The sequence below is a fragment of the Microtus oregoni genome, unplaced genomic scaffold (assembly GCF_018167655.1).
Source record: "Microtus oregoni isolate MIOR12 unplaced genomic scaffold, Mior012 000074F_003, whole genome shotgun sequence".
Taxonomy (NCBI): Eukaryota; Metazoa; Chordata; class Mammalia; order Rodentia; family Cricetidae; genus Microtus; species Microtus oregoni.
In genome coordinates this window covers 699,084-771,172 of record NW_024543990.1, presented here as the reverse complement: position 1 = coordinate 771,172, position 72,089 = coordinate 699,084, and positions in this window count along the sequence as shown.

The following is a 72,089-nucleotide window of genomic DNA, read 5'->3' as shown; positions in this document are numbered from 1 at the left end:
ACTGGGAGTCTTCAAAAGAGTCACCATGGTGGATTTCTGGGAGTTTCCCTTGCAATGGGTTTCTACCTCACCTCCAAAATGCCCCCTAATTCCAGTCATCTATCCTAGTACTCTCACTCTCCACTACCCTACCTGATCCCCCCGGTTTCCATCCTCACCCACTCCCAGGCCACCTGAGAAATCTCTCCTATTTCCCCTTCCTAGGGAGACTCCAGTGTTTCCCCTTTGAGCTCTCCTTGCTACCTAGCCTCTGGATCTGTGGGTGACAGCATGATTATCCTTTACGTTAAAGGTAATGTCTACTTGTAAGTGAGTACACACCATGCTTGTATTTATGGGGCTAGGTTACCTCACTCGGGATGATTTTTCTACTTCCACTCATTTGCCTACAAATTTTGATTTTTGGGTTTTTGTTTTTTGAGACAGAGTTTCTCTGAAGCCTTGAATGTCCTGGAGCTCACTCTGTAGACCAGGCTGGCCTCAGACTCAGAGATCCCCCTCCCTCTGCCTCCTGAGTGCTGGGATAAAGGTATGTGTCACCAATGTCCAGCAGGATGTTACCTTTTAACAACTGAGTAATACTCCATTGTGTAAATGTACCACATATTTCTCTGTTCGTTCTTTATTTTAGGGCCATGTAGGTTGTTTTCAGTTTTTGATTACAACAAATGAAGCTACTATGAACATATTTGAGCAAGTGTCCTTGTAGTGTGGAGCGCCCTTTGAGTTTGTGCCCGGTGATGGTATAACTGGGTCTTGAGGTAGGTGGATTCCAAGTTTTCTGAGAAACCACCATATTGTTTCCAAAGTGACTGTGCAATTTTGCACTCCCACCAGCAATGGAGGAGTGTTCCTCTTGCTCCACATCCTCGCCAGCATGAGCTGTCACATGTGTTTTTGATCTTAGCCATTCTGAAAGGCATAAGATGGAATCTCAGAGTTGTTTTGATTTGCATTTCTCTGATGGCTAAGGATGTTGAACATTTAAGTGTTTCTTGGCCATTTGAGATTCTTCTGTTGAAAATTCTGTTTAGTTAAGTAACCCATTTTTTTAATTGGATTTTTTGGGTTTTTTTTAGTGTGTAGTTTCTTGATTTGTTTATATATTTTCGAAATTAGCCCTCTGTCAGATACGGGGTTAGTGAAAATCTTTTCCTCTTCTGTAGGCTTCCATTTTGTCCTATTGACTGTGTCCTTTGCCTTTACAGAAGCTTTTCAGTCTCACAAGGTCCCATTTATTAATTGTTAATTTTAGCACCTGCACTACTGGTGTTCTGTTCAGGAAGTTGTCTCCTGTGCCAATAATGCATTCAAATCTATTCCTCTCTTCTGTCAGATTCAGTGTATGTGATTTTATTTTGAGATTTTTGGTCTACTTGGACTTGATATTTGTGCAGGGCGGTAAATAAGGATCTATTTGTGTTCTTCTATATGCTGATATCCAGTTGACCAGAACCATTTGTTGAAGATGCTTTCTTTTTTCATTGTATACTTCTAGCTTCTTTGTCCAAAATCAGGTGTCCATGTGTGCTTGGATTTATGTCAGGGTCTTTGATTTGATTCCATTGATCAATTTGTCTATTTTTATGCCAATACCAAACTGTTTTTATCACAATATCTCTGTAGCAGCGCTTGAAGTCAGGGATGGTAATACATCTTGGAGTTCTTTCATTGTACAGGACTCTTTGCTATCCTGGATTTTTTGTTTTTCCATATGAAGTTGAGTATTGTTCTTTCAAGGTCTGTAAAGAATTGTGTTGGAATTTTGATGGGGATTTCATTGAATCTGTGGACTGCTTTTGGTAAGATGGCCATTTTTACTATGCTAATCTTACTAATCCTTGAGCATGGGACATCTTTCCATCTTCTGATATCTTCTCCAATTTCTTTCTTCATAGACTTGAAGTTCTTGTCATACAGGTTTTTTACTTTCTTGGTTCGAGTTACCCCAAAATATTTTATATTATTTGTGTTTATTATGAAGGGTGATATTTCTCTGATTTTTTTTCTCAGTCTATTGGTCATTTGTATAAAGGAAGGCTACTGATTTTTTTTAGTTAACCTTGTATCTAGCCACTTCTCTGAATGTGTTTATCAGCTGTAGGAGTTTCCTGGTAGAATTTTTATGGTTACTTATATATACCATCATATTATCTGTGAATAATGATGTTTCAACTTCTTCCTTTCTAATTTCTATCCTCTTTATCTCCTTCAGTTGTCTTATTGCTCTAGATAGAACTTCAAGTACTATATTAAATAGATATGGAGAGTGTGGACAGTCTTGTCTTGTTCCTGATTTCAATAAAATTGATTTGAGTTTCTCTCCATATAATTTGATGGAGGATATAAGCTTGTTGTAAATTGCCTTGATTGTGTTGAGGTATGTCCCTTGTATCCCTGATCTCTCCAAGACCTTTATCATAAAGGGGTGTTGGATTTTGTCAAAGGCTTTTCAGCATCTAATGAGATAAACATATTGGTTTTTTTCTTTTAGTTGGTTTATATGGTAGATTACATTCACAGATTTTCATATGTTGAAACATACCTGCATCTCTGGGATGAAGTCTACTTGATCATGGTGGATGATCTATTTGATGTGTTCTTGGATTCAATTTGTGAGCATTTTGTTGAGTATTGTTGCATCAACCTTAATGAGGGAAATTTGTCTGTATTTTCTTTCTTTGTTGAATCTTTATGTGCTTTTGGTATCAGGGTGATTGTGGCCTCATGAGATGAATTTGGCAACATTCCCTCTGTTTCTATTTTGCGGAATAATTTGAGGAGCATTGGTAATTAGATCTTCTTTAAATGAACTTAACAGATATATATACAAACACCAAAAAATGAACATTCCATTTAGCAGCACACAGAAGCTTACCTAAAATATACTATATCCTGGCACACAAAATAAATAATAGAAATACGAAAACACTGAAATAACTCCTCATATCCTTTTGACCACAAAGCAATAAAATTCAAAATTGACAGCAAAGAAACCTCTACTAAATACAAAACTTATGAGTATTAGAAAACTCATTAGCGAATGAAGAATAAATGAATCAAAGAAGAAATCAAGAAAGAAATCTTAAAAAGTCCTGGAACTAAATGAAAATGAAAACACAATACAACAAACCCTCTGGAAAACTTTGAAAGCAATCCTATGAGAAAAATTTATAGTCCTAAATGCCTACATTTAAAAAATCGTAGAGTACTAATAAATGACTTAATGATGCAACTCCAAAAGTTGGAAAAACAAAATCTAATAGATGGCAAGAAATAATAAAAATCAGAGTGAAAGTTAGTGAAATTGGAAGAAAGAAACAATACAATATATCAACAAATGTAAGAGCTGATTCTTTGAGATGATAAGCAAGGTTGGTAGACTCCTTGCCAAACTAATTAAAAGAAAGAAAGGAAGAAAGGTAGGAAGGAAGAAAGGAAGAAAGGATGAAAGGAAGGAAAAAAGGACCCAAATTTATTGAATCAGAAATGAATAGGGAAATATTACAACAGACCCCAAAGAAATTGAGAATATTACAAGAGAATACTTTAAAAACTTGTACTCCATTACACTGGAAAACCTTTCAAACAAGATGAATTTCTAGATTTAGCCGAACCATGAAAATTAAACCAAGAAGAAATCAACAACTTAAACAGACCCATAACAAATGAGGAGATTGAAATAGTAATAAAAAGCATTCCAATTAAAAAAAAAAAAACTCCAGTGCCAGATGGGCCAGATGGATTCACAGCAAAATTCTACCAGACATTCAAAGAAGATCTACAGCCAATCCTTTTAAAACTAAAAAAAAAAAAAAAGAAAGAAAGAAAGAAAGAAAGAAAGAAAAAAAAAGAAACAGAACATTCCCAAACTCCTCCTATGAAACCAGTATCATTCTAATACCAAAACCAGAAAATACACACTATACACAATAACAACCAGAAAAGAAAATTACAGGCCAATATTTCTGATGGGCATAGACTCAAAAATACCTAATAATGTGCTTGCAAACATAATACAGAGACATCAAAAAGATTATCTACTATGACCAACTTGACTTTATCCCTGAAATGCAGGGATGGTTCAACATATGCAAGTCAATAAATGCAATAAACCACATAAATGGACTTAAAGATATGAAACACATTATCATCTCAATGATGCAGAAAAAGATATTGACAAAATTCAACTTGCATTCATAATAAGAGTCCTAGATATGGACTAGAAGAGACATACTTAACATCAGCATCACAGCTAACAAAATTCTAAATACGGAAAAGCTTGAAGCAATCCTACTGAAGTGATGAATGAAACAGGGATGACTACTATCCCCACTCCTTTACAATATTGTGCCTGAGCAGTAAAGCAAGAAAAGGAAATTAAAAGGATACAAATAGGTAAAGACGAAGTTAAACTGTCCTTGTTTGAAGATAACATGATATTATACAATAGATTCCAGAAATTTCTAGAAATAATCAACAATTTCAGCAACATGGTGAGATACAGTTTCAATTTGCATGAATCAATAGCTTTTCTATAAACCAATAACAAACATTCAGAGAAAGAGATTATGGACAAACTCCCATTCATAAAAGCCTCAAAGTAAAGTAAATATCTAGGTCCTAGATTCCTAGATTCTAGGAAAAAGCCTAACCAAAGAAGTGTAGGTCCTCTCCAATGCAAACTTTAAAACTCTAAAAAAAAAGAGAGAGAGATAAAGAAATACACTAGAAAGATATCCCATGCTCATGGAATGGTAGAATTAATCTGGAGAAAATTAACATCTAGGAGCAGCTTTTTACAGATTCAGTGCAATCTCGATCAAAATCTCCCTCTTATTATTTATAGAAATAGAAAAAATATACTAAAATTTATATGGGACCAAAAAATACCCCAAATAGCCAAAGCAATCCTTAGCAAAAAGTATAATGCTGGAGGAATGACCATGAAGGAATTACCATTTTAGATCTTAAGATATATTGCAACGCTACCACAATAAAACAATATGGTATGGGCACAAAGACAAACATGTAGACCAATGAAACAAAATCAGAGACCAAAACATTTGTACATACAACGTCAGCCACATAATATTTGACAAAAATTCAGAAAAATATGCTGGAGAATAGAAGCATCTTCAACAAACAGTGCTGAAAACAAAAACCTGGAAATCCATCTGCAGAAGAATGAAACAGACACATATTTATACCTTGGGCAAAACCTAATTTCTAATAACCCCAGTACCTAAATGTGAAAACCTTAGACATTGAACCTACTAGAAAAAATACAAACAGTGCCCTATATGACATAGGTTTAGGAAAGGACTTTCTGAATAGGCGTCCATTTGCCTAAGAATTAAAGCCAACAACCGACAAGTGGGACTTTATGAAACTAAGAAACTTCTGCACAGCTGAAGAAACAATCAACAGGGTGGAGAGGAAGTTCACAGAATGGGAGAGGATCTGTGCCAACTATACATCTGACAGAGAATTAATATCCATATTATATAAGGAACTAAAAAAAAAAACCCAAACAACTCATTTAAAAAGAAAAATAGCCCTGCGACCTGAACAGAATGTTCTCAAAAGAAAAAAATGGCCACAAACTAAATGAAAATCAAAACATCTTTGAGATTTCTTTTTACACCAGTCAGAATGGGGAAGATCAACAAGGCAACTGAATGAAAATGCTGAAGGTGGACAGGGAAAAGGTAGGATCGGAAAATAGTGCAGTCACTGCAGTGTGCAGAATTGTCAAAAAGCTAAACTTAAAGCTGCCATATGACCCTGCTATACCAGACCTAGGCATGTCCTTAAAGGACTCAGCATCCTATTCCAAAGACACTTGTCCAGTCGTGTTTATTGCTGCCATATTGGCAACAACTAGGTTTTGGGGAATATTATTTTCAGGCGTGACTTTTGTTTCTGTTGCATTTGTGTAACTCTGTGAAGCTGTGTTACTGTGCCTATCTAAAACACCTGATGGTCCTAAAAAAGAGATGAACAGTCAATAGTGAGGCAGGAGCCAAGGATAGGCAGGGCTGGCAGGAGAGAGTATAAATAGAAGGAGAAATCTTGCAGGAGGAAGAATGAGGAACAACAAAAGAACAAGGAGGGGACGACATCAGAAGTGAGCCACCCAGCTACACACAGCAAGTCACAGAGTAAGAAGGAAAGAAAGGAATACAGAAATAAAGATAAAGGCCCAGAGGCAAAAGGTAGTTGGAATAATTAAGAAAAGCTGGCAAGATTATATGACAGTATACATAAGTGACCAGGGAATTCCTACAACTGATAAATACCTTCAGTAACATGGCAGGATACAAGATCAACTCAAAAAATCAGTAGCTCTCCTATATACAAATGATAAGGAAGCTAAGAAAGAAATCAGAGAGACATCACAATTCACAACAGCCACAAATAGCATAAAATATCTTGGGGTAACACTAACTAAAGAATTGAAAGACCTGTTCAACAAAAACTTTAAGTCTTCGAAGAAAGAATTTGAAGAAGATACCAGAAAATGGAAAGATCTCCCATGCTCTTGGATAGGTAGGATCAACATAATAAAAATGGCAATCCTACCAAAAGCAATCTAGATTCAATGTAATCCCCATCAAAATCCAAACTCAATTCTTCACATATCTGAAAGAACAATACTCAACTTCATATGAAAAAACAAAAACCCAGGATAGCCAAAACAATGCTGTACAATAAAGGAACTTCCGGAGGCATCACCATCCCTGACATCAAGCTCTATTACAGAGCTACAGTAGTGAAAATGGCTTGGTATTGGCATAAAAACAGAGAGGTTGACCAATGGAATCAAATCAAAGACATGGATATTAATCCACACACCTATGAACACCCGATTTTTGACAAAGAAGCTAAAATTATACAGTTAAAAAAAAGCATCTTCAACAAATGGTGCTGGCATAACTGGATGTCAACATGTAGAAGAATGAAAATAGATCCATATCTATCACCATGCACAAAACTCAAGTCCAAATGTATTAAAGACTTCAATATAAATCCGACCACCCTGAACCTGATAGAAGAGAAAATGGGAAGTATTCTTCAATGCAAGGGCACAGGAGACCACTTCCTAAATATAACCCCAGGAGAACAGACTCTGAGAGCAACCATAAATAAATGGAACCTCCTGAAACTGAGAAACTTCTGTAAAGCAAAGGAAACAGCCAATAAGACAAAAAGGCAGCCTACTGAATGAAAAGATCTTCACCAACCCCGCATCAGACAGAGGATTTATCTCCAAAATATATAAACAACTCAAGAAATTACACATCAAAATTCCAAATAATCCATTTAAAAATGGGGTACAGGTTAAACAGAGAACTCTCAACAGAGGAATCAGAAATGACTGAAAGACACTTAAGAAAATGTTCAACATCCTTATCCATCAGGGAAATGCAAATCAAAATGACTCTGATACCATCTTACACAAGTCAGAATGGCTAAAATCAAAAAACACCAATAATAGCTTATGCTGGAGAGAATATGGAGTAAGGGGAACAGTCCTCCATTGCTGGTGGGAGTGCAAACCTGTACAGCCACTTTTGAAATCAGTATGGCAGTTTCTCAGGAAATTGGGAATTAACCTACCTCAGGATTCAGCAATATCACTCTTGGGCATATACCCAAAGGATGCTCAGTCATACTACAAGGACATTGGTTCAACTATGTTCATTGCAGTAATAGTATTAATAGCCAGAACCTGGAAACAACCTAGATGCCCCTCAACAAAAAAAAAAATGGATAAATAAAATGTGGTAATTTACACAAGGGAGTACTACTCAGCAGTAAAAAACAATGGTGTCTTGAAATTTGCATGCAGATGGATGGAACTAGAAAACACCATCCTGAGTGAGGTAACCCAGACCCAGAAAGATGAACATGGTATGTACTCACTCATAAGTGGAAACTAGCTGTAAAAAAGGGGGGGATAACAAGCCTATAGTCTACAACCCTTGAGAAGCTAAGTAACAAGGTAAACCCTAAGAATAATATTTATAGATCCCTCTGGGATGGGGAAATGGACAAGATCTCCTGACAAAATTGGAAGCATAGGGATTGGGGGGAAGGGAGAGCAGAAAGAGAGGAGGAGAGGGCAAGGGGACGGAGAAGAACTAGAGGGAACAGGATAGTCAAGGTGGAGGAAGTACAGAGATGAGAGCAAGGAAAGAGATATCTTGATTGAGGGAGCCATTATGGGGCTAGCAAGAAACCTGGCACTCGAGAAATTCCCATGAATCAATAAGGATGACCCCAGCTAAGACCCTAAGCAATAGTGGAGAGTGTGTCCGAACTGGCCTTGCCCTGTAGTCAGACTGATGACTATCTTAAATGTCACCATAGAACCTTCATTAAGCAACTGATGGAAACAGAGGCAGAGACCAGCAGTGGAGCACTGGTCCAGTTGCAGAATGGGAGGAGTGAGAATATGAGCAAAAAGGTCAAGACCATGATGGGGATACTCACTAAAACAGCTTACTTGAGCTATTGGGAGCTCACCAACTCCAGCTGGACAGGGAAAGAACCAGCATAGGACCAGACTAGACTGTCTGAATATAGGTGCCAGTTGTATGGCTGGGGCAAACTGTGGGGCCATTGGCAGTGGCACCAGGATTTATCCCTACTGCTTGTACTGGATTTTTGAAACCCATTCTCTTTGGATGGATACCATGCTAAGCCTAGATAAAGTAGGGAGGATGTTGGACCTTCCACAAAGCAATATGCCTTATCCTCTCTGAGGAGTGGATGGGGGGTGGAGTGGGCAGAAGGTGGAAGGAATGGGAGGAGGAAAGGGAGTGGGAACTGGGATTGGCATGTAAAATGAAAAAAGTTAATTTGTTTTATTTTTAAAAAAATAAAATAGAAAAAAGTTTTTAAAAAGGAAAATTTATAAAGTCATTGAAGTATGTCATAAGACTAAAGGACAGAATTTGGGGGCATTCTCATGAGATACCTTCAAATTCTCATAGGCTTTGCATTTCAAAAGCACACCTGTTTTTAATGGACACTGTCTGAAAAAATGAAATAACAATGAAAGCAGCTTAAACAATAAAACCTTTAGAACACTATAAATAAAAAAAATGGCAAGAAACAAGCCAAGCTAAGACCAGGCATTCATAACTAAGAATAAGCCTCCGTGTGTGATTTATTTGGGAGCTGGGTGGCAGTTCCCCCAAAAGCCAAAAGAGCAAAAGCATCAGACAACAGCTGGGAAATGGAAACAACTTTAAAATCCTTCAACTGATGAATGGATGATGAAAATCTGGCAATATATACTGAGGAATACTATTCAGTTGTAAAGAAATATGAAATCATGAACTTTACAGATAAATGGATGAAACTAGAAGAGATCGTATTATGTGAGGTGACTCAGACCTAGAGAGACAAATCTTGCATGTTCTCTGTTATCTGAGACTCCTAACTCCAAATCTTCAGGTCTGAGTATATACCCTGGAGTAACTATAGAGACCAGTATTTTTTAATTGATTTTTATTACATTTTATCTACATTTTTCTCTGCTCGCCTCCCTGACTCTCCCCTCCCCTTTCAACCCTCCCCCAAGGTCCCCATGCTCACAATTTACTCAGGAGATCTTGTCTTTTTCTACTTCCCATGTAGATTAGATCTATGAATGTCTCTCTTAAGGTCCTCATTGTTGCCTAGATTCTCTGGGATTGTGATTTGTAGGTTGATTTTCTTTGCTTTATGTTTAAAACCACTTATGAGTGAGTACACATGATAATTGTCTTTCTGGGAGAGACCAGTATTTTTAAAATGGACCATTGCTAGGGTGGGGGACCGAGGTGGCAATAGAAAGGGAGTAGTAGGGTACTAGTGATCTGATTGAGGAAAAGAGGCTCTTTAGGGAGGAGAAAAGAGAAAAAACCATAATAAGGAGGGAGGAAGCTAAAAGAGCAATACGAATATCTGAAAAGTCATAAATAATCATACTGCTAGCTATTAATCTTTTAAACAACTCTATAATTAATGTGGTTCTATGTATAAACATGCATAAAATGTTTAAATGGAATTTTCTCATGTGTGCTGATAATGTTCCCTCCAAGAGTCAAAGACCGTCTGACAAAACCCCCAATACCAGACATGAAAAGCTCTTTGAAGTTGTTAGTACAGGCTGTCCAAGAAGATGCCATGCAAGCTTCCAACAAAGGAGGCAACCAACAATCCTATCCAGCTATAATGCTTCTGAACCACACCAACAACCAACATGGCATAATAACTCCAAGGGTGTAGTGGTGGCACCCTTGGCAGTAACTAACAGCTCCCTAATTGTATTTAAGACCTGTTCAACAATAGGAAAATTATGCATGGCACTGGAAACATGGCCAATCTAGCCCAGACCTAGTACAGTCATGGATTTTGGAGGAGAGCCTACAATCTCCAACTTACTAAACCAGCAGATTCCAGTCCATTCTAAATATTTGTCCTTACACCCACAGATAAGTGTAGTCCTCAACCCTGATTAAGGAAACATCACTTGGCAACAGAGACCACTACAGAAACCCAAACCACAACAAATCAATGCAGAGCTGTAGAACCCAGTCCTAACAAGTTTATCTACAATACAATTTCTATACTTAAGGCTCAGGGATCACTGCGGAAGGGTTTCTCCAGAAATTAATCCATTACATTCTCAAACATTTCAATTTAAGTGTAATAAGAAAATATTGAGTCCACCCAAAACCTGATTTTATCAGTTGTTAAATACCCATTTTTGAGATAGCCAATCTACATTGCAAAACTGAACTAAAAATATACTCTTATCAATTACTGCCAGTTACTTTGAAACACACACACATGCACACATTGATTGACAGAGTTTGATGAATGAGTAGATACATGATGCAGCAAATCAAATGACAATTGTGGGATCTGTAGGATCTAGGTGGATGGTACATGGATGCTCAAAGCATAACTCTTTTAACATTCATAATTTATGAGGATAATCCTGAAATAGAGATCACTTACTATTCCCCACATGCCTGTAAGATTTGTGCTAAAGCTGTCTATGTATCCTATCTGATTTCACCTTTGCGTTCATCATTACTTATAGTATAGAATATATACTTCTCCACAACAAACTTCAAGATACCTCTACATATGTATACACTTACAGACTTTTTCCCATGTATTCTATTTATATCTATGCTTATCTATATGCTATTTTCTTCTCCACTGCACAGGAAAGCTAGAATTATATGGATTGAAAACCTTGGTTGGTGCAGAGCATGGTGGTGCATATCTTCAATCCCAGCACTCAGGAGGTAGAGGTGAAACAAGGAGTTCAGGTTTATCAACCTCTGCCACATGGCTGTATAACAAGTTTGAGGCCAGCCTGCACTGTATGTGATCCTGTCTCTCATTAAAAAATATAATTAAACAAACCTAGCAAGACATACTCCTTTTTTTTTCTCCCCAAGAAACCTGCTCAGCTGGAACTTTTAGTGCATTGTAAGAACAATCTTGCCAAATATAAATTATTTCGAAGAACATTAGCTTCAGGGCTGGAGATGTAGCTCAGTAATTGAATGGTTGACTACAATGCACAGGGCTTTAGATTCAATATCTAGATCTGTAATAAATAAATAAGCCAGTAAATAAATACCGTTCACATATTATAACTAGTAAGTTTAGAGACAACTTAGGAAAAAATATCAGCAAGACAATTACATGTATGAAAATGTCACAGCTAAATGAATTTCCTTGTATACTAAGAAAAAGTATTAACTGACAATACAATAACAAAACATCTTTATGAGGCTGGGGAATGTGGCTAAGTTAGCAGCATGCTTGTCTGGCATAAATGAGGCCCTGAGTTTGATCCCCAGCACTGCATAATCCCAACCTGGTGGCACACACTGGCAATCCCAGCACATGAGAGGTGGAGGCAGGAGGATGAGAAGTTCAAAGTAATCCTCAGCTATGAAAGTTGTTTGAGGTCAGCCAAGAAAACATGAAATTTTGTTGGAAAAAAAACTTTATAACTAGCAAATAGGAACGTGGGGGTAATTATTATAAAAAAGCCCTATGACACACTGTATTTTCACCAAAATAGCCAGAACAATACATTTCATCACACAAATCCTTTGTACAATGAACAATTAATGTCCAAACCACTCCCATCTGGTGATGAGTATCTGAGTTCCTTCCTCTTGCATCTGGATATGTTGTGCCTGAAGTAAAAATGACATTGACTTCCAAGTCTAAGATATAAAAGACAGCTTAACTTTCGCTTGATTCTCTTGGGATGCTCATTATTTTATGACGGTATTTGGCCATGTAGAAGCTTAAGCTGACAACTACTCCCAACTTACTAGCCAGGTGAAAGAGCCACTTCTGGAAGTGTATCTGCCAGCCCTTGTCCAGCCACCCTAGCTGGTGCTTCCTGGAATAGAATTAACTCTGTATACAAGACCTGCTCACATTTCAGGCTCCTGATTAAACAATTGGAAGCCACTCTGTTTTAGAGGGAGTTTGTTACGTGGTGGTAGACAGCTGCTCCAAGGGCTGGTGAGTTGGTTTTGCAAGTCAAACCCATGTCATACAAGCAGGAGGACCTGCGTTTAGATCCCTGGAACCCATGTAAAATGGAACACAGAAGCACACATCTTTAATAGTCTCACTTGTGCAGTGAGATGAGGGGGAAAATCTCTGGAAGCTCATGGGCCACTTAGTCTGGCAATAAGCAGCAGTGAACAACAAAGATACCCTGTCTCAAACAGGGTGGAAGGCAAAGGCAGAAACCCAGGATTGTTCTCTGACCTCCACAGGCATGCACCTGCGCTCGCCCACTTGAACTTCATACACCCATACATGAATTGTTCTTTTAAGGTAATTGCTAACAATATTTAGAACAAAACCTCTCATTTGCACATTCCAGTTTCCAAAATCAAAGGAAAAGCCATGCCTATTGTCCAAGTAGGAAACAAAGAATTTCAAACCAATTGACATCAACAATACAACCATTTCACTAAGACCAATTTTGTTAGTCTCTAGCATATTAAATTTTTCTTCCCCAACAAGACTCTCTAACAAATGGCCAGGTTGGCTTGAGTTCATCCATCCAACAAAGACTAATGAGTACTTTTTACATAGAGAACACTATATTTATCACAGTGGAGATACAGGAAAAGAGCAGCCAATCATCTTAAGCTATATTTTCCTGATTAGTTCTCTTCAAAGTGCTCACACACATAGACATAATCAAAAAGTAATCATGAAACAGCAAGGGGCAAGGGAACCTTGTTACTTTATCATTTGTAAATAGGGCAATAAACTCCTGAAACATTATAAAGACTAACCAAATAAAAAAATAAGAAGTTTGTTTCCTTAGGGATTAACTGCACTAGCATAAAGTAAATAACGTCTAAATTTGTGTATACAAATCAGTCATAGTGGTTCATGCCTATAATCCTATCACTTAGGAAGCAGACATAGCAGAATAACCAACAATTTGGAGGCCAGTCTAGTCCTTATAGGAAATCTCAAGTCAGTCAGGGCTACATAGTACAACCCTGTCTCAAAAAACCCAAATACTATAAAACAAAGCAAAGAACTTTGTGGATAAGAGATTTCAAAGCTTCATGTGTTTTCACTAGTGTCCAAGTAAAAGAATGCTAACTAGACACAAAGATTAAATGACCGCAATGCCTTAGATGCCTTTAGAAGTCTGACCAATGGATTCATTGACACCAGGCAAAGTCTAGGCAATGGTATTTATTTTAGGAGTCCTAGACTCTCTTTCTACCCACTTCCCAAGACTCCGTTTCATTGTTGATTTGATATTTTCTCTTTCAAAAATGATTCAGAGAAAAATAGTTAAAAGATTCATTGAAGCCAAGCATTAGTGTTTATGTCATGTGTGTAATGTTTCCTGACAGTTGACTCTTTAACAGCAAAGTGACCAATTAATCAATAAAACAAGCAAAATTCCATTATAATAATCCAACATTTAGCATTATACATACCAGTAAAAAAGCAGAAACAATTCAAATGTCTAAAGGTTTTGTTTGTTTGTTTTGTTTTGGTTTTGGTTTTTAGTTCTTTGAGACAGGGTTTCTCTGTAGTTTTGGAGCCTATCCTGGAAGTAGACCAGGCTGGCCTTGAACTCAGAGATCTATCTGCTTCTATTTAGAATCCTGGGATTAAAGGTGTGCACCACCATTGCCTGGCCTAAATGCCTATAAATTAATTAATGTATGGCTAAACAAAATGTGGTATATCCCTTCAATGAAATACCACTAGGCAATACAACCAAGTATTTGGTTTTTGTCTTGTTTTATTTTGTTATTTCAATGCTGGGGATTGAATCCAGGGTGTCACTGCTCTGCCATAAACATCACCCCCATGTAATACATTCTACAATATGAATCAACCTTGACATTATTCTAAATAAAGGAAGTTAGACATAAAAGGCCACATACTATATGGTTTCAGTTGTACAAAATAGCCAGGATAAGCAAATCCATAGTGACAGAGAGAGTAAACTGATCATGGCCTAGGGTTGGGAAGAATCCAAGAGAGATCAGTGGTGGATTTGGGGTTCTTTTAAAAATCTTGCTGAGTAAGAATCAGGGAAAGCAGGAATAATAATTTAAGAAAGTCCACCTTTTTTTTTTTTACACAGTCAATTTGTATTTGTCATTCATTTTTAAGTGTTGAACTAGATATTTTGATGCATGATCTTGAGCCAGGTTTGGTGAAAGGCTTGTTTCCCCCACAGCAAGGAGTCTTTTCAAGAGTTGGCTCAACTGCAAAGAGGAGCTGGGCCCAGAGGACCAATTAAGATAAGAGGCGATAAAGGTTGGAATGGCCAACTCTGGCGAAAAGCCAACTTCCTGGAGGCTGTAGTTGGACCTGCCTGGCAGCTTCCCACTCAGTCCACAGGGGTTGACCCTAAGGGCACTTCTAATAATAAACATCCTGTGCTTGTGTTAGGGTCTCCATTCTGGGAAAGTCAACCTGAGACAAGCTCAAATCACCTCTCTCTCCCTCTCCTTCTCCCTCTTTCTCTCCCTCCTTTCTCCCTTTCTCTCTCCATTCCTGCTTCTTCCTCTTTCTGTCTATCTGTCTTCCTTATTTGTTTTTAATTTTTATGATATGGGTGTTTTGCCTGCATGTTTGTATGCCACTTATGTATGTAATGCCAGTGGAGGTCAGAAGAGGGCTCCTGGGACCTGGAGCTACAGGTACTTGTGAGCCTCCATATGGATGCTGAAATTCAAACATGGGTTCTCTGAAAGAGCAACTATTGCTCTTAATCACTGAGCAATCTCTCCACAAACACATCCCTTTTAAGACAGGGTTTCATATATATCCCAGACTGGTTTTGAAGTTGTAGCCTACTCCAACCCAAAATTCTTATTTTAATTTTTACTATAATTTCATTTTACATTCAACAGAAAAAGGGATTATCAGAGAAAATAAGGATTAGAATTTAATTTAATTTAATTTTTAATTTAATTTAATTTTTTAATTTAATTTTTAGATTATAATATAATCACAGCATCTCTCCATTCCTTCATTCCCTCCAAACCCTCCTATATACCTTTCCTCATTCTCCTGCAGATTCATGGCCTCCTTTTTTTAAAAAAAAAATGTTATTGCATGCATGCATATACATGTGTATACATATATATACACATATATTAATATATATATATACATAAATATGTCCTTCTCAGTCCATATAATGGCTACTTGCATGAATGTCTTCAGGGAAAGGTTTTTAATAACTATAGATAGATAATTATTTTCCATTAACTACCTAGAAAGAAACAATAAAAAAGTGAAAATGAAAAGATTTCCTGGGCTGGCAGAATGGCTCATCAGGTCAAGGATACCTACTGCCAACCCTAACAACTTTAGTTTGGTTCCCAGGATCCACATGGTGGAAAGAGAGAACCAATTCCCAAAAGTTGTCCTTATTGCCACAGGTATGCCTTGTTCAGATTTTGCTTCTCTCTCTCTCTCTCTCTCTCTCTCTCTCTCTCTCCTTTTTAAGTAGGTCTCATGTATTCTAGGCTAGACTCAAACTTACTTATTGTAATGGAAAAATTTAAAATGCTGCAGGATCCCGGCGGCAGCAGGCAGCAAAAAACGCTGCAGTTCCCCAAGTGGTGGCAGGGGCCATGTGGTGGCAGGCAGTGGGCCCTGAGAGCAGCCAGTCCCAAGCAGGGATGGCTGGGTCCCCGAGCAGTGGCTGGTTCAGGACAGGGAGACATGTGGCGGCCTTGGTGGGCTAGAGACAAAGACATGGATAGGCATGCCATGCAGAGTGAGGTTGGATATTTATTTAGTGGTTGTAGAAGGGAAGGAGAAGAGGAGAAAAGCAGAGTGAGGGAGAGGGAGGGAGAGAAGGGAGAGATGGAAGCTGCCTCTCCAAGAGGGAGACAGAGAGGAGAGACTAAGGCTGCAAGTAGGAAGGAAGACCTGCCTGCCTCAGCGGATGGGGGAGGGTGGGCATGGCTTGTCTCTTAAAGAGACAGAACAACCATTACACTTATTGTATAGCTGAACGTGACCCTGAACTCCTGATTCTAATTGCCTTCACCTCCCAATGTGCTAGAATTGTGGGCATATGCCACTATACCTTGTTATTTTTACCCCTTCTTTTTTTTTTTTAAAAAGGAGGGGTTATATTTTAAAATCATCTTTTATTTATGGTGTATGGAGGGTATGGAGCAGGGTCCATACATGCCATCATGTGCAGGTAGAGGTCTGCAGACAAGCTGAGTGAGTTGGTTCTCTCCTTCCATCATGTGGGTTCCAGGGGATGAGTTCAGGACATCAGGCTTGGCAAGGACAAGTGATGATACACCGTGTGCCATATCTCCAGCCTTTTATGTTCACAGTGTTGAATCTTGGCTTCTTCAATATTAGTTAGAGCTCACAAAGTGGGAGACTGTGTTACCACAGTGACAAATGAATGCATATAGGCCTATATCTATTCAGAAACCAAAAGGTTTCCTTGTCCTTCTACCATTGTTTCAAAAGGTTTGTTTTGTGCTACTCAGCTGGGAAAGAATTAGTCAGAGTTAGAGATGAGAATGAGTTTAGTTGTTAGAGGACTTGCGTAGCATTCTAAAAGCCTTGAGTTCAAGGCTCAGCACTGAATAAATCTGGTATGATGACGCATGCCTTTAATTCCAGCTTTCTGTAGGCAGCCTTATCAGAAGTTCAGGGCCATCTTCAGCTACAGTTGGAGTAAAAGGCCAGTCTAAACTATGTTCCATCTAGTCTTAAAGAAACACACACATACTCAGAAACTGAGATCCTGGGTTGAGGAGATGGTTCAGTCAGTATAGAGGCTGCTGAAAAAGTTGCTGAATTCAGATCCGCCAACACCCACATAAAAGCCAGGTATGGTAATAAACATATGTAATTCTAGGACTGGATTGTATTCTGGTGGAGTGGAGGCTAGGAGCAGAACTAAGAAGATCCAGAGAGCTCACTGGAAAATCACCCAAATCACTCAGAGAGCTCTGGGTTCAATGATAGGCCCTGTCTCAAAAAGTAAGGTTGCCAGTAACCAAGGAAAGAAAAAAACCAGCCTAAACCTCTGGCGCGCGCGCGCGCACACACACACACACACACACACACACACACAGAGAGAGAGAGACAGACAGACAGACAGACAGACAGACACAGTGTGTGTGTGTGTGTGTGTGTGTGAGAGAGAGAGAGAGAGAGAGAGAGAGAGAGAGAGAGAGAGAGAGAACAGAGAGTAGGAGAGTATAATTTATTTCAGGGAACAAAGGTGCCATATTGACAGCTGTTGGGCAATCCCTTGTTTATACTTAATGCTTGAATTATTCTTTCAGTTTTGCTTTCCGTTTTGTTCTATCAGAAGTATCCAGTTGCATTGGTACCTGTTCCTCACAAACCCGGGTTGTAGTAATGTATACATCAGTCAGAACCCTTGACACAGGCTCCCTTTCCAGTTCAGAGCACTTCACTTGCAAACCCAGAGAGAAAGTGGTTCTCTATGTAATCCATTCTGCATGTGGAAAATCATTCCCACAACCCATCGGGTCTCCACAAGGAATCACCTGGCCTCCCTGAGGGGGTGTCAGGGCAGGCCCAGATTGTAACCCTCATAATACTTCTTAGAGCCCACTGTTCTCTACTTTCTAACTTGCAACAGGTTTCTCACTTTGAAGTCCCTAAAGCTTAAAGGAAAACTTTAAACCCCTCATTCTTTGTATGTTATTTAATGCATATATGATTAATATTAAATATATGTACATATATATGTATAAATTTCACAAGCTAGAAGTGGTGGTACAGACCTGTCATCCCAGAACTCAGGAGACCAAGGTGGGAGGCTTGAGACTTGGAGGCCAGCCTGGTCTACACAACTAACCTCTGCCTCCAAAATAAAAATATCTACAAAAGTAACCAATCTTAATGGTTTTTCTTCCTTCCTTCCTTCCTTCCTTCCTTCCTTCCTTCCTTCCTTCCTTCCTTCCTTCCTTCCTTCCTTCCTTCCTTCCTTCCTTCCTTCCTTCTGTCCTTCCTCCTTTTTTCCTTCCTTTTCTTATTTCTTCAGGGTCTCACATAGCCCAGGGTGGTCTCTATATAGCCAAGGATGATCCTGAACTCCTGATCCTCCTCTCCACCTCTTGGTGCTGGAATTACAGGAATGAGTCATGATGTTCAGTTCATGGTGCTGCGGATCAAACCCTGGATCTTGTGCATGCTAGGCAAGTACTCTACCAACTGAGTAACATCTCCAGGCTGGTTTTCTCCCCTTTAAACTGACCCACATAGTTCTACCTGTTAGCAATTCTTGTTCTCTCTTCCCAGCTGTTTTTTTTTATAAGCCAGATGTATTTCTAACAATTTTTCATACTTTACTACAAAGGTGGGTTACACGGTTTTCACAGGAAAGCTGTTTTAGATCATATTGTGCTGTCCCTAAATATGTATGATGAGGCCTTATTCATCACTGGAATTGTATTTGGAGACTGGGCCTGTAAAGGAATAACTTGGGAGCTGGAGAGATGGTTCATGTGTTAAGAGTACTTGTTGCTCTCACAGGGAACCTGGGTTTAGTTCCTTGAATTTACACGGTAGTTTACAGCCATCTGTAACTACAGTTCCTCTGTCTGACCTCTGCCATGCACATGTGGTGCCCGTGAAGGCAAAAGATTTATACATATAAAATAAGATAAATCTAAAATCTTATTTTACAAAGAAAGTAACTACGATTCGATGAGTCACTTTATGGTGGATCTCTCATTAGATGACTGGTGTCTTCATCCATAGATGGAGTCCCCAGGGATGCGCTAACATATGAAAGGGCATATAAGGATCCAGGAAGAGGAAGGCCATTTGCAATTCAAGCAGAGAGGCCTTAAGAGAAACAAAACTTACGAACACCTTGATCTTGCCTTTCTAGCTTCCAAAGCTGTGAGAAAATATGCTTTCTCTGTCAAGGCTACCCAGCCTACAGTATTTTGTTTCTGTAGCACCAGCAAAACAATGCAAGGGACTGAGGGCAGCAAACTGGTTGCCTCTTCTAAAGACTGTATGTTCATATCAATCAATTTTATTTACAGTGTATGGCTATTTAAGGTAGCTTGCATGGAGGTAAACCCTGATGAAGTTACATATGATGTACTAGTCTTCCCTATGCCCACATTCCTCTTTCCATAACTAAATCCATCTGAAGCCAATTTCATTTACTTTGAGTTATTTTCCTGTTCCATTCTGTGACCTCATTTCTCATTATTTCCCAGCTCCTAAGCCTGCTCAGTCCTAAAAAAACAAACAATCTTACTGCCTGCTCCCTTTGGTCAGAGCCAGCTGGCCTGGACCAGTCTATTTCCATGCACTTCTTGTTTCTTCCCCTCCATCAAAGAAAGGCTTGCATACGAAGGGCACTTCCCTGTAAAACCCGCAGTCCCTCTGTGCTTGGACACAGTCCAAACAAAGGGGTGGGGGGGGACACTCTTTCACTGTATTACCTGTTTAGGTAACTGTAACATAGTAACTACCACCCTCTGAGTAACTTTTAAATACATTTTAAAAAATTGTACGTGTGAAAGTGCATACCGAGTCACCAGCCAGACATGGAGGAAGCCAGACACAGAGCAAGCAAGATGTGACTACCTCACCGAAAAAGGTACCAAGCCACGTGGCTAACACAGACAAGAATAATGGGCTAAAATAATATGTAAGAAAGAGTTAATAAGAAGCCTGAGCTAATAGGCCAATCAGTTTATAATTAATGTAGATCTCTGTGTATTTCTTTGGGACTGAATAGCTGCAGGACTGGGTGGGACAGAAACCTCTGTCAACAAATGGTGCCCAACATGTGGACAACTGCATCCACAGAAAGCCTGAGAGAGCTTGAGAAGTAATTCTAGACAGAAAAGAATAGAGTTCAGCATGATCTACAGAGTGAGTTCCAGGACAGCCAAAGATACACAGAGAAACCCTGTCTCAAGAAGCCAAAAATTAAAAATAAAAATAAAAGAAATAAACTTTAAAATAAAGCCACATAAAGATGAAAAATAGACAGAGATCCTGGATGCTATATGTTATTGTGTTGTCTTTAAATTGTTTGATGACTGAGGAAGGAGCAAAAGCTTCTAAAAGACATTTGATTATAAATGCTGCTGGATTAATCCAATATATATATATATATATATATATATATATATATATATATATATATATATTGAAAATGCTTTGTATTTAAAATTTAAGTCAGAAGATATGTTACTTTGGAGAAGAGGTTTTGCTTTTGTTTACACAGGAAATGAGGGACTGTGGATTCATTCTGTATTAAGAAAAATCAGGTTTGACAAAGGAAGACCCCTTGAGAAATCTCTGATAGGAGGAATGGTTCAGATGTCTGAGTTCTACATCCAGAACAGTTCAAAGACTGCTGCCTGAGATGATCAAGACTCACAGAATACTCCAGTCAGGACTTGATCATAATTCTAAATTTTCTTTAGGTCCCTATAAGATTATCAGTGCCACCACTTAGTAGGAAGTAACCTGGAAAACTATACCCACATTTCTAAAAAATGGATTATGGATGTTTGCCTTTGTTTAGAATGTTGGTTACAAGTTATGGATAATGGTCAGTAGAAAAGCTAAATAAATGAGATTTGATTCAGAGTTCTTGATTTTTTTTTTAAAAAAAGCGGGGGAGTGCTGTGGAACAATTTGGGTCTGTACCCTGTCACTTATATTTTAAATAAACTCTGATTGGCCAGTAGCCAGGCAGGAGGTATAGGCAGGACAACGAGAATTCTGGGAAGAGGGAAGTTTCAGTTTGCAGTCATCAGTCAGACACAGAGGAAGCCAGACACAGAACAAGCAAGATGTGACTGCCTCACCGAAAAAGGTACTTAAGCCATATGGCTAACACAGACAAGAATGATGGGCTAATAAGATGTAAGAAAGAGTTAATAAGAAGCCTGAGCTAATAGGCCAATCAGTTTATAATTAATGTAAAAAACAACAAATAAACAAACAACAACAACAAAAAGAAAGTGAATACCAAGGTGTGCACGCAAGGGTTAGAGGACAAACAAACTGTGCAAGTCAGTTGTCATCTTTCATCATGTGAGTTCCCAGGGATTTAATTCTGATCCTCAGTGTTGATGACAGGCATATTTATCATCTCAACAGCCCCTGAGAATCTTTGTGTGTGTGTGTGTGTGTGTGTGTGTGTGTGTGTGTGTGTGTGTGTTTTGCTAAGAATTGAACCTAGGGGTTCATGCATACCAGGCAAGCACTGTACCATAGAACTACAACCCCAACCCAATCTTTCAGTTCTAGAGGCCAGAGTCTAACTTGAAGGTTAAGGGCAGCACTGATTCTTTCCAAGGTTGACAGGGAGAATCTGTTCCGTGCCTCTCTCCTAGCTTCTGGTGGCTTGCTGGCAATCTGGCATTTCTTGGCATGTGAACACTTTACTTCAGTCTCTGCCTTCATCTTGGCATGCTGTTCTCTCTGAGCTCCTGTCTGTGTCCGAATTATCCCTTCTTATAAAGACAGCAGTCATATTGGATTAGGGTCCCTTCTACTCCTTGATGTTCTCATTTTAAGTAACTGTATCTGCAGTGACCCTATTTCTTCATTCAGTCACATTCCTAGGGGGTGGGAATTAAGACTTCAGTCTATGAATTTTAGGCAACATAATTCAACCCATAACGCCCACCTCATGCAAAAATATACTTAAAGGTTCCCAGAGCTCCTTCAACCCATCTGCTTCTCACTGTTCCTTCACAGGAGATGAAGATGAACGAACAAACGGCAGAAAAACAATGGTAGAGAGGCCATAGCATTTGTTATGTTGCTGTTACTTTGGAGTTTTTTGTTTTGTTTTGTTCGAGTCAGGGTCTCATGTAGCCAAATCTAGTCTCCAACTCAATCCAGTCCTAGGATTCAAATTTGTGATCATCTTGTCTCAGTCTATCAAGTGCTAGAATTATAGGCATGAGTCACCATGATTGGCAATCTCTCTGTGTCTCTCTGTCTGTCTGTCTCTCTCTCTGAAACAGGGTTTCTCTGTGTAGCTCTGGCTGTCCTGGAACTCACTCCGTAGACCAGGTTGGCCTAGAACTCAGAGATCCGCCTGCCTCTGCCTCCCTAGTGCTGTGTTAATGTGTGTGCCATTATGGGCTGGCAACTTTTTCCTCATTCCTAATATGTTTTTGCTTGGTTATTTGTTTTAGACAGTTTCCTGTAGCCTAAGCTGGTGTCAAACTTGCTATGTAGGTGAAATCCCGACTCTCTTGCCCCTGCCTCTTATGTGCTGGGGTTACAGGTGTGAGCCCTTGTGCCAGGAAGCATACTATTTCAAAAGAGGATCTGTGAGCATATTGTCTCTGCAGTACAGTTTTCTCCATTGCGCTGTGGAGGAGCTGGGGAGCAGTAGGTTGCCAAGAACCTTCGATACAAACATTCTTTAATGCATGAGAATTAAGTACTTTCATTTCAATGATGAGCTTGGGTGAACCTGAACATTCAAGAGTAGGTGCTAGGGGGATGCTCAGAGGCAGAGCACTTGCTTAGCACATGCAAAAGCCCTGGGTTCCATACCCAGCCTCACACAGGAAAAAAAAAATCCAGAGTAGCTATTCTTACCCTGAGTGTTTATTCTCAAGGGGACCTACAATTCTCTTAAGGTGTTAGCAAAATGTGGAGGTTTTTTGCATCTCTATGCCTTATAGGGAAGAACATACATTTTCTACCCAATTTTCAAAGATACCGTTCTCCCTAGAGTTATATGCTCCAGTTGAGAGACTAAAAGAAACTTCTGTGCAGCAGAAGAGACTGGAGGGTGAACGGGGAACTCCAAGTACCTCCTGCAATAGGACAGTGTACTGAGGCCACCATGTCCAAGTACAGAGCTCCCTACTTGGCTGTTCCTTCTTGTCACTATTTGTGGTTTCATCCCAAATATCCCTTCACTCAGCTTGCACCACTCCCCACTCTTGTCCCTGAAGTGAGCCGGTGTGTCTTTGTGGGTCAATTTTTGTAAAGTCTGGACTGAATTCTTTGTTTTCTCCTTAACTCCAACTTCTAGCCTTGGTGGAAATCTGCATCTTCTGGGACACCAGTTCAGTTCCCACAAACTCCAAATCATCTCCTTGTCACACATCAGAGTGTGTCATGAGGGCAGGCCTCACTTCTGGGCCTCTCCATACCCTCCCACATTGGGTACTGAGTAAAACTGTGGCGGGAGGTCAAGGACGAAGGCCTCAGGAGGCTGAGGCAAAGGAGAATAAGCCCATTTTTAAAGTATCTGTAGTCTGACCTGGGTTCCTGGATTATGGTAAGCTACAGAGACAAATGGAGCTTAATAATAAAGTGTTTTCCAACTGTTTGACACAGGGCCTCAAGAATCCTAGTCTTGCCTCAACCAAACTCCCGTTGTGGCTGATAATGACCTTGAGTTCATAATCCTCCTACTTCTACCTCCTGGGTGCTGGCCTTATAACCATATACTATCATTGTCTGTTTATTTGAAGCAGGAGATCAAGCCAGAGCCTCTAGCATGCTAAGCAAGCACTGTGCTAACTGAGTTACAGGCCCAGCCCTGAGCTTAACTTTTATTTATTTTATATCTTTCAGGATGCTGGGGATGGAACCCAGGGCCTTGAGCATAGTAGGCAAACACTCTGCCCCTGAGACATAATCCCTGGACTTAGTTCAAATTTTAATTGGTATTATGTAGCATGACAATTTAGATTGTCTTTGGTACCAAACCCAATTACCTCCACTTTTATTCAATACATTTGACCATAATGATTTTTAAACTGTTAGATTCTTTAAAGTATAGGTATGCAATGCTACTTTGTATAGTTTTTAACAGTCCATGCATGAAAATTTCCAAGTTTCAGTGAAAGATCAGTTTACATAAAGATATATTTGGCATGGCGGTTTTCTCAGCTAATAACCAATAATTTCTATTTAGAGAGATGCTTATTGCTTTGACAGAAAGTTTTAGAAATAGTTTTAAACAAAAGAAAGGAGCCAGGCAGTGGTGGCACACATCTTTAATTCCAGCACTCAAGAGGCAGAGGCAGGAGGATCTTAGTTAAAGGCCAGCCTGGTCTATAGAGTGAGTGCCAGGACAGCCAGGGTTACACAGAGAAACCCTGTCCTGACAATCAAACAAAAATGAAGAAAAGAACCCCTGGTATGATGGCATACCTGTAATCTTAGCATTTATTGATTGAAGGCAAGAGTTCAAGATTATTCTCATTCTTGGCTACAAAGGGAGTTCAAGGTCAGCCTGAGAAACGCTACCAGAAAAAAAGGAGAAGAATAAGAAACTTTTTCTTAGTGCTCATGAGTTATTCTTTTGAAATTTTCCTTAATTTTATTTTGTATGTCTGAGCATTTGCCTGAATGTATCTCTGTGCACATAGAGCCGGAAGAGAGTGTTGAATCCTCCAAGATCAGAGTTAAAGAATGTTGGGAACCATCATGGGGGTGCTGGGAATCAAACCCGTATCCTCTAGAAGTTACAGCAAATGCTTGTAACTGTTGAGCCATTTCTCTAGTTGCTGGCACTTGTGAGTTAATTTCTTCCTGCCTGCTTCAGATCCCATCAACCCTACAAAGTCCCTTTCCAGTTTTTTAAACTACTTCAGTTTTGTCTACTGCTCCTCAATTCCATGCAGGTCTTCACTATTCTGGAAAAGCCTTTCACTGCCTCCTCCCATTTGCATGCCACTTTTCTACTCTGTTATCTACTTTTCACTGCTCTGCCTCTTGAGTGCACGGCTAGTATACACTTCCTTTTATGCTAAAAGCACCATGGTGTAGACAGAATGAAACATGAAGGCATTACAATACAATAGTAACATGTAGCACCAGAGGTTTGCAAAATCTGACTCAACTGAGTAGCTATGAATTACAGTTGTTACTCTTCTAGGCCCCTGCTAGCCAAAAAGAATCTGATGTGGCAGGTTCATTAATCAACTCCAAGTCGTAGACAAGTAAAGGACACTGCCTATTTTGAAACTCAGTCATGTGACATTAGAATGTTCTTTGGCAGAATTTTTTGAGGACCAATGGAAGGTCAAGAAATGTGCTGTGAGGTTGCAGAGCAGGGCGTATGTAATTGGGTCACATCAAGACAGAGGAGGAATGAGAGAACTGGCTGTTCGGTTGGAACCTTCTTACTTGCCCCTGTATAGTCTGGGAAACCTTATCTCTCTCTCTCTCTCTCTCTCTCTCTCTCTCTCTCTCTCTCTCTCTCTCTCTCTCTCTCTCTCTCTCTCCAAACCCCACCTGATCAGAATCTCTGAACAAAGGGAAGGCACACAAAAGCTCGGTTCTGCATTCTTGGAGGCTATTGCAACTTCCTCCCCCAAAGTTGCCAGCTTCCCAAGTCCCCATCTAAAACACTAAGCTTTTGAGCATGCTTGAGAACAAACCGAGCTTGTGGTGGACATGTTATCACTCCTTGTCTACAACCTATATAATCCCCTGCTTTAGTTTGGGTGCGTGACTTCTCCAGCCTTCATCTCTGGAACTGGAGAACTCTCCTGGGGGTTGCTAGGCTCAAATAAACCTGTTGTTATACTTTTTCAGTTTGGCTTGATCTGGCTTACTATGTCAGTAGAGAAACCTATTTTGGTGGGAGGACTGACAGAAAACCTATTACTGGCAAAATGAGAGCTTCCTGGGATAACTAAAGACTGGCAAACATTCCAGGTCCTGGGCATCAGTGACTGAGAGGAAGCTAGAGACTGTTTAGTACCTGGGCAAGTACAATGGGGTTCAGTGAGTAAAAGTGCTTGTTTGCAAGTGGGATGACCTGAGTTTGAACTCCAGGACCAAGGGCATAGCAGGAGAGAACTGATTCCCATTACATTGTGGAATATTGTTTTAACTAGGCAAAGATGTGCTGCATTTATTTAATTATGTAAAGATGTGTTGCATTTGTTTCACCTTGCCTGCCTAAGGCACCTGACTGGTCTGATAAAAAGCTGACTAGCCAATAGCCAGGCAGGAGAGGGATAGGCGGGGCTGGCAGGCAGAGAGAATAAGTGGGGGGAGAAATCTAGGCTGGAGCGGTGGGGGGTGGGGACAGAATGAAGGAGAAAGAGAGGGATGCACCCAGGGCCAGAAGCCAAGCAGCCACTCACCAGTCAGACATGGAGACAGCAGGAAAGTAAGAGATATGAAAGAAAAAAAAAGGCAAAAAGACCTGAGCCATAACATAGATTAAAAAATAACAGATTAGAATAAGCGCTAAGCTAAGGCCAAGCCTTCAAAACTAATAAGTGTCTATGTTATGATTTGGAAGCTAGTTGATGGCCCAAAAGAAAGCCTGTTAGACCACTTGTTGTTCCTGACCTCTGACTCTGAACTGTGGCACTCATGTGAACCACACCCACCCCTTCTGAGCACCATACTCACACAAGTGAATAAATTTTAAAATGTAATTTTTTAAAAAAAACAAAGGAATTCAAGACATGACCCTGCTCTGCTCATGGGCTACTGGGTAGGCAAACAATTGTCCATTGGCCATAGAAAGCTGTTCATCCAGTGCGAGCCATCATTGTATCTTTTAACATAGTTAGTACTCTTTCTCTCCTCTACCCTCCCTGCCTCCCCCAATCTCTTAGCTCTTTTTGTATGCCCCTCCCTCTTCTCCCACTCTGGTTTTTTTTTTTTTTTTTTTTTTTTTTTTTTTTTTTTTTTTGACAGAGTCTCTCATAGCTCAGGCTGGCCTTAGTTTCACTAAGATATATCCACAGGCCTCTTTGGATTTTGTTGTTTTTTTTTTTTTTTTGTCTGTTTGTTTTGTTTCGTTTTGAGAAAGGATCTTACTGTGTAGCTCTTTCTAGTCTAGAACTCACTATGTGGGTAAGACTACACTTGAATTCAAAGACTTTTCTTCTGCCTCACAAGTGCTGGGATTAAAGGCATTTGCACCATACCTGGCCTTGTGGTTTTTTTGTTTTGCTGTTTGTTTGTTTTGAAACAGGGTCTCTAGCACTCCAGGCTGACCTTGAGCTCAGTATCTAGCCAAGGTTAGCCTTAAACTCTTTATTTTTTTTATCTGACTTTTGTTTTAATTTTATATCGATGTGTGTTTCTCCCTACATGTACATCTATGTACCATGAGTGTGTCTTGTGCCCATGAAGGCCAGAAGAGCACTGTATCCCCTGGAAATGCAGTTACAGATGTTTGTGAGATATCATGTGGATTCTGGGAATCAAACCTTGAACTCTTGATCTTCCTGCCTTCATCTCTTAAATATTGGGATTAGAGGAATGAGTGAGTCACTATTGAAATTACCTGGGGTAAATGAGAAGGAAACATGGAAAATGCAACAAGCATGCTTAGGAGTTTATGGGGGGGTACAGGCCTGGTGAAGGTCCATGTGCAGAGAGAGAGAGAGAGAAAGAGAGAGAGAGAGAGAGAGAGAGAGAGAGAGAGAGAGAGAGAGAGAGCTTGAAGGTGGCACTTGCACAGGGGGATGACTTGGCTGCGTCATACGCGGATGATGGAGCTCATGCATGCGGCATGCATGCAAGGCAGTGGGCATCATGCGTAGATTATGCAACTATGCTTTAAGATTTCCAGGGCCCCTAGGCACTTCTGCCTGAGGGCTTGTCCGCACATGTGTGCCCCTGGAACCCGGAAGTGTCAGCCATGCTGTGTGGCTGAATCATTACAACTATACCACCTAACATCTACTGCTTTCTCTTTTCTCTGGTTCCTTTTAGTTTCTTGTTCTTTATTCTCTAAGAAAAAAAAAAACCTATGGTGTACCTTTTTCTCTCTTAATTACCCATCTAAAAAAAAAGCATGCAGCACTCAAATTTGATTTGATAGCTCTGGTTTGCCCGCAAGTCCTTGGTCTCAAAGCTCCTGCTTAATAGACTATTGAGTTCAGCTAATCTATTTATTAGGTCCGAAATTCACCCTAATGAACTCTTGCTCTCCCTCTCTTACTCTCTCACCCTATCTTCTTTTTCCTTCCTTTTATCTTAAGCGGAGTCTCACTCTGTTGGCCAGGTTGGCCTCAGTTCATTTTGTGGATGGTTTTCCTGAACTTAGATTCTACTGCATCCACCTCCCACCCGCTAGGATTACAGATATATAATACCACTCTGTCCAGTTCATGGAATTTATGCAGTGTTAGGAACTGAACCCAGGGCTTTCTTCATGCTCAGCAAGGACTGTACCAACAGGCCTACATCCTCTACCCTCAAACACTCTTCCAATCTTCTCTAAGCTGCCTACCACTTTCAAGGTTATTGTCCTTAAGGATATTACTGTTCTAAACTTCGGGTCCTTCCTCAGTCTCTTTTAGTCGTTTGGATGTACCAGTTCTGCTACTGATTTCCTGGTTTCTTTCCATTTATCCCCTTATTTGCAGTTCTGAGGCCTTGGTCTCTTTTAGACCCTTACATGTCTTCCAGCAATGGCTTTGGCCTCTGAATGTTTCTTCCATCTCAAGTTCTCTCTCTTCTTCAGTCTCTCATGTAAGGAGTTGCCAAGTAAATCTGCCTACATCACAGATTGGATTGTGTCACTGCCTAGCTATGAAAAGCATTCTGACTGCCCACACTCTACAAAGAAAGAGGCAGGCTCTTCATGGGACTCTGAGGGACTTTCAAGGGATGATATTTTTTCTGGTAGACAAAGGCATGTGCAGAATAAGCCTTGTTGGTGGTTAGGAAAGGGACTTTCAGGTTTTGTGGATTCCTGTTCCAACCTATTCTCCATCCTTAGCTGTTTCTGTAGACCCTCACATATATTACTGACCATTTAGGGTTCTTCACTGTAGATTCATTATGTTTCACAGGTTTTTTTTTCTATGTATAGGATGCTAAGCCTTTCCCACAGCCACTATGCAAAGTCTAGCCAGCTTCCAAGAGCCTATTCCATCCCAACTCTTCTTTGAGGCTTTCCCAGCTCACTGTCCCAGTATTCCTTCCCTCTTCTGAATCAGAACATCTCTATATCTCATTCATTTATTCATTCATTTATGTGTTTGTTTGTTTCCTTCTTTATTTTGTACCAAGGGTTGAACACAGGACTTCACACATGCTAGGCAAGTGTTCTAATACTGAGTTATATCCCCAGCCCTTTTTAAACTTCTTACTTTGAGTCAGAGTCTCACTAACTTGCCCAGGCTGCCAACTTCTTTGTAACCCAGGCTTGAACTTGTGATCTTCTGGCCTCAGCTTTCTGAGGAACTGAGATTACAGGCCTGTACTATAGGCCCTGTTTAGCATTTTATTTATTTATTATAATTAATAATAGGCTTTTTAGAGGGGGGGCAGAGCACACACACAAAAGCCAAATTTCAGCCCTTGTGTGTGATTTTTCAGGAACCATCTATCTTAATGTTTAAGAAAGGGTCATTCAGCCGGGCGGTGGTGGCGCACGCCTTTAATCCCAGCACTCGGGAGGCAGAGGCAGGCGGATCTCTGTGAGTTCGAGACCAGCCTGGTCTACAAGAGCTAGTTCCAGGACAGGAACCAAAACCACAGAGAAACCCTGTCTCGAAAAACCAAAAAAAAAAAAAAAAAAAAAAAAAAAAAAAGAAAGGGTCATTCACTGAGACTTGATTAGACTAGGTTGATGAATGAGCCCCAAGGCCAATGCACTCAGCCTTTTTCTGAGGGTTCTGAGGACTGAACTCAGATCCTTAGGCTTGTGAGGAAAGCACTTTAATGACTGAGCTAGCTCCGCAGCCCTCAATGTGGGGTTTGTTGTTTCAAAATGGGCAATGATGAAAAATTAACTCAAAGTCAAAGGCATAATGAATCTGATGTGATCCTGAACGTGCTTGCAGAAACTGTGGCATTCCTGAAGACTTGGTTCTAAAGGACAGCGTGGATGCTTTACACTACACGTGCCATCAGAACACACATCAATAAACCTGCCTCAAATATCTTGGCTCAGACTCCAAATTTTTTAATAATTTTATATACAGTATTATTATATACACAAAAATTCCCCCCCCCCTTTTGATTTTTCATCGAGATAGGATTACTCTGTGTAGCTCTAGATATCCTGGAACTTGGTCTGTAGACCAGGTTGGCCTCAAACTCACGGAGATCCACCTGTCTCTGCTTGCCAAGTACTGGGATTAAAGGTGTGCACCATTACCACCAGACCCCAAATTTCTACTCTGATAAAATATAATTTGTAGAAAAGAAATTCTTTCAGCATTTTCCTACTGTTATTCTTCAGCATACAAGTATCAAGTTAATCTATATTTGTATTGTATTGTTAGAATATTTGATTTAAAAATTGCTGTGTGATTGACTTGAGTTTCAAAAAATGAAATCATGGGCTGGCAAAATGGCTCAGCAACATAAGGTACCTCTGCCCCTACTGCCAAGCCAAAGGACCTTGGAAACCCACATGGTGGAGGAAGGAGTGAACTTTATTCCTGCAGCTTGTCTTCTGATTTCCACTGGTGTCATGCACTGTGCCGCACACCCACCACCCACCACGCATCGATAACACAGATCCAGAAAACAATAGGGCAGGCCTCCATGGGTATCAACAAAGCATAGCATATCAAGTTCGGCAACCTTCCTTTGTATTAAGGCTGGGTGAGGCAGCCCAGTATGAGGAATAGGTTTCCAAAAGCCAGCCAAAGCTTTAGGGACAGCCCCTGCTTCAACTTCTAGGAGTCCCACAAGTAGACCAAGCTGTACAACTGTCACAGATATGCAGAGGGGCCTAGGTCAGTCCCATGCAGGCTCCCTGGTTGTCAGTTCAGTCTCTGTGAGCCCCCATAAGGCCAGGTTAGTTGATTCTGTGGGTTCCCTTGACCTCCCTAGCTCATATAATTCTTCCTCTCTTCAACAGGGTTCACTGAGCTCGACCCAGGGCTTGGCTGTGGGGCTCTGCATCTATATCCATCAGTTACTGGGTGAAGACTCTCTGGTGACAATTGCGGTAGTCACCAATATGATTTCAGGAGATGGTCACTTCAGGCTACTTATCTACTATTGCTAGCAGTCTTAGCTGGGGTCATCCTTGTAGATTGATGGAAGTTTTCCTTGAATCAGGTTTCTACCTGACCCCCATATCAAGACATCTCTATTAGTACCTTCCCCCTCTATACACCCCTCAACCTGATCCCTCAAGTTTCCATCCCCACTCACCCCCATTCTACCCAGATGATCTCTTCTATTTTCTCTTCCCAGGGAAATCCATATACTCACTCGTTGGGTCCCTCCTTGTTACTTAGCCTCTCTGGGTCTGTGGATTGTAGCATGGCTATCCTTTACAGCTAACATCCACTTATCGGTGAGTATACACCATATTTGTCTTTCTGGGTCAGGGTTACCTCACTCAGGATGATTTTGTTTCTAGTTCTGTCCATCTGCCTTCAAATTTCCTGCAAGGTGCTGCTGATAAGAAAATCGAAGAAGTCCCACTCTGGTGTCAGACACTAGATCTTGTTCTGGCATGTCAAACTGTCAGTTCTAGCTACATTCATGGATATCCAGTGCCAATTAACTATTTATTGATTGTATAACAGTTACATCTGACACCTATCTGTATAATAGTTAACATCCTAACATTATTGAAAGCATTTTAAGCATATAGAAAAGATACCAAAGGGCCAGAGAGAGGACTGTGTGGGTAAAGGCACTTGCTCACAAGCTTGCCTATCTGAATTAGATCCCTGGAACCATTATAGTGGAAGGAGAGAACAGAGTCCTGCTACTTGCTCTCGATGCACACATGTGCATATGCACACACAGAGAGACTAAATAAATAAGTTAAAGATAACACTAAAATGACAGACAACTCTTCTAGCAATTCCTGCTTTAACAGAGACTAAATACTTAACCAAATTTGGCTTAAAAATTTGGGGACTGGGCATGGTCTCCAATACCTTTCATTCCAGCACTTGGTAGGCAGAGAGGCAGAGAGATTTCTGTGAGTCTGAGGCCAGCTTGGTCTACATAGAGAACTCCATAGTGAATCCTTGCCAAAAGAAAGAAAGAAAGAAAGAAAACAACAGTAATCATAGCACTCAAAATTAATAAATGAATGAATGAATAAATAAATAAATACTACCAAATTTTGCTTAGGAATATTTAACAGAAATAAAATAAAAATAACACATAGAGCAATTAAATTCCATTTTTTTAACTTTTTTTATTGAGAAAAGGAGAAAAAGAAAAAAAACAAGTTTCCACCTCCTCCCAGCCTCCTATATCCCTCCCCCTCCTCCCACCCTTCTCCCTCTCCTCCCACCCTTCTCCCCCTCCCCCCACTCCTCTCCCCCTCCCTCTCCAGTCCAAAGAGCAGTCAGGGTTCCCTGCCCTGTGGTAAGTCCTAGGTCCTCCCCCCTCCGTCCATATCTAGGAAGGTGAACATCCAAACTGGCTAGGCTCCCACAAAGCCAGCACATTACGTAGGATCAAAACCCCGTGCCATTGTCCTTGGCTTCTCATCAGCCCTCATTGTTCGCCATGTTCAGAGAGTACAGTTTTATCCCATGCTTTTTCAGTCACAGTCCAGCTGGCCTTGGTGAGCTCCCAATAGATCAGCTCCACTGTCTCAGTGGGTGGGTGCACCCCTCGTGGTCCCGACTTCTTTGCTCATGTTCTCCCTCCTTCTGCTCCTCATTTGGACCTTGGGAGCTCAGTCCAGTGCTCCAGTGTGGGTCTCTGTCTCTATCTCCATCCATCACCAGATGAAGGTTCTATGATGATAAGCAAGATATTCATCAGTATTGCTATAGGATAGGGTCATTTCAGGTTCCCTATCCTCAGCTGCCCAAGGAACTAACTGGGGACATCTCCTTGGGCACCTGGGAGCCACTCTAGGTTCAAGTCTCTTGCCAACCCTAAGGTGGCTCCCTTAACTAAGAATTGTGCTTCCGTGCTCCCCTATCCAACCTTCCTTTATCCCAATCCTCCTTTTTCCCCAAGTTCCCCCCATTCTCCCCTTCTCCCTTTTCTCTCCCCATCTCCCCTTACCCCCATCCCACCCCACCCCCAAGATCCCAATTTTTCCCCCGGCAATTTTGTCTACTTCCCATAGCCAAGAGGACAACTATATGTTTTTCCTTTGGTTCACCTTCTTACTTAGCTTCTTTAGGATCACCAATTGTAGACTCCGTGACCCTTATTTATGGCTAGAAACCATTATGAGTGAGTACATCCCATATTCATCTTTTTGGGTCTGGGTTACCTCACTCAGGATAGTGTTTTCTATTTCCATCCATTTGCATGCAAAATTTGTGAAGTCATTGTTTTTTACCGCAGCGTAGTACTCTAATGTGTAGATATTCCACACTTTCTTCATCCATTCTTCCATTGAAGGGCATCTAGGTTGTTTCCAGGTTCTGGCTATTACAAATAATACTGCTATGAACATAGTTGAACAAATGCTCTTGTCATATGATAGGGCATCTCTTGGGTATATTCCCAGGAGTGGTATTGCTGGGTCCAGGGGTAGGTTGATCCCGAATTTCCTGAGAATCCGAAACACAGATTTCCAAAGTGGTTTCACAAGACTGCATTCCCACCAGCAATGGATGAGGGTACCCCTTCCTCCACAGCCTCTCCAGCAAAGGCTATCATTGGAGTTTTTTATTTTAGCCATTCTGACAGGTGTAAGATGATATCTCAAAGTTGTTTTGATTTGCATTTCCCTGATCGCTAAGGAGGTTGAGCATGATCTTAAGTGTCTTTTGGCCATTTGAACTTCCTCTGCTGAGAATTCTCTGTTCAGTTCAGTGCCCCATTTTTTAATTGGGTTAATTAGCATTTTAAAGTCTAGTTTCTTGAGTTCTCTATATATTTTGGAGATCAGACCTTTGTCTGTTGCGGGGTTGGTGAAGATCTTCTCCCAGTCAGTAGGTTACCTTTTTGTCTTGGTGACAGTGTCCTTTGCTTTACAGAAGCTTCTCAGTTTTAGTAGGTCCCATTTATTCAATCTTGCCCTTAATGTCTGTGCTGTTGGAGTTACACAAAGGAAGCGATCTCCTGTGCCCATCTGTTGTAGGGTACTTCCCACTTTCTCTTCTATCAGGTTGAATGTGTTCTGACTGATAGTGAGGTCTTTAATCCATTTGGACTTGAGTTTTGTGCATGGTGATAGATATGGGTCTATTTTCATTCTTCTACAGGTTGACATCCAGTTATGCCAGCACCATTTGTTGAAGGTGCTTTCTTTCTTCCATTGTATACTTTTGGCTCCTTTATCAAAAATGAGGTGTTCATAGGTTTGTGGGTTAAAATTAGGGTCTTCTATATGATTCCATTGGTCGACTTCTCTGTTTTTATGCCAGTACCACACTGTTTTCATCACTGTAGCTCTGTAATAGAGTTTGAAGTCAGGGATAGTAATTCCTCCAGACAATCCTTTATTGTATAGGATTGTTTTGGCTATCCTGGGTTTTTTGTTTTTCCATATAAAGTTGATTATTGTCCTCTCAAGATCTGTGAAGAATTTTGATGGGACCTTGATGGGGATTGGATTGAATCTATAAATTGCCTTTGGTAGAATTGCCATTTTTACTATGTTGATCCTCCCAATCCAAGAGCAAGGGAGGTCCTTCCATTTTCTGGTATACTCCTCAGTTTCTTTCTTCAATGCCTTAAAGTTCTTGTCAAATAGATCTTTCACTTCCTTGGTTAGAGTTACCCCAAGATATTTTATGCTGGTTTTGGCTATCGTGAAAGGTGAAGCTTCTCTGATTTCCCTCTCTGCTTCCATATCCTTTGTGTATAAGAGGGAGACTGATTTTTTGGAGTTGATCTTGTATCCTGCCACATTACTAAAGGTGTTTATCAGCTGTAAAAGTTCTTTGGTGGAGTTTTGGGGGTCGCTTATGTACACTATCATATCATCTGCAAATAACAAAAGTTTCACTTCTTCCTTTCCAATTCGAATCCCCTTGATCTCCTTATGTTGTCTTATTGCTATTGCTAGAACTTCAAGCACTATATTGAAGAAGTATGGCGAGAGTGGACAGCCTTGTCGTGTTCCTGAGTTTAGTGGGATGGCTTTGAGTTTCTCTCCATTTAATTTGATGTTAGCTGTCGGCTTGCTGTATATAGCTTTTATTATATTTAGATATGACCCTTGTATCCCTAATCTCTCCAATACTTTTATCATAAAGGGATGTTGAATTTTGTCAAATGCTTTTTCAGCATCCAATGAAATGATCATATGGTTTTTTTCTTTCAGTTTATTTATATGCTGGATTACATTGATAGATTTTCGTATGTTGAACCAGCCCTGCATCCCTGGGATGAAGCCTACTTGATCATAATGGATAATTTTTCTAATGTGTTCTTGGATTCGGTTTGCCAGTATTTTGTTGAGGATTTTTGCATCGATGTTCATGAGTGAGATTGGTCTATAATTCTCTTTCTTGGTTGAGTCTTTGTGCGGTTTTGGTATCAGAGTAACTGTAGCTTCATAAAAGGAATTTGGCAATGCCTCTTCTGTTTCTATATTGTGAAATACATTAAGGAGTATAGGTATTAGGTCTTCTTGGAAGTTCTGGTAGAATTCCGCATTGGAACCATCTGGTCCGGGGCTTTTTTTTGGTAGGGAGATTTTTGATAACCTCTTCTAATTCTTCGCGACTAACAGGTCTATTTAGATTGTTCACCTGGTCCTGGTTTAACTTTGGTATATGGTATTTATCTAAAAAAGTGTCCATTTCTTTTACATTTTCCAGTTTTGTGGCATATAGGCTTTTGTAGTAAGATCTAATGATTCTCTGAATTTCCTCTGTGTGTGTGGTTATGTCCCCCTTTTCATTTCTGATCTTATTGATTTGCAAATTCTCTCTCTACTGTTTGATTAGTTTGGATAGGGGTTTGACAATATTGTTGATTTTCTCCAGGAACCAGCTTTTTGTTTCATTGATTCTTTGGATTGTTTTCTGTGTTTCTATTTTGTTGATTTCAGCCCTCAGTTTGATTATTTCCAGTCTTCTACTCCTCCTAGGTGAGTCTGCTTCTTTTTTTTCTAGAGCTTTCAGGTGGGCTGTTAAGTCTCCAATGTGAGCTTTCTCTGTTTTCTTTAAGTGGGCACTTAGTGCTATGAACTTTCCTCTTAGGACTGCTTTCATAGTGTCCCATAAGTTTAAGTATGTTGTTTCTTTATTTTCATTGAATTCCAGGAAGACTTTAATTTCTTTCGTAATTTCTTCCTTAATCCAGGTATGGTTCAGTAGTTGACTGTTCAGTTTCCATGAATTTGTAGGCTTTTTGGGGGTAGCATTGTTGTTGAATTCTAACTTTAATCCATGGTGATCTGATAAGACACAGGTGGTTACTAATATTTTTTTGTAACTGTGGATGTTTGCTTTGTTACCGACTATGTGGTCGATTTTTGAGAAGGTTCCATGAGCTGCAGAGAAGAAGGTATATTCTTTCCTATTTGGGTGGAATGTTCTATAGATGTCTGTTAAGTCTATTTGATTCATTACCTCCATTAATTCTCTTATTTCTCTGTTAGATTTCTGTCTGATTGACCTGTCCATTGGTGAGAGAGTGTTGAAGTCTCCTACTATTAGTGTGTACGGTTTGATGGCTGCCTTGAGTTTTAGCAATGTTTCTTTTATGTACGTGGGTGCTTTTATATTAGGGGCATAGATGTTCAGGATTGAGACTTCATCCTGATGGACTGTTCCTGTTATGAGTATAAAATGCCCCTCTCCATCTCTTCTGATTGATTTAAGTTTGAAGTCAACTTTGTTAGAGATTAGTATGGCCACACCTGCTTGTTTCTTAGGTCCATTTGCTTGATAAGCCTTTTCCCAGCCCTTTACTCTGAGTAGGTGCCTGTCTTTGTGGTTGAGGTGTGTTTCTTGTAAACAGCAGAATGTTGGATCCTGTTTTCATATCCAATCTCTTAGCCTGTGCCTTTTAATAGGTGAGTTGAGTCCATTGACATTAAGTGATATTAATGACCAGTGGTTGTTAACTCCGGTCATTTTTTTAGTCGTAGAGTTTGTGTGTTTCCCTTCTTTGATTTGTGTTGGTGAAGGGTCTCTAGATGTCTGAGTTATTGTGGTCATTGTTGGACTCCTTGGTTAGTGATTTTCCTTCTATTACTTTCTGTAAGGCTGGATTTGTGGCTGCGTATTGTTTAAATTTGTTTTTATCTTGGAAAATTTTATTTTCTCCATTTATAGTGAATGAAAGCTTGGCTGGGTATAGTAATCTGGGCTTGCAACCATGGTCTCTCAGTTTCTGCAGTACATCTATCCAGGACCTTCTGGCTTTCATGGTTTCCATGGAGAAGTCAGGTGTAAGTCTGATAGGTTTACCTTTATAAGTAATTTGGCCTTTTCCCTTTGCAGCTCTTAATATTCTTTCCTTATTCTGTATGCTTTGTGTTTTGATAATTATATGGCGAGGGGATTTTTTTTTTAAATTCCATTTTTCTGCCCACTGTTTTCCCATCTCTCTCCAGAGACCTCCCACACATGCAAGATTCCCAAAGATGGCAGCTTCCAGGCTCCTTTGTCTTCTGTCTTCCAGACTGGCTCTGAGTGTGGGAAGACTTGCAGAAGACCAGAGGATAGATGAGATAGCCCTGTTGCCTTGCTGACAGGAGGATAACCAGATAAAATACAGGGTGCCGGTTATTCAGAATTTCAGATAAGCACTAAATGACGTTTCAAGTATAAGTTTACTAGATACATTTATATTTAAAAATTCATTCCTTGCTTATCTGAAAATCATCTCTTCAGCATATCTTGGATGCTGTGATTGTACTTGTTTATTTAGAGATGGATTCTCGTATAGCCAATGTTAGTTATGAACTCACTGTGTAGTCAAAACTAATGTTGAACTCCACATCTTTCTGTCTCCACTCTGGAGTGCTATGATTACAGGTGAGTACCCCATGACAAGCTGGTATGTAAATTTTACATGATGATTTGGTGGAAGGAATTTGCTCCTGTCTCTAGCTCAGCATATTGGGGCTTCATCTCTAATTAATCCTAAGCATTGGAAATGCCTCTGAGCCTGCCAGTGGGAAATTGCCTTTGAATCCATGTCCCCTTCCTGGGATCCAGTGCCTAGAGACTTAAGGGTTGATCTTAGGTTTATTCCCCTGAGCTTCACACTTGATCTCCTGCCAAATCTTGCCTATTTAGGGCCAGTTTCTTGGCTGTTGGGGCATTACAAAGCAAGGTTACAGATGAATGCCTGGAAAGGCACGAATGATGGTGAAATAGATTGCTTCCTAGGACCATTTGTGTTTTAAACAGTAATCCTAAGGACCATTCTAGTCCTTAATACAGGTAAATTCAACTTCCCCTCCTTTCAGAGAAGTCTTTGTCTTCTTCTTTGATTCATTTCCCATGAGCTTATATTATTTTTCATCATCCAGAAGAATTCATTGGAAATGGAGACATTTTAAACAAGTCTGGATCGAGCTGTTTTCCCCAGTTTCTTATGACACTGCCCCAAAGCAGCAGAATTGTTTCTAGCTGTCTCCTAGTGACACCTGCTGACAAAGCAGCAGGCATCGGCAAGTACTTCCCAGTGTAGCTTACAAGAGCATTTGTTTCTTCCTTAAAGGGGGAAAGAATCCGTGTATTTCCTTGCCTAAGTGAGTCTGGTTTGCATTTGTCTTGTTTGCTGTTATGCTGAAGAATTCTTCTGCTTCCATACAGCTGCCAACCTTTCAAAAGCTGTAGGTCAAGGCGATGTGATAGCCCAAGCCAGCATATCTTGACACTGGGGTGGCAGAGTCAGGAACATTAGGAGTTCAAGACCAGCATGGACTACATGAGATGTTGTCTCAAACAAACAAACAAATAAACAAACAAAAAAGCAAAACAAGCCCCACGAAACCCAAAGGATCTGGAAAGATAGCTCACTGTTTCTTTCTTTTTTTTCTTTTCTTTTCTTTTCTTTCTTTATTTCTTTTTTTTTTGAGACAGGGTTTTTCTGTGTAGCTCTGGCTGTCCTAGAACTAGCTATTGTAGACCAGGTTGGCCTCAAACTCACAGAGATCTGCCTGCCTCTGCCTCCCGAGTGCTGGGATTAAAGGCATGTGCCACCACCGCCCGGCTTCACTGTCACTTTCAAGAGTGCTTGATGCTCTTCCAAAGGATCTGAATCTTATTCTTAGCACCCGCATTGGATGGCCTACAATGGTTTATAATTCCAGTTCCACGAGATTTGATGCCTCCAAGGGCACCAAGCTCAGGTGTTCTTTCTGTATCTCTGCCTCTTTTTTCTCTCCATTTTTCACACACAAAATTACAAATAAAAAGCTCAAATCTTTAAAAAAATAAAGCAACAAAAGAAACAAACAAACAAAAGCTTGCTACCAAGCCTGATGACCTGAGTACCATCCCTTGGACCCACTTGGTGGAAGGAAGAAAACTAACTTCCGTAAATTGTCCTCTGACTTCTACGCACATACTGAGGTATAAACGAGTGCACATATATGATGTGAACACTAAAATAAATACGTATGTAAAAGAGTAATAGTGAAGCTAACTGGGTGGATTCTATCTCAAGAGAGTATAGGCCTGAGCTAGAATGTACCCAGTAAGGTTTCATGTGAGGTCAGTTCCCCTGATGCAAGGGCCACATTTCAATTTGGACAAGATAGAAGGGAGAAATGCACATGACCGGGTGGGGGACATTTTGGGGGTGGAGAGGGGAAATCTTGCCTGGCAAACTGATTTCTTTCTAGTTGATCTACAGTGCCATCTAGTGTCTAAAACTGCAGGCAACACGTCTAAACTCCAAAACAGGAGTGGTACTTGACTGTAATCCCAGCTCAGGAGGTGGATGTACAAGAATCAAGGTTATTCCCCGCTACATAATGAACTGAGGTCAACCTGGTTTAGAGAAGACCTTGTCCAAACAAAACAAGCAAACAAACCTGAGAACAGAATTATATCCCTAGTAGTGTAGTGCATGTCTATGTCTATAACACTGGCTCCAAGAAGGCAGAGAAACTGGGACCTCTGGGACTTGCTGGTAATCTGTTCTAGATGAATGAGCTCTAAATTTAATAAGAACTTTGCCTCAAAATATAAGATGGCAAGGGATTGAGGGAGATACTGATGTGGACCTCTGGTTTACTTACAAACACACATTTGCATATGCATACACTCATGCATACATATAAGCATGTACACACACACACACACACACACACATTTCTGGACACCAGGCATTTAGTGGAATATGCCTATAATCCTAGGCCTTGGGGATTCAGAGCCTAGATACTGAGTTCAAGACTCAAAGTCAGCCTGTTCTATGTGAGATTCTGTCTCAAAAAAGGTTAATTTCTGTTTAAAAGTCCCCAAATCTGTGATAACTAGTTAGACATGAATATAGTATTATTTAGAAATTCCACCTACTGCTGTCCAGTCCATGACACACAACACCAAAGAAGATGTAGAGAAAGAAGTAACTGAGTGCAGCAGTTGGAGATTTTCATTCCTTCTGACTTTTCCCACCCAAAATACAGAAATATCTTCTACTGCAGTGTTCACTTTCTTCCTTTGCAAACTAAGAGCATAAGAGAACTTGCCAGAAAATTTGTTGTAAGTAATTTTCTTAAATCAGTAAGTTATTAGGGGGCTGGGAAGATGGCAATGCAAGTGAGAGTTTGGATCTCCAGCACCTGTGCAAATGCTGGGCAGGGACCGTAGCCCACCTGGTCTCCTAACACTCAGATCCCTGGGGCAAACTGACTAGCTACATGAGCTGACTAGGTGAGCTCTAGTCTCGAGAGAGAGCCTGTTTCAATAAATAAGGTAAATCATGATTGAGGCGACGGCCCGATGTCACGCTCTGGCCTCCACATGCACTTTTATGCATAGACACACACACACACACACACACACACACACACACACACACACACATCTGTGCATGCATCCAGGCCCATACTTATAAAAATATGCAGATCAGGCTGCCCTCTAACTGGTGTTGGTCCTCTTGTCTCTGACTATTGAGATTACAAGAGTATGCCACTGTACTTTTTGTTGTTGTTATTATTATTATATCTGAAAATTCTAATAGGGACAAGCATTTTTCTGAACACGATAACCACACTTCCTACCGATGACATGATCTTTCATGGCACCCACTCCCTCACAAAGGGAGAACAATTTTCAACTACGCTAGGATACTAATTTTGCATCTCACTTCTGATATTTCTTCTCAGATTGCTCTTTTGCCAAGTTCCTTCTTCATCACCTTCAAATTTGGGTAAATTGAGAACATTGCTAGGAAAATTATCAATGGAATAAATATTCATCTAAAGTCATATATTTAAACCCCAGTTTCAGAATTCTATTTCACACATGTAATTAAAATAGATGATAGCAGCTTGAATTCTCACTGGGTAAAGTCTCTGCAGGCCAATCTCTTTTGTGGATCCCATTTACATTTTTTATTAATTATACATTCCATCTAATTATGACTCCTACTTCATGGTTCTCCTATCTGTATGCTCTGGATTTAAAGTCAGACCTGATAGTGATTGATGTCTATGTTTATGCTACTTATGTCTTCTGAGACTAAGACTCTATACTAGGCTGGATTTGAAGACCCTGTGTAGCAAAGACTGACCTTGAATTTCTGATCCTCTTGCCTCTACAAATATGCTATATTTGTGAGATATCCAGGGCCTCGTACACGCTAGGTGAGCACTCTACTAACTGTGCTCTGTCCCCAGTCCCTATGCTTTTCTTTGCTATAGATAATTGGGTTTGTATCTTGAAATTCATCTTGTCTGGGAAGTGCTTTCAAAAAACTATATTGAGCTAGGGGTGAAGGGTGGGACGGGGTGGGAGTGGTGGCAGTGCATGCCTTTAATCCCAGGACTGGGGAGGCAGAGACAGGCCAATCTCTGTGAGTTCAGGGTCAATCTGGTGTACAGAGCTAGTTCCAGGGTAGCCATGGCTGTTCCACAGAGAAACCCAGTCTTGAAAAACCAAAAATAAATAAATGTATTGTTTGTGGTGTGTGCATGCATGCACATGTGCATGTGCGTGGCGTGTGCGTGTGTGTTTGAATGCTATAGCACACTTGTGGGGTCAGAGAACATCTTGTGAGAGTCAATTCTTTCCTTCCACTATGTGGATCCTGTGATAGAACTCAGGTCATCAGGCTTAGCAGCAAGTGCCTTTACCACTGAGTCATTTCACTGGCCCTCGTTTCAGCTTCTCTTCCCTGTAAATGTTGTCACCATTAATGGTAGTCTGCAGCTCCAAGGACTTGTCTCTCACCAGGTTATCCTATCTGAGTCTGAGGGCAAAAGCTGTGGGAACTACAGGCACTCCTGTATGTTTTACAGAAAACTGCCCAGATGATGCAGCTTACGATGACAGCTGCTCCTTCAGCCCCACAACACTTAACTCCCATGTGTCGATGCTGAAAATGGACAAGGAGTTTACTTTTTCTGTCATGGCTTCCCACTAAGGACTTTATAATGGAGTGAATGTCAAAATTTCTGAAGCTAAAACACACTGATTTCACAATAATTGTATACCTTCAATTGTCAAGAACATGTGACACAGTGACACAGAAGGTGGTTATAAGAGGCATAAGCCTAGCAGAAATTAGCACAGACAAAAATAAAGAAGGATATGTGTAATTATCTGTTCTGTCTCTTTAAGAGACAAGCCATGCCCACTCCCCAGTCTGCTGAGGCAGGCAGATCTTCCTTCCTGCAACCTGAGTCTCTCTCCCTTTTTCATCTGCCTCTCGGAGAGGCAGCTTCTGTCTCTCCTCTCTTTCTTTCTCTCTCTCTCTCTTTGGAGTCTATCCTGGAATTAGTTCTTGTAGACCAGGCTGGCCTTGAACTCACAAAGATCCACCTGCCTCTGCCTCCCTAGTGCTGGAATTAAAGGCACGCACCACCACGGCCTGGTTGGGATGTGAGATTTTTAAAATATCAAATTATGTAGCTTGTGTTATGATCTGCTGGCCTGGTCTGTCACCTGTGTACCCTGTCCCTTTAAGAGACAAGCCCCGCCTTCTCCCAACTCCTCCCCTACTGCCGAGGGAAGCTTCCTCCCGCTGGTGCTCGTGCTCTCTCTCTTTCAGTCTTTCTCCCCAAGAGGTAACTTCTCTCTCTCTCTCTCTCTCTCTCTCTCTCTCTCTCTCTCTCTCTCTCTCTCTCTCTCTGTGCCTCTCTCTCTTCTTTCCCCTTCTTCCGTTCCCCCCTTTCCTTTCCCTTCCATAACCCACTAAAATAAATCCCTTATCCAAATTCTCCCTGCTGTCATTGTATCTACCTGTCTCTCACCCACTGTGGTCTCCCACCCGCCAAGGTAACCTGCCAAGGCCTTAGGGAACTTACTGAGGCCTGGGGGATCTACCAAGGCCTCAGGTCACCTGCTGCTACCCCGTGTGGGACTGGCCTTGCCCTTTATATCTTTAAAAAGAAATAACATGGGTGCATGACTTGGCCAGGCTCTCTCCACGTTCCCTCACGCCTGCAGGCAGGCCAACTGAGGGGACACGTGGGGACCCTGGTCTCAGACCATTTCCAATGCTGCAAACGGTAAGGTTCCCTATCAGCTACTTTCTAATTTCTACCAGCAAACAGGACCGCCAGGGTCCCACCACCAGCATCTCATGCCCATCCGCTTTTCCTTTCGCTGGGCAGCCCCTCCCCACCCGCCTGTAAATGCTCTTTTTTTCTCGCTCCTATTCCTACTATTCTATCTCTGCTAGCACTACTGCTGGTCCTACAGAAACCCGCAAGATTAGTTCGATCCGCGAAGCAGCTGTTTGCAGTTCTAGCCCTTGCTCCCTGCCATGGATGGTAGCATGGTGGCTCGGTGACAGGGCGGCTCATGGTGCTAATTTTCCTCTCTACTTCATGTTTCTTCCATTCATGGAGCCCTGTTTCTACCACTGCTGCGATGTGGGTGAAAATCCTAAACCTGGACCTTCTACCAGCCCACTTCCCAACTTTCCATCAGGCCACTGGGACAATTGGTAAGACTATTCCATTTTTGGCCTAGTGCCTCTCACACAACTGCCCTTTCTTGAGTTCTCCCTTAGCGCTGCACTCACTGCGCAGTGCATTTGTTTTTGGGGGCCAGGGCCCCTTGGATATTTTTCTGCCTCATTGTTTCCCATAGCTAAAAATGTGAGCAGATCACTCGGAGTGGTTCGCGTGCTGTTGTGTGTGTGTGTGTGTGTGTGTGTGTGTGTGTGTGTGTGTGTGTGTGTGTTATTTATTTGTTTTTTGGATCTCTTGTAAGTGGTCCCCGCTGCTGTAAGGACTGCTCAGAGCAGCCCTAGCCCCTGGTTCCAGAGCCAATGGGCCAGGAATCAGCTTAGGTTTATTATCAACCCCTGAGCTAGCCTGGAGAGGTCCAACTAGTTGCCCTGGGGCTTGCGTCATTTTCATCAATCTCACATTTCCAGCTATGGAAAACCAAGCACATTTCTAACTTACCAGCGGGCAGCTAAATTTAAATAGTCATACCACCTGGATAACCATGGCTGCTGCCATTTTTTTTTTTGGAGCTTAACAAAGGGAGGAGCCAGAGGTTCTGCCTCTAGCCACAGAATGCCAGCAGTAGACTCTCCACATAAGTTCCCTCCCTTAGCCAGCTTCCTTTCGCTCACTTTTCATTTAACTATATGTGTATAAAACTTAAATTCAACTGGGTGTAAGTGCACTATATTTACTGTTAAACGTTATTGTCTGTCCATTATATTTCATTCCAGACTAAAAATAAGTCTCATGTTTTAAATTGGTATGTACTTTTAAGTCTCTTACAAAAAATACTGTATATGTAATCCAACCCTGCTTTAAAATATATAAAGCTGCTCTCTTCTATCGTCGGTTCCACCATTAAGCTTCTAACACAAACAGTTCTTTCCTTCTTTGTCTTTCACAAGTACAAAAATCACCTGTTAAGTTGAGAGCCATTATAGTCAAGCTTGGATTCAATTCACCAGGCAGATTCTATACTGTAGTTATACCCGATAAACAACCCTCAACTGCTCAGAGATCTGGGGAATATGGCATTTAAATATTTAATTATTAAAAGACTTCATAACAAAAAGAGACAGGTTGGCTACTAACAGCAGCACTCTACTTCCTCTAAAGAAGACAGAAGACAGGCATACAACAATGTCCATCTGCAATTCGCTTCAACTGCCAAGCGCTGACCACTGGGCAAAACTGCCTTTCATATAAACTGAAGATCTCCAAACAGTGGACAGAATTGGTGGAATCGACAGCCTAGCTGCTCAGGTCAAGGTAGGCTTGTCTTCCTACAGATTTCTTAGCCCATAGGATCTTCTGGAGTCCAGCAGGCCCTGCGCTAAACAGCAAAAGGCAAATACGACCCTCAGTGATCATGGAGCGGCCAGAGGAATGGCTCAGGTAGCCAATCAACTCTGGAATGACTCTAGGTGGCCATCCAAGTAAGTTCTCTGTAGTTTTTAAATCAATAACTCCTCAAGGAAAATTTTACCCTTCTCAAAGATCCCTGATGCAGTTTGACAGCTGAAAGGTTTTGTTGGTTTAAAAGGACAGCCTCACCAAACAAATTTCAGTAAAATACAAATGCAAGTTATGAAAATGTATACCTGCAAGTCATAAAGGTGTGAGGACAAATACAAGTTCTCAAATTTCTCTCTCAGGTTGCCTTCCATAGTCTTAAAAATACTTTTCATTGTGCAAAAATATCTGTCACAGTCATTCTGACATAAATATGCTACTGTTTATAATACACTGTATATGTCTAAAACTTCTGTTTTCACAAACCCAAAGAATTTTTGTGAGTTCAGGGAGCTGAATTGAAGGATCAACCTTAAACAGGTCAGATACGCCTTTCTCAATTTCCTGGTCCTGAAAATTTTTTTTCTTACTGAACTTAACTTTGTCCTCTGTTCTGCCAACATCTTACCAGGTCCAAGAGACACCGGACAGTTCCATACCACAAACCCTGGACAGGAATAAAGTGACCAGCTACCCCAGGATGTGACCAGCACCCAGCTTTCTCAGGGCTCCTCCTCCAAAGATGACGCTGACAAATAAGCAGGAAGCAGTCTTGAGTATCTGCTGTCCCAATTCCTTTAACCTGTTGTGCCTAACTTCCTGCCTTTTTATTATAATATGCTGGCCTGGTCTGTCACCTGTGTACCCTGTCCTTTTTTTTTTTTTTTTTTTTTTTTTTTTTTTTTTTTTTTGGTTTTTCGAGACAGGCTTTGAAGCCTGGCTAAATGATTTACTTATTTTTATTTCATGCGCGTTCATGTTTTGCCTGCATGTGTGTCTGTGTGAAGTTGTTAGTTGTGAAAATTGTAGAACTGGAGTTACATACAGTTGTGAGCTGTTGTGTGGGTGCTGGGATTTGAGCCTGGGTCCTCCGGAAGGGCAGCCAGTGCTTTTAACCACTGATCCATCTCTTCAGTCCCCTGTCCCTTTAAGAGACAAGCCCCGCCTTCTCCCAACCCCTCCCCTTCCACGAAGGGAAGCTGTTCGGCCTCCTGGTCCAGGATCCGCCTCCTCCAGTCTGTATTCTCTGTTGCTCTCCCGAAGAGGTAACTTCTGCTCTCTCCCCTCCCCTTCAGGCTCTCTTTCTGTTCCAGCTCGCTTTGGAAGAGGTGGCTGCTGCCTCTCCTCTCTCCCTCCCTCTCTCCCTCTCTCCCTCTCTCCCTCTCTCCCTCTCTCCCTCTCTCCCTCCCTCCCTCCCTCCCTCCCTCCCTCCCTCCCTCCCTCCCTGTCTCCTTTCCCCTAAACTATACCCACTTTCTCTTCATGACCTGTCTATCCGTCTCTCACCTGCTGCAGCTCATCGTGGGACCAGCTGCCCTGCCGACCCCGCGAGGTCTCTCACCCACCGCCTCCCACCCACCTGGGACCAACAGAGGCCTCGAATGGTAGGACCAGCTGCCCCTCGTGGCCCACTGCTGCCCATTGGGGAATTGCACCACCACTTTTATCCAAACCATTACAGCTTGATTTTCAGTGTTTGTACCGATATGGGATCAAACTTTGTGAATGCTAGGCATACACTGAGCTACATGCCCGGCCTGAATTTGTGAACTGTTTTCTTCTTTAAAAATTAACTTTTTGTTTATGCGTATGTGTGTGAGTGGGTATTTACTCTCTCTCTCTCTCTCTCTCTCTCTCTGTGTGTGTGTGTGTGTGTGTGTGTGTGTGTGTGTGTGTGTGAGAGAGAGAGAGAGAGAGAGAGAGAGAGAGAGAGAGAGAGAGAGAGAACTTTAGAATCCCTGGAGCTGGAGTTATAAACGGTTTAGAGACAAGCATTGAGTTCTGGGAACTAAACTTGGGTTTTCAGGAAAAACAGAAAGTATTCTTAACCACTGAGCCATCTTTCTACCCCAGCTTCTGAATCCTGATGCCCTTAGTTTACGGGATGTTGAAACTGTAGCATGACTTTTAATCTGCAGCCAGATGAACATCAGGCCAAATGTCATTTATCTTCTTTGCTTCTGTGTATGATTCTGATTTCTTTGTTGGTGTGTAGTTTGCTCTAAACTGAAGAAAAAATGAACTTTTTAATCAGTGGTTCTCAACCTGTGGCTTACAGCCCCTTTGGGGAGGTTGAAGGACCCTTTCAAGGGTTTGCCTAAGATAATCAGAAAAGATAGGTATTTACTTTATGATTCATAACAGTAGCAAAATTATTATAGTTATGCAGTAACAACTAAAATAATTTTATGGTTGGGGTTACCACAACATGAGGAATTATATTAAAGGGTTGATTAGGAAAGTTGAGAACCACTGCTTTAAAGCTAACCAACTGCTCAAGGTCAGAGACTTGGTGTAGTAGGTTTTTAAAGTTAACTAGAATCTTCTATGGTACCAAGTTTGCCTTAGAGATGAGATACATGTTTATTATGTAACTCATTATGCAGTAGAAAAGTCAAGGCAATAGAAGTAGGAAGGTTGTGAGATACAATGAAAAAGTATTTTTCTCAAATGATTGCTGTAGGCCACACCTAGTAATTACAATTAAACTTCACTAATGACTACAGGAACAATGCTGAGTTTAGCATTGAGCTGAATTGTACCTTTGCATTCTGTATAATGAAAAGGTCTGTTTTACAAATTAATTACTAGTGCAGACAAGATTATTGAGTGGAGAGGTTGTTTCCAGAACTTTCAGAGGCAACCATTTACATATCACAAGTAAATACTTGATAACTATAAGCACTCAGGATACTAGGTAGAATCTTATCTGCTTGCTAAAATGGATTTCACAGACTGTATTTTCAGATGCTATGTAATCTTGTCTTTTTTGTTTCCTTTCCCCTTTTTATTTTTTTGTTTTCAGTATTTTTTAAAGATTATTTATTTATTATATATACAATATTCTGCCTGCATGTATCCCTGTGGGACAGAAGAGGGCACCAGATCTCATTACCGATGGTTATGAGCCACCATGTGGTTGTTGGGAATTGAACTCAAGACCTCTGGAAGAGCAGCCAATGCTCTTATCCTCTGAGCCATCTCTCCAGCACCTGTTTTCAGTATTTTTAAATTTTTATTGAGCTCTACATTTTTCTCTGCTCCCCTCCCTACTTCTCCCCTCCCCTTCAACCCTCCCCCAAGCTCCCCATGCTTTCAATTTACTCAGAAGATTTTGTCTTTTTTCTACTTCCCATGTAGATTAGATCTATGTATGTCTCTCTTAGGGTCCTCATTGTTGTCTAAGTTCTTTGGGATTGTGATTTGTAGGTTGGTTTTCTTTGCTTTATGTTTAAGAACCACTTATAAGTGAGTACATATGATAATTGTCTTTCTGGGTCTGGGTTACCTCACTCAAAATGATGTTTTATAGCTCCATCCATTTTCCTGCAAAATTCAAGATGTCGTTATTTTTTTCTACTGTGTAGTGCTCCATTGTATAAATGTACCACATTTTCTTTATTCATTCTTTGGTCGAGGGGGAGTTAGGTTGTTTCCAGGTTCTGGCTATGACAAACAAAACTGCTATGAACATAGTTGGGCACATGTCCTTGTGGTACGATTGAACATCCTTTAGATGTATACCCAAAAGTGGTATTACTGGGTCTTGAGGAAGGTTGTTTCCTAATTTTCACCACACTGACATCCAAAGGGGCGGTACCACCAGCAATGCAGAAGTGTTCCCTTTATCCTACAACCTCTCAAGTATAAGTTTTCATCAGTGTTTTTGATCTTGGCCATTCTTACAGGTGTAATATGGAATCTCAGAGTTGTTTTGATTTGCATTTCTCTGATGACAAAAGGCTATGTACTCTTAAAATCACGAACATTGGCATTAGATAAACATATTCTGGGACTAGTTCTGCAGTTAAAGAGGCACTGGTTGCTAGTTCCGAGGACAAAATCCCAGCACTCACATGGCAGCTCAAAACCATGTTGCTCCAGGCATAGGAGATATGGTGTCCTCTTCTGGCAGATGCTAGACATGTACATGGTACATAAACATACATTCAAGCAAAACACTCATACACTTAAGAGAAAACTAAGTAAGTGTAAAATTATTTCTCTTATTATGTTAGCAAATATGTTATCACCTTATTGAGGTTGACTATTTCTAAAAATAGGATAATAATAGCAGTCTAGCCCAGCCATCTCATGCTTTTTGTTAATTTTTTGTTTTGTTTCTTAAAGATTGAGTCTTGCTATATAGCCCTGGATGGCTTAGCATTCACTGTGTAGTCTAGGCCGTCTTGAACTTGCAGCAATTCTCTGACTCAGTCTCCTGAGTACTAGGAATATAGGTGTGCTTCCCCATAACTAATTTTAATACTCTCATTTTATGAGTGAGTAAGTTCTGGTTCAAAACTTAAATAATGAGGGCTTGGAAGATGGTTCCTTTGGTAAAGTTCTTTGCTACAAAAGCATGGTGTTTTAGTTGCTTTTCTACTGCTGTACAGATACAAAGATCAAGGGAATGTATAAAAGAAAGTTTTGTTTGGTTGGAGCCTCCAACTCACCCCCCCATTCCTCCCTCCCTCCCTCCCTCCCTCCCTCCCTCCCTCCCTCCCTCCCTCCCTCCCTCCTTCCCTCCCTCCCTCCCTCTCTCCCTCCCTCCAAACCTTGTCCAATCAGAGAGTCTCTGAACAAAGAAAAGGCACCAAAAACCCAGTTCAACAAGCTTGTTGAGTCTTGCAACTTCTGAAGTTGCCAGCCACCCAATCTCCTCATAGGCACTCAGTTTTTGACCATAGTTGGGCACAAACCCAGCTTGTGGCAGACACACATCTTCACCCCTTGCCTACTATTAGAGTCCTGGAGAAGTCCCACAAAAGACCACCATCCATGTATCCAATCAGCAAGATTTTATTCCAGCATGCTGGAGCAGTCCATCCCACACAAAGGCAAAATTGCAACAACCCCCAGAGAAGCTCCCAGGCTTCTTTTAAGCACAGATAAGGGGAGTTCCTAGAGCAGTTATTAGGTCATTTTAGATATGATTGGCCTAAGCAAGTGGAAGTCATATTAGTACATTCTAATTGACTATGGCTAGCAACGGCTGGTTAAGGTTACAGCTTTTCCATTTTGGGGGCAGGCTTGGAAAAGTCCCAGACTTTGTCCTTATTTGGTTAATCTGTTGACTGTAACTGCATATACCAGGCCTCTTCTTTCTTGCTGTTAGGGGTGTTAGAGATTGATTGTCCTCTGTGGGTTCCTCAGAAACTGCTTACTCAGTCACAGAAAACTGAAATTGAGGCCCGATCCCTGAGAGAAGACCAAGCAGTCTTATGTTATTATGTCTGTTGGTCCTCTCATTACCCTCTTGAATAGTGCATCATCTCAAATCCTGGTGATATTTCTTCCAGGTCTACAGATTTGTATTGTTGTTTTAAAACCATCAGTTGGACTATGGAGATATGTTCTTTGATGAATTTGATTAAGGCATTAATTATACATTGTCCACAGGTCAGAGCCAACAGTAAGATGATTAAGGACCCAGCTAAGACTGACAAGAGTAATTAACCAGGGTAACCAGTTGAATAGAGATTCATATCATCCTTCATTTTGTTGTTTCTCTAATTATCTATCATATAACCTTTTTTGAGAAGGTTCATGGAATCTTTTATAAACCCCGAGTGGCTAGCATAAAAGCAGCATTGTTATCTCATAGCTGGACATAAACCTCCCCGTTGAAGGAACAGTAAATCTAGTCCCTTTCTATTCTGGAGGGCCATCTCAGCTAAAGAAGAGAGCGATTCCTCCAGATAGGTGATGGACTTTTCTAGGGTGACTATGTCTGCATCTATGGCTGTGCTCAGAATCTGATAATTCCGATGTTGGAGGATGAGGACTGAGGTTCTCGCGCCTATGGCTCCGGCTATACCCAAGCCTATGAGGAAGGATATTAGGTCAGTTGTGGAAATCTCCCATTTGATATCTCAGCTAGTGGTTCTAGCTGATGGGGAACCACTTCATCAGGGACATAAGCTATCCCAGAGACCAGTTGTACCAAGACACAGAAACACCGAATGACATTTAAAACTTGGACATGTATGTAGGAGGTTAAACCTGTGGTACAGGCCCACCAGGCATTGTCCTCGGGTAGGGGAAATTAAATATCCCATTCCTGGTGGACTCTGAGTTTTATGCAGAAGCCAGCATAATTAGGTGGGAATTGGCCCACACTGAGGCAATTTCTTTTCACAGATTATAAAGTAAGTCTCCCTGTGCCTGAGCATTGTCGTCTGCATGTTGGGAGAGCTGGTATACTTCTCATTATTGGAGTCCCCTCATAATAAAGGAGTTTTGTGTTCAGACGGAACCAACAGGTCTTGATGAGGCTTGACTCTGAGGCATTTAGAACCAAATAGGTAGCTCTCAGTAGGGTAAGGAGACCTAGGTTGGAAGATAGGTTCGTGGGAGCAACCTCAGTTGCCAAAGACAATGTTCTAGTTTGCTTTGGAGTGCCCATTATTTTATTGGAGCCCAGGGACTTTTGTGGGTGTAAGGGCTGAATGTCTAACCAGATGGTGAGTAATGCCCTTGGGTCTTTTCCTATTGGTCCTCTGATTTGGCCACAGAGCCTTAAGCCCTAGGTGTTTCCTGATGTTCAACTGGATGTCTTTTTTATCAGCATTAGTGAATTGAATTAATATTGGGTTGCATGCTGCTTCTCTAGTGAATTTTCATCTTGATAAAGTTTCTATTCTTTGGGGTTTCCCACCAGGTGTGATGCCTGTAGACACAGCTCCATGAAGCACAGAAATAGTCATTTATTTCCCCCAGAGTTCTGTCTGGGTCTTATCTCTATCGTGTCCAGGGAAAACACAAAAAGGGGTGATTTCTTGTAACTTAGCATCAGATATCTTAGTCCAACCATAAAGCATGCCCAAGTCAAAGTATAAGTCAGGAAACCAGGTCCCCAAAGAGGCTGCATGAGAAGTATTGTTCAGGAGTCAGCATTGATAACCTTCCATGTAAGATTAAAGGTTAGGTGCGGGTTGTGGTCCCCCATAGTGACCAGACTGGAAAGCCTAGGGACAAGCCCATCACTTAGCTGGATTGGTGACTTTCTGGACTCTCAGTTTTAGAGGATCTGGTGAGTGTGCAATGGTTCTCTAAAGTCTGGAGTTGACTTCCTCTGGGGTGTAGACCTCAGGATCAGCATGTGGGTCCATGGGCTTCATGTGGGAGTGGTGAATCCAAGTGGGGACCCTCATCCATTTTAACAGCTATGGGTGTCGTCAGGATAATGTGTGGGGTCCCTTCCATCCAGCCTCTAAGGTCTTCTTTTGATGTCGTTTGATGACTATCAGATCCCCTGGCCAGAACCCGTGGGGCACAGGAGGCAGTTCCTTCCCATAGACTGCTCATAGCTGGGACCAGAGTTGCTTCTTCACCTGAGAGGGAACTTGTAGGGAGGAGAGAAATTTGGTCATCAAATTCAGCTAATAGTCCTACTTTAAGGTTGAGCAGAATTGGTAGAAATCATACATGATTTCTAATGGAGTTAGGCCCAAAGTATAGGGGGAATTGTGAATACAGTAAAGAGCAAAGGTAAAGAAAGTTACCAAGTCACTGCCAGTCACAAGGGTTGATTTAGTTCAGGTCTCCTTAAGGGTCTGATTCTTCCTTTCTGTTTGTCCAGAACTTTGGGAATAGTATGCATAATAAAGTTTCCAGTTAGTCCTCATTACCTTAACTAGTTTTTGTGTTACCTGAGTGATGAATGCAGGCCCATTGTCTGAGCCTAAGAGCACTGGAAGGCCATACCTTGGAATAATCTCTTCTAGTAGTTTCTTGACTACTGTTGCAGCTGTTTCATGTTTAGTTGGGAAGGCTTTAGTACATTCTGAAAAAGTATCTATGAAGGTTAATTAGTATTTATAACTATATAGGCCTGGTTTTACCTCATTGAAGTCGATTTCCCAGTTGACTCCAGGTTGGGTTTCTCTTTCCCGGTACTCCGTTCTTGTGACTCCGCTCTTTGCATTCACAAGATGGCATGTGGGGCAAAACTGACCTCTGCTGTCTTAGATTTAAGGCAAACAAACAAACCAAAAACCAAAACAAACCAAACCAAAACAAAATAACTTAAGCTGTGTTCTCCCTTAAAAGGTCTTGTATTTTCTTCTCTTCAAGGTGGGTACTCTGATTTATCTGCCAGACTACTTGTGTAGCTTGAGTGGCAAAGTCTGATGGGAGAATGTTGCAAGGAGAACCGCTTGTTTGTCCCTGCCACCAGAACCAAAATAATCACACAAAACTGTATTAATTAAATCACTGCTTGGCCCATTAGCTCTAGCTTCTTATTGGCTAACTCTTACATCTTAATTTAACCCATTTTTATTAATCTGTGTATTGCCACATGATACACAGTGGCTTACTTGGTAAAATTCCCAGCATCTCTCCCTGCCTTCCTTTCTCCCAGCGTTCAGTTCCATCTTCCCCGCCTACCTGAGTTCTGCCCTATCAACAGGCCAAGGCAGTTTCTTTATTCATTAATGGTAATCACAGCATACAGAGGGGGCTCCCACATCAGGAGAATGATTTGTTCATCTGGGGTCTTGAACCATCTTTTCTTTTTCTAGGAATTTGTATGTGTGGATCCTCTGGAGCTCTTAGTCAGTGTAAACTGGACATTCTGGCAGCGTGGGTGCTACCAGCTTTGATGGTGAGACCAGCAGGACAGTCCTCTTCTAGAGGGCAGTTTCTTTTGCTGTTGTGTCTACCTGGTTGGTTCTCCTTGAATGGGGTCTTCTCCTTTCTGGTGCAATGTGTAACAGCTATTTCTCTGGGCAGTCCTATGGCCAGTAAGAGATGAACAATCTCCTGTTTGTTTTTAATTGTCCTTTAAATGTACCATGGCAAATGCATATCGGCTATCAGTATAGATATTGTTTCTAATCCTTTCCTGATTGTAATGCTTTAGTTAGAGCTATCAGTTCAGCCCTCTGAGCTGATATCCCATGGGATAGGACCTCTGTCCTCAAGACCTCGTCCTCGATGGTGACTGCTGCCCCTGCATACCTGGTACAGTCCTTGATAAAACTACTGCCATCAGCACACATTACCTCAGCCCTCGTTAGAGGGATGTCTCGGGAGATCTGGTCTGATCCCGTGGAGACGACTCAGGATGTCCACAGAGTCATGAAGAGGTTGGTCCAGGTCTGGATCTGGCAACAGGGCTGTAGGATGCAAGGCAGTGCTGCTGGTGAATTGGATTCTGGGTGGGTTTAAGAGCAGAGCTTAGTGATAGGTCAGCCTAGCATTAGTTAGCCATCTATCAGGAAGGTGTTTAAGGACCCCATCAATAGCATGGGGGCTATCATTTTAAGGGTTTGTCCCAAAATCAGTTTGTCTGAGTCTTTAATAAAGCTGTCGCTGCTATTATGAGTAGGCAAGGGGGCCATCTAGTGGCCACTGGGTCCAATTTTTTCCCCAATAAGTAGGCTATCTGCCTCCTCCATGGGCCAAGGGCTTCTTGCATCAGTACCCCCTGGCAACTCCCTCTTTCTCATCCACACATAAGTGGAAGGGTTTGGTGACATCTGGTAGTGCTAAAGCAGGCCCATTTAGTAGAGCTGCCTCGATTTCCTCAAAAGCTTTTTCATTTGTGGAGTCAGGTCAAGGGGAGCCTTCTCTTCCCTTGTGTCTTCCTATAGGAACTGTGCCAATGCAACAAACCCTGGAATCCAGAGCCTATAGAACCCGGAAGGCAGCAGGAAATCTCTCACCTCCCAGTGATTGCCAGGTCTGGAGATCCTCAGGATGGTCTCAGTTCTTGCCATTGATAGCCTTCTCTTGCCCCCCTTGAGTGTGCATTCCTCCGTGAGTTACCGCAGTCTCGCAGAACTTTCTTTGCTGACACACACTATCCCAGGTTGCCCACTGTTTTGAGCAGTTCCTCAGTGGCAGACTTGCAAGTCTCCAAGGGGTCAGCTGCTCTTAGAAAAGCATCCACATATTATAATAGACAGATGTCAGGGTGGGACTGTTGGTATTCACCCTAGTCTTCATGGAATGCTTCATCAAAGATGATGGGAGAGTTTTTGAACCCCTGGGGTAACCATGTGCAAGTCAGCTGTCCACTGAATCTGTCTCTTGGGTCTTTCCATTCAAAGGCAAACAAGGGATGACTGGATGGAGCCAGTGGCAGGCTAAAGAAGGCATCCTGAGAGTCAATATAGTATAAACATTTCTTTCTGGGGGCAAGGTACTAGGAAGTGTGTAAGGGTTAGGCACTATGGGGTGAATGTCTTCAACCCATTTGCTAACCTCTCAGAGGTCTTGCCTTGGTCGATAGTCATTAGAGCTAGGCTTTTTAATGAGCAACAGAGGCATCTTCCAAGCTAATGGGCAAGGGACCTGATACCCAAGTCTCTGAGGTGTTTGATGTGGGGAGTAATCCCCAGTTTGGCCTCCCTAGGCATTGGATATTGTCTGACACATGTTGCCATTGCATTAGCTTTTAGCTGTACTAGTATGGAGGGCCTGTGTGTTGCCAGTCCAGATTCTCCAGTCTCTGCCCATACCCGGGGAATTTTGTTTAGCCATTTTAATTTTATGTTTGATCCAGGGGGTTTGTAAACAATTTATATTCATCTATAAGTGACATGGTGAGTACATGTAGTGCCTCTCCCTTTAGAACAGTCACTGTTATTCCAGTCTAGTTGAAATGGATGTGAGCCCTCATCTTGGTCAATAAGTGTCTTCCCAACAGTGGTACAGGTATTCAGGGCTGACCATAAAGGAGTGGGCTAGCTGGCCTTTTTCTTTGTCTACTGATCTTTGAGTAGTCCATGACTATTGGCTCATCCTTGTGGTCCCTTTTGTCCAGGATAGCTTTTGGGACATTTGGCTTAAGGGTTGTTTCATGATGGAGTGCTGTGCTTTGGTGTATACCAGAAAAATCTATGAGTTTCCCCTCCACCATTAGGGTTACATACGGCTCAGGGAGGAGCTCTGAGCCCTATTCCCTTCAGTCGCTTATTTTTTCTAGATTTAGTGCCTCTAGTGGCTCTGCTTTTGAGTCCTATCATTCAGGGAAGTTTTTTTTTTTGTTTGTCTATTTGTTTTACAATGACCTAATTTCTTACAGTAGGCACATTGGTTTCTTGGTAAGCTGGACTTATTGATTGATCTTGATTTTAGGCTTTTTCCTTCTTGTTTTGAGTTTTCAGACGAGATCAGGTGCTGTGTTCAGGGTGATATTTCTTTTTTTTAGATTTATTTATCTATTATGTATACAGAATTTTGTCTACATGTATGCCTGCACACCAGAAGAGAGCACCAGATTTTATCATAGATAATTGTGAGACACCATGTGGTTGCTGGGAATTGAACTCAGGACCTCTGGAAGAGCAGCCACTGCTCTTAACCTCTGAGCCATCTCTCCAGCCCCTAGGGTGATATTTCTTGCCTGCCAATTGGGAAATATTTTAAGCTGTGTTATTTTTGTTTTTGTTGCATTTGTTTAACTTTGTGAAGTTACTGTGTCTGTCTAAAATACCTGATGGTCTAATAAAGAGCTGAATGGCCAACAGTGAGGCAGGAGAGAGAAACAGGTGGGGCTGGCAGGCAGAGATGATAAATAAGAGGATAAATCTGGGGGAGAAGGAGAGCTCTGGGAATGAAAGAGGAAGGAGGAAGATTTCAGGTGCCAGCCACCCAGTTACCCAGTTACACAATCAGATATGGAGTAAGAAGGAAAGAAAAGGTAGACAGGAATAGAGAAAGATAGAGACTAAAGATAGATGGGATAATTTAAGTTAAGAAAAGCTGGCAGGGGCTGGAGAGATGGCTCAGTGGTTAAGAGCGCTGGCTGCTCTGCCAGAGATCCTGAGGTCAATTCCCAGCAACCACATGGTGGATCACAACCATCTATAGTGAGATCTGATGCCCTCTTTTGGCATAAAGGTATACATGCAGATAGAGTACCATATACATAAAATACATAAATAAATCTTAAAAAAAGATAAAAGCTGGCAAGAAGTAAGTCAAGCTAAGGCCAGGCATTTATACTAAGAATAAGCCTCCATGTGTGATTTATTTGGGAAATGGGTGGTGGGTCCCCCAAAAGAGCCAAAAGAGTTAGAGTAAAAACAATGCCACCACTTAGTTTCAGGGTCACCTAATAAAACCAAAAGGACCTTAGTGAGGCCTTGAGTTTACTTATCTAAAGCCTTTCCTAGTTGTCTGTCTACTGGGTTTTTCTTTGTGTGTGTTGTACACTTTTTTCTGAAACTGCAATGAATTCAGCCAACTTCTTACCTTCAAAACTTCTAGTTTTTGTACTTATGGTGAATGTCTGGAGCTGACTGGTTGACAAAAGTCAGGCTCACTGCAGATCTATTCTCTGGTGCTTCTGATTCCAGGGGAATATAGGTCTTGAAGGCTTCTATCAATCTCTCCAAGAAAGCTCCTGGTATTTTATTATGCTCTTGGCATGCCTGATTTACTTTAGACAATTTTAGGCCACCTTGCAGCAAGAGACTCCCAATTAACTTCTGGTGGTAGACTTTTAGCCTCTCCCTAGCTTCCTCTATGTTGAAGTTCCAGTAAGATCATGTCAGGGGAAAACCAGCATTTATGAGGTCTGCATTGGTAGTTGGTCTTCTATCTGGACCTGGAACCACTTTCTTTGTAGTAAGCACATTGGTCCTTTTGTAAAGGTCTCATGTTTTTATCATGGTGTGCATGGGCAGAGTTGAGAGTAGCTAGGGCTGGTAGTACAGTCATGGTGGTACACCCCACCTTCTTTAGCAGATCTTTGCTGTCTCTGTCATCAAACACTTTCTGAGCTATCTCTAATAGTTCTGACCTGTTTTTTCCTGCAAACACATCCATCTTTTGTATCTTTCTATGTATGTCAGGGGCTGACTGAATAACAAAGGTCAGATTAATCGTTTTAAGATTTGCCAGGTCCTCTTTGTCTATGGGTGTGTATAACCAATAGGACACGGTCAACAAAACAAAATGACAGCCTACAGAATGGGAAAAGATCTTCACTAATCCATCAAACAGAGTTGATCTCCAAAATATACAAAGAACTCAAGAAATTGGTCACCAAAAGAACACATAATCCAATAAGAAAATTGAGTACAGATCTAAACAGAGAACGTTCAGCAGAGGAATCCAAAATGGCTGAAAGACACTTAAGGAAATGTTCAAAATCCTTAGTCATCAGAGAAATGCAAATCAAAACAACTTTGAGATTCCATCTTACACCTGTAAAAATAGCCAAGATCAAAAACACTGATGAAAACTTATGCTGGAGAAGTTGTGGGATAAAAGGAACACTTCTGCATTGCTGGTGGGAATGCAAGCTGGTACAGCCCCTTTGGATGTCAGTGTGGCAATTTCTCAGAAAATTAGGAAACAACCTTCCTCAAGACCCAGTAATACCACTTTTGGGTATATATCCAAAGGATGCTCAATCGTGTCACAAGAACACGTGCTCAACTATGTTCATAGCAGCTTTGTTTGTCATAGCCAGAACCTGGAAATAACCTAAATGCACCTTGAATGAAGAATGGATAAGGAAAATGTGGTACATTTATACAGTGGAGTACTACACAGAAGAAAAAAATAACGACATCTTGAATTTTGCAGGAAAATGGATGGAGCTATAAAACATCATTTTGAGTGAGGTAACCCAGACACAGAAAGATAATTATCACATGTATTTAAACATAAAGCAAAGAAAACCAGCCTACAGACCACAATCCCAGAGAACTTAGACAGCAATGAGGACACTAAGAGAGACTTACATAGATCTAATATACATGTGAAGTAGAAAGTAGAAAAAGACAAAAATAATGGAAATAGGTTAATTTAAGATGTAAGAGTTAGTTAAAAAGCCTGAGCTAATAGACGAAAGAGTATGTAATTAGTATTAAGCCTCAGAATGGTTATTTTATAGCAGCTACAGGAGCTAGTGAGCAGGACCCAGTGGGTAGAGAGAAACCTGTCCAGGGGGATCAGTGGAACGGAGAATATTTGTAGCTTCAGAAGGTGATTCATCTGGTCCCTGTTTTTGCATCTGTTACCTTAGGTACATTAGTGGGCTTTCAGGCTGCCTGTGGAATTCCTTCTGGCAAAACCTGGTGATATTCAGTGACTGATCTACCTCTCTCTGTATTATAGTGCTATTGGGGTCTCCTTCTTGTCAGGGCATGGTCAATTGCCTATGCCATCTGGTCATCAACCATTGAAGCTATTCTGGGAGGTGAGCTTTGATGAGAATCTGTTTCTTTTCTTCAGTATTGAAAAGGGTATGGAGCATCTGCTGACAGTCATCCCACATGGGGAGATGATTGAAAAAGATCAAATCAATTAGAGGAATCAAGGAATTGGGATTAGTGCCGAAACGGGGGTTCTGGTTCTTCTGGCTGTAGAGATCTGTGGTGGGACATATAGGTAATGATTATCTAGATATGGCTGTAGGGGAGCAAGTACTGAAGGAGGTGCAACCCCAGAACCAGAATTGGAGAACCTGGGAGGATCATATGGGACTCCCCATGGGTGTGGGAGGTAGGGAAAAGCTGATGGGGGAGAAGATAGGTGGAGGTAGGGAAGAACTAGATGATGGGGTAGGGGCAGAACTAGCCACTAGTTAACCATAGAGGGTCTGTAGGTCTGTACAGACAGGAGACAGGAAGTAACAATACAGGGCAGAAGATAGGAAGTGATAAGGCAGGGTGCAGACAGGAGCTCAGCCCTTTGGTCAGAGGAAGTGAAGAGGTAGGAGATCACTGGTAGCTGCTCTGCTGCTTCTCTGATCTTTCAAATTTTTACCCTGATATCTGGTTTTTATTGTTAATATTAATTAGATTTATGCTTCACTGGAGTATATAAGAAAGCAATAAAAGATAGCCCGGAGGAGCAAGTCAGTAAGCTGTGTTCCTCTATGGCAGTTTCTGCCCTGACTTTCCTGAATGATAGACTGTAATCTTGGAGGTGAAATAAGCCCTCTCCTGCCCAAGTTGCTTTTGATTATTGTTGTAGGGAGGACACTTTTTCATTTCCCAGCTGCCCATACTCCTGAAATAGCACACAGAAACTGAATTAATTAAATCACTGCTTGGACCATTAGCTCTAGTTTCTTATTAGCTAGCTCTTACTTATTAATTTAACCCAGTTCTATTATTTTATATTTTTCCATGAGGCTTGTTGGCCTACTGACAAGGTTCTGATGTGTCTGTCTCTGGTGGCAGCTCCGTGGCTTCTCTTAAACTCCACCTTCCTTCTCCCAGCATTCAGTTTAGTTTTCCCCACCTAGCTCTGTTCTTCCCTGCTCTGCCATAGGCTCAGGACAGTTTCTTTATTAACCAATGGTATTCATAGCATACAGTGGGGAATCCCACATCAGGTCTGGTGTTTATCACAGCAATAGAAACCCTGGGACATCTTACTGTCTCTTTGTACTCAACTCCGAAAAAAAAAATCTTGTATGTGTCTTCTAGCTCAACAGTTAAGGATTTTTTCCCTCTTCCCTTGCTTGTAACACTGCCCGGCCTTTACAAATCATAGGGAGCTAGAGGACTGGTATAGTTATAGTTTGATTTTTTCTGATTGGTTGGAATGCTGTTGGTTCTCTGAGGGTCTTTGTTGCATACTCAAGGATATTGAGTTCAGTGGCTTTGGTTGCTTTACCCCTTCACTATGGATGTAAGTCAAATGGTTTTGACATTACCACCAGGTCTTAGGAGTTTCAAGTGCTGCCAGTATGTGTGCCATCTCAAACTTTCTAGGTTTGTGGTTTATTTTTACCTCAGGCCTGGAGGTGATTGTCACTTTTCCCAAAACTTATTTATTATATCATTGAGAACATTAGGTGCATTTAAGGAGCTTCCCACCCTCTGCACTTAGTGAATAACTGTGGTTTTTTTATTTTTCTTATTCATTTCTAGGAAGATGAGGGTGTTCCTTACATAGCTGGAAGATAATGAATGGTGTTACCTAGTGGAGTTTTGAACTTCAACGGTTGGCCCAGCCTCCTGAGATTGGCCTTATAAACATGGATCACCAGTGAATAATTTTCTATTGTTTTCTTTCTATTTTTCTTTTAATACCAAGACTAATTATATAGCCCAGGCTAGGTTGGAATCTAACCTTCATAGCTATGAACTGACAATCCCTTCTGCCTCTTTCTGTATTCATTGAGTGCTTGGATTTTAGGCATGTGTCAGGCCAGTGGGCCTAAAAAAACCCTTTTAGGGCCAGGCAGTGGTAGCACACACCTTTAATCCCAGCCCTTGGGAGGCAGAGGCAGGTGGATCTCTGTGAGTTCAAGGCCAGCCTGGTCTACAAGAGCTAGTGCCAGGAAAGGCTCCAAAGCTACAGAGAAACCCTGTCTCGAAAAACCAAAACAACAACAAACCCTTTTATTCTAACTTTACTTTCTTTCTCTATTTTGTCTTTTTTTAAAAGTAGAAGTTTTAGTTTTTTTTTTTTAAACTTTATTTAACTTTATTTCATGCCGATGTCAGATTCTCTGGAACTGGCATTATAGACAGAAGAGCTGCCATGTGGGTGCTGGGAATTGAACCTGGGTCCTCTGGAGGAGCAGTCAGTGCTCTTAACCCCTGAGCCATTTCACCAGCCTTAGAAGTTTTAGTTTATTTTTGTGTATGCATGTGCATCAGTGTAGAGATATATGTGCATGAGCACAGGTGCTGGGCTAGGGAAAAGAAGCATGTGCTTTTAGCTGCAAAGGCCTTTCTGCAGCTCTCCCATTAAAAGAAATGATTTTTTGTTTATATGTGTACACTAGAATAGGTGGAGATCATAAGACAACTCACTGGAGTTGGTTTTCTCCTTTCACTAAGTAGACCCCAAGGATCCACCTCAGGCTGTCAGGCTTGGCAGGCACCAAGTGCCTTTGCCAGTTGAACTATCTCAGCAGCCTTTGGCTTATCTTTTAATTAACAGACATAGTAGCTGGGTTTCTTATGGCATTTCATACATATTTTGTCTTGGTTGGTGCCCCATACACCATGTCTCCCAACTCCTTGTCTCAAAGTGTAAACGATTCTGTTGATTAATATTCTTGTCAGCTCTTGGTATTGTGAGACATAAAATTTTGCTGAATAATGGGCTTAAGTATCATGTTGGTTTGAATTCCCATAGTCATTAATAATGTTGAGCATCTTCCCCTCTTTTTCTTTTCTTCAGAGCTTATTTGTATGTTCTTGTTTGGATATTTGGTGAGGAGTGAAGCTCACCAAAGAATGTTCTTCCTTTGTGGTGGAAGAAGAGTCCTCCTTTGGTAAGACTGTCCTCTTCAGTTGAGCATACATCATCGTGAGGAACACAGATGAATTAGTGAGGGTGTGATAGTGACAATGATCTAACCAGCAGGACCAGCAGAACCAATCCTGGTGATCAATGCGTGACATGTTTCTTGGAGAGGTTACCTTCTCTTCCATTTTTCAAAGACAGCCTCTTGCTGTGTATTCTAAGAAAACCCAGAATTTTGCTTTTGTCTTCCCTCTGCCCCAGCTCTCTCAAGTGCTGAGATTACAAATGTGTACTATAGTGACTACTGGTGACTTTCTGTCTTTTTTGTTTTTAAAGACATTGTGTTCCCTTTTAATCTAGGCTGATTTCAAATTTGTCCCAAGACTTTGTTAAACTCAGGAATCCTCCTGCCTCCTATGTGTTGGAATTACAGGCATGGACCACTGGCGAATATGCTCTTTTCTTTCCTTTTTGGTTTTGCGGGTGCATAGGTTTTGTTATATCTATAGACTGGCTTGAAGACTGTGTATTTCATGGAGCCCTAATTTTGTAATCTTGAATACTGGGATTATAGGAATGTACCAATATTTTATGTTTTAAAACTCTGTTATCCACCATCTCTCCAGAATTGGAGATTATAGGTAAAAATCTATATCCCTAGTCCTCTTATTGCTTTTTATTTCTAAATATGGTTTCACTAGGTTACCTAGGTACACACACATATACATACACACACACACATATGTGTGTGTGTGTATATATATATATATATATATATGATCTAGGACGTGTTGCATCTTGTACTGATTGGTTTTGTGTGTCAACTTGACACAAGCTAGAATCATCAGAGAGGAAGGTGCTTCAGCCGAGGAATTGCCTCCATGAGATCCAGCTGTAAAGTATTTTCTCAATTAGTGATCAAATGGGGGAGGGCTCAGTCTGTTGTGTGTGGTGCCAACCCTGTGCTGGTGATGCTGGGTTCTATAAGCAGGATGAGTGAGCCAGAGGAAGCAAGCCAGTAAGCAGCACTGCTCCATGGCCTCTGCATCAGCTCCTGCCTCCAGGTTCCTGCCCTGTTTGAGTTTGCATCTTGACCTCTTTCAGTAATGAACAGCACTGTGAAAGTGGAAGGCATATAAACCCTTTCCTCCCCAACTTGCTTGTTGTTCATAGGTTTCATCACAGGACTAGAAACCCTAACTAAGGCACATCTCGTTTACAGAATCACACCATTCTGTCAGTTTCCACTGAATAGTGTGGAAAAGATTATTATATTCTAGAGTTTTGTTAGCTCTTGATATTGTCAGATTTATAACTTTTGCCAAATAATGAGCTTCAGTAGCATATAGATTACAGTATCAATTTGAATTTCCATAATAGTTAATGATGTTGAACATATTTTCCCATGGTATTTATTTATTTTGAGATAGAGTCTATGTAGCCCTGTCTGGCTAGGGAACTCATAGAGATCTGCTTGCGTCTGCCTCCCAAGTGCTGTGATTAAATCATGTGTCACCATGCCCTGCTTGCTCCTGTTATTTAAAAAATTACACATTTAGTGTGTGTGCATGTACATGCACAGAAGGGCACACACATGCCATAGCCCACTGATGAAAAATAAAGGACAACTTTTGGGAATCAGTTTTCTCATTACATATTCTTGGTTGAATGTTGAAGGCGTTAGTCACAAACAATCCCACACCAGTTTGGAATTATGATTAATAGGGTGGTATTTATTTAAAGGGGAAAAAACTTACAGATCACTGTCCCAGACAACAGCCCTCTGCGCAATCAGGAAGGAGTCTAGTTGCCAGAAACGGAGCAATAAGCAAAAAGAGAGAGAGGAGGGAAGTGGCCGCTTTTTTAAAGAGAGAGACCATGCCCCAATGGGCTGGTATCTCAGCAGCTATTGGCTGGAAGAGCGGAAAAACCTCCCACAACACCTCCCCCTTTTGTTTAAGTAAGAGAGTTCTAAACCTACTATGAAATTATATACAATAAGTACAAATATCCTATTCTAACTAGCTTAGGTCTTGTATAATAAATAACTTGGCCAAGTCATGAGAGAAAAGTAACTACATTTATATAGTCTTCAATCCCATCGAAGATATAAGAAGGGAAATAATGTTACCTGGGTAATTAGGAAGTTCAGTAAAACAACTTCCAAAACATGCAACAAATCACAGAGATAACTAGCTACCTGGGCAATCACCCAAAGTCACATTTGCAGCGTTGAAGCAACCAACTTTGGCTAAGGCCTAACGTAAGTGACATACCATTTTCAAAAGGCAAGCAACTTTTCAAAACTATCTTACCCTCTCTTGGCAGGATATGACAGTCCTGTTTTATCCATTGATGCACACTCTGTATCTCTGACAGTGGTTGAGGTATGGGCATTTCTTTGCCCAAAGGCCAGTTCTGCCAAAAATAAAGGCTCCAAGTGGAGTGTCTTTGGTGCTCAACATTCTCTTGGGAATAGATCGGTGGTGCCAGGAGCAATTGTGTCTCATTACCACAAAACTCTGAGTTAGATTAAAGGCCATATTCTACAGCTCTTTGAAGAGGTTGAAGATTATCTATCTATACTGAGTATAATCTCTATGTATCTAAAGAACCTGATTAGCCTAATTATAAATGACAAACTTAGATGACTATTGATCTATATAATTCTCAATATCTATCTAACTTAAAGACTAAGACAATAAACAACTGTGTAACAAATGAGGATAATAACCTCCAAATATAAACAATGTACAAATATACATTGCAATATGATAAATATATATCAATACACAAACATTATATAAGTATCTTAATCAGAGGTAGAAATGTACACTGCAATATGGTAAATATATATACTATATATGTATATCAATACAATATATGTCAATACATAAAAATGTTTTAAACAGAGGTAGAAGCATGCATGCATACAATAGTCAATATAATTTAACTTTGTATCAATATACAAGAATCGATACTAATATATTTGTCTAAAAACAGTAACTCACAATTACAATCCCTCTTTTTTTTTTCCAAAATGATCCCTGAGCTTATAAAATTCCTTCCCCAACCTCCCAACCCCTAAATGATGTCCCTAAACCCAAGGGCAAACTTTACTGGGAGAGGGGACATCGTCCTCTAGAATTACTTCCAGCTGTCATGGGGGCGACGTTCTTTCTGGGGGATTCTGTGAAAGTAAAATGATGGTTAAATTTCAAGATCAACGTTTTTTAAGATTGCAAATAGTCTCTGAGTATTTTGTGCAGGTCTGGCCAGAATGTTGTATAAGATGTGTACCATTTCAGCTAACCAAGTTGGGATCGTCTTGTCTAGCTGGTATCCAAAACGGGTCTTGTAGTAGCGCTATCAGTATCATGACATCATATCAACCAGGTGGAGTTGTTGTTATGGGGCCCCATCTTCTTCCTGGAAACTTCAAATGTCACTTCAGGAAAAACTCATTGTTCATTGTGAAAAACTTAAACATTAATCATATAGACATATATGTATATATTCACTGAAAGGCATGATAGATATATTCAATGAAAAGTATGATAGATATGAAGAAAAGCAAAGATGTTTTCTAAACTCATATTTCTTTCTGTCCCATATCATGGCTCTTGACATGAGAAAGAAACTCCAGAAACTCTGATTTTTTTCTCTTACAAACAGGCTTGGAATTGGAGAGGGACTGAGCCAGAGTCCAACTTCAAAACCAGCTCTATATATTTATAAATAAATGCACATTAATACATATTTAAAGATAAGAGTAGAATAATTTTACTTACGGGGCCTATTTGATTTTCTTGCTGAATCTTATTGGATTGTAAATAGTTTCCATCTGTCAGTATTCAAACATCCAGGGTCCCTTGGATTTTTTGAAGACAAGTGTTTTTCTGGAAAGACAAGAACAGGACCCTGTCCCCATCCTATATATTTTTCTTACCAGCTGTATGATTATCATCATTGTGGATGAGCTGTCATTTCTCCTTTCCAAGAGGCTTCTCCTCTTCAAACCAAACCTTTATTAATTTTGATGGTATCCACAATTTTTCTTCTTCTGTGGAAACAAGAGCAAAACCCCTTCCCCAATGTAGCACATCTCCTGGCTTCCATTGAGAGGTCAGCACATCTTTGAAATAAATCGGTTGATTTAGTTCAGCAGACTTTTCCATTATCCAATGTCTTTCTGCTGCTGTCGTTCCTTTCTCAGTAGCGTTAAGAAAATTCAAGGTTGATAAAGCATTATGTAATCTATTTCTGGGGGTATTTTCGGTCCCTTTCTATTTATTCAGCATACCCTTTATAGTACGATTTGATCTTTCTATAACTGCCTGACCTGTAGGATTATTTGGTATACCTGTAATGTGTTTTATATTATAATAATCAAAAAAGCATTTCATTTTCTTCGATACATATGCTGGACCATTATCTGTCTTTATTTGTGCAGGTATACCCATGATGGCCATAACTTCCAATAAATGTGTGATTACTGAATCAGCCTTTTCTGAGCTCAGGGCAGTAGCCCATTGAAAACCTGAATACGTGTCTATGGTGTGGTGTACATATTTTAATTTACCAAATTCCATAAAGTGGAACACATCTGTCTGCCAGATTTCATTTCTCTTAGTACCCTTTGGGTTACTCCCTGCAGGAAATAATCCCTGTGTTTGATTATAGAAAGAACAAGTAGGACATCTCTTTATAATGTCCTTAACTTGTTGCCAAGTAATGGAAAATTCTTTCTTTAGGCCTTTACTATTGACATGATGCTTCTTATGAAATTCTGAGGCCTGCAACACACTTCCAATCAATAATTGATCAATCTCAGCATTGCCTTGGGCTAGAGGACCAGGCAGACCTGTATGGGACCGGATGTGTGTTATGTACATCGGACAAAGCCTGTTCCTGATTATGTTTTGTACCTGGATAAACAATGAAGTCAACTCTGTGTCATCTGGTATAAATTCAGCGGTTGCAATATGCAAGATAACTCTTTCTGCATATTGTGAATCTGTAACTATATTAAGAGGTTCTTTAAAATCCCTTAGCACCATAAGAATGGCATATAATTCTGCCTTCTGGATAGCATTATAAGGGCTTTGTTCCACTTTACTCAATTCATCTGACTTGTAACCTGCTTTCCCTGATTTGTTTGCATCAGTATAGAACATACGGGCTCCAGTAATTGGAGCATCACATACAATTCTAGGAAGAATCCAAGAAGTTTTCTTTATGAGGTTAAGTCTACCACTTTTGGGATAGTTGCTATTAATTTCTCCCAAAAAATTAGCACAAGCTCTTTGCCATGGTTCATTGTCTTCCCATAACGTTTTTATTTCTTCAATAAGCTGGGTCTATACCTGCTAGTTGACGAAGTCTCAGCTTACCTTTTATAATTAATTCAGAGACTTTTTCCACATAAGTTTTTAATTTTTTTACTTGGTTTATTAGGTATAAATAACCACTCTAAAATAATATCTTCCCTCTGCATTAGAATCCCTGTAGGAGAAATTCTGGAAGGCAATATGACTAGGATGCAGCTAAGATTTGGGTTCACCCTATTCACATATGCCTCCTGTAATTTTTCCTCAATCATTTTCAGTTCCTTTTCTGCTTCAGCTGTCAGTTTCTTGGACTATTCAAATCTTTATCACCATCTAAGGTTTTGTTTAAATGAACTATTATATCAGGTGTTATCCCAACAGCTAGTCGTAGACTGGAAATGTCTCCTAACAATCTTTGGAAGTCATTAAGAGTCTTTAACCGGTCTCTCCTAATTTGTGCCTTTTGCGTTTTAATTTTCTCTAACCCTATTCTGTAACCTAGGTAATTAATAGAGTTTCCTTTTTGAATCTTTTCAGGGGCAATTTGTAATCCCCACCTAGGCAAGACTTTCTTTACTTCTTCAAACATCCTTTCTAAAGTATCTTTATTTGAATCAGATAACAAGATGCCATCCATGTAATGATAAATTATGGACTTGGGGAATTGTTTACGAATTATTTCCAATGGTTTACTTACAAAATATTAGCACGATGTAGGACTATTGAGCATACCCTGTGGGAGAATAGTCCATTGATATCTCCTATTAGGCTGAGAATTATTATAAGTAGGCACTGTGAAGGCAAATTTTTCTCTGTCCTTTTCTTGTAATGGTATAATGAAAAAACAATCTTTCAAATCAATAACTATAAGAGGCCATCCTTTTGGTAATAGAGAAGGCAAAGAAATTCCAGATTGTAGTGGGCCCATAGGTTGAATTACTTTGTTGACAGCTCTTAAATCTGTCACCATTCTCCCATTTACCAGATTTCTTTTTTACAACAAACACAGGAGAATTCCAAGGGCTGGTTGATTCTTCAATATGGTGAGTATCTAGTTGCTCTTGCACCAGCTGTTCCAATGCCTGTAATTTATCTTCAGCTAGAGGCCACTGTTTGATCCATAATGGCTTCTCAGTTACCCATTTTAAAGGTAGGGCTGTTGGTACCACTAAAGGTTTGGTATTTGCTGTATGTTCTTGTACAACCTGAATGGCTGGTGATCTTTTTCCATAATACCTCATCATATCCTTCCCAGAATTATGAGTTCCTGGAACTACAGGAATGTTAATCTGGGTGTTCCATTGCTGTAGCAGGTCACGGCCCCATAAATTTATTGCAATATTGGCTATATATTGCCTTAGTCTTCCTATCTGCCCTTCAGGCCCTATGCATTCAACCCATCTTGTGCTTTGTTTTACACGAGATAGGGTTCCAATTCCCAGGAACTGAACATCTACCTCTTGAAGAGGCCAATTCGGATGCCAAGATTTTGGAGTAATGATACTTACATCCGCACCTGTGTCTAATAAGCCTTCAATAAAAGTGCCATTTATACAGACTCTTAGCTTTGGTCTTTGATCGTTAATAGAAGTCTGCCAAAATATACGTTTACTCTGTCCTACTGGTTTTTTTTACTCATCCTCCATACGTAATTCATCATTTAGACCAGTATTACTTTTTACAGCAGAGATTGGAGCTTTTAATTTTCTTGGTGAGGTACGTTCTCCACTGTGACTGGGAATGACTGGGCCACTGTTGGCTTGGGGCCCTGCGAGAGGCCCCTCAAGGAGTTTCCCAATGATATTGGGTTGCCTTGTCTGTCTGTTGTTGACCTGCATTCGTTGGACCAATGTCGGCCTTTACCGCATCTCCTACATATACCTGAAGGCTGAGGTCTCCTATTTTTGTCATTCCCAGAGGAGATATTATTCCTAGAAATTCTGTGCCTGCAATCCCTTTTCAGATGTCCTAATTTACCACAATTAAAACACCTGGCAGTTTGATGTCTCCTCATTGCTTTGGAAATCGCGTCTTCTACCCAAGATTCATCATTTTAGCTAAATGTCTTAACATTCATCGTATGCTGAATCCATTCATCCATAGGTGCTGATCTAGACTTTAAAGGCCCAATTATCTTTTTGTATTCTATGTTTGCATTCTTAAAAGCTAGAGATTCAAGAAGTATTCGTCTAGCTTCTGGGTCTGTTACCCCTATGTCCAGAGCCTTAATTAATCTTTGCAAAAAATCAATAAAGGGTTCTCTCTGTCCCTGCCTAATTCTAGTATATAATTCAACCCTTTTTGCTGGATCTTGTATCCTATTCCAAGCATTTAAAGCTGCTTGGTGACATAGACACAGCACTTCATCGTCATAAAGAGCTTGGACCAGTGGATCAGCATATTCTCCTGCACCAAGAATTTGATCTTGGGAAACCTCGACACCTTTTGCTCTTTCTTGCTGTTCTATATGTTTGGATTCTTCTCTGAAATAAATTCCAAACATCAAGGAAGGTCCATTATCTAAAACTGCAGACACTAACTGATGGAAATCATGGGGGGTAGCTCTAGCTTTAGAAGCCCAAGTCCTGATCATTTCCTTTACATATGCAGAGTGCAAGCCAAAATTAACAATAGCTTGCTTAATTTTTTTTTTTTAGATCATTCATTGCTATTGGCATCCATCTAGCTTCTCTGACTCCCTTCGAGCCTTTAGAGGTTGACGCTTTGTCAGAATTAAGTATAGGGTATGTCGCTAAAACCCTGGGTAAGCCAGTTCTAATATCTGGTGCTGGCATTGTATCCTGTCCTTGTGCCTTACTCTGTTCACCAGCTCCAATAATTTCTTCAATCATTTCAAGTTTTTTTTATTATTGTCTCTTTTGAATCCTGAATCTCCTGACCTGCATGAGTTTCTAGTAAAGATTGTATGGTTCTTAGGAGTGCCATATTCTTCCTAAATGATAGAATATGCAAAAGAATACTGAAACCTAGTAACTAGTAAATTAAGTTATCCCCATAGTCATATAAACCTTTTATGATATAACCTATTGTATTAGTAAACAAAACAGTAAAATTTGTGTTGGAAACGAAACCTGCCATAATACCTATTATCCAGCAGGTGGCGCTGTTGCCAAGTCACGATGAAAACGGGGTCCTGTTTCAGTGTCCGCCTAGTATTTGTTAAAAACTGGGAAATGCAAGTTGCTCAACAAAGTAAATATAATTAAATCAATTCCGTACACGGAACCATAAACCCAGAATCCAGTGGTAGAGAAGAGTAACCCAGAAGCCGTGTATGCCTCCACGTGGCAGAGTTGCCCCTGAGGGGTTGCAGCTTTTGGCAACCCACACCCGCGTGCTCTGGTTCGTGCTGCTTAAGAGCTGCGCTTGCAAGGGAGATTTGAAAATGACTCATAAAAGAGCAAACCACGCGGGCAGAGACTACGCGGGCCTGTGGAGTTTAAATCCATGTGGTGAGGCAAATGATAGGGTGCGTGGGGACTTGAAGTCAATCTGAAGTGTCTAAAGGGAAAATATAAAGAACTGCAGCAAGAAAAGCCACTGCG